This window comes from Platichthys flesus, chromosome 2, assembly GCF_949316205.1.
Source record: "Platichthys flesus chromosome 2, fPlaFle2.1, whole genome shotgun sequence".
NCBI lineage: Eukaryota > Metazoa > Chordata > Actinopteri > Pleuronectiformes > Pleuronectidae > Platichthys > Platichthys flesus.
The window spans coordinates 3,682,936-3,755,024 of NC_084946.1; the positions used below are offsets into that span (position 1 = coordinate 3,682,936).

The following is a 72,089-nucleotide window of genomic DNA, read 5'->3' on the forward strand; positions in this document are numbered from 1 at the left end:
TTAACATCACCCATGTCTTGTGTGAAAACTAGTATGATGTAACACATGGACTCATTAGTAGCCAACTGACTAGCCTTATTAACAAGCTCATTAGACTAGCTGGCTCTGTGTCATTTATCATGGTTATATAAGAGGGCATTGAGAGACTGAAGTGTCAAAACAACAGCGAAACAAATCGTAATCCACCGCTGACAGAAAGACAAGAGCTGCTCATCATGTTAGATGTAGAGCAGACCGTATTTAGTTTGTCTGCACAGCTGCCTGTTCTGATTTTCTTTTCAATTAAAAGCTGGAATCTGCTGCTGCACTGCTTTGTCCTTAAAGTAAAGTTTACTTTTCAGAAGTCAATGAAAACGACACAAACATCCAGAAAAGTTCACTCCTATTGTCCTCCCACACAGATTTCAATTGTGTATTAGTTATGCCTGATTACTGTCGACCTCCTCTGACTTTGTGTGGGGTTGACTGATATTTCACAGACTCTCTTATTAACTGTGTCCAGAGTTGTCCAGTATTCACTGTTTATATCGAGTGTAAAGTTCTCTATTGCTTGAGTGTCCAGTGACGGAAGCAGACTCAAATTAGACCACTGAAAGACAAAGTAGTGTTCAATCACCTATGCCTGAGTATACTGTCTTTAAAACACTTTTTTTATTATTTTCTGTTTACATTTTTAAGAGTTCGTGCTGAAGGATTTCTGAACAGCCCACACTTCTCCACTGGCCGACTTCAGCCAAAGCTGACTACTAGCAAAGAATGGACAGCTTTACTCCGCGTTTTCATTAAACTATTTGTTGCTCGGGAATGACTTTTCATTAGTTGGAAAATTTGGAAGTGCTTTGGTCAAGTCAAGATGGGAACCAACTTGTTTAAATAGAAGAGCTTTGCCTCCATATTGAGTCATGAATAATGGCAGCTTTAGTGATTCTCATTAGTGATTCAGAACAGTACGGTGATTCTAATTAGTACATAGAGAGTTTCAGGAGTTGACAGGAATTTGAGTATATTATGTAGCCTAACTTTAATTTGAGAGTCAGATCAGACCTGCATGTGAGTGAGCAGAAACCTCAGGGGGGAAGTTTTCCAGATTCCATGTTTACTTGGCTTCACTTTTCCTCTTCGCTGTGTTTTCGATCAGGGGAATAGTGTGACACCACTGTGACTGCATTTACATACCCACTAGTATCTCAGTATGAGGCTTTTCCCAGTTAAAACAATAATAATAGTTGTGATATATTGTTTACATGAACATTAATAAATTGGGCAATTTTTTCCCTACATACATGATAAATTCCAGCATGCATGATGGGAAACCGGCATCCCGAAGCCTAAACCAACTTGAATAAGTCAGCATTACAACACATCTTCCCATCAAAATTACTCAGTATATCTAATTCTTTAAATAAATATAAACAAAACTCCACCATCTCTTCATTACAGAAGTGAGCCGTCTGTGTCAAATGCATGCATGTCCTTGTGCAAGTGAATTAAATAAGCAAATGGCCTTGACTTAATCAGTAGGATACATCAGAAAAGCTACACGAGAAAGGGACTTTATTTAGATGATTTCTCACTGTGGTAAAACAGTGCGATTGTCATTTTCTCATTTGGGGCCAGGCTTTAGGAACACCCAATAGGGACAAGCAGTATTCTATGGAAAGTATTATTGTTAGCAGGACTATTAAGTATGGTTTCCCAAACATACTATTCTGTAAGCATGGACAGTTAAAGAAATTCAAAGAAAAAAAATGGAAAATTGACTTGTTTGATATCACAGGATTTATTCAATGTCAATATGAATGCATAGACATACTTTCAATGTCAGCACAAACAAAAAATGCACCAGTTCAGTACAGATCTGAAGACATCACTGTTCTTTTGGCATGCAACATCCAACCAGCACTATTTGCTGAAATGCTGGCTGACAAAGAGCGGAGCTGATGAGCTGGAGGATGGGCTCACGTCAGGTATTAAAGAGGCCTGCATACAGTAAGTGATATATTCTGAGACCTAATTAAAGGTAGACTGCACTTAACATTTTAGCCTCACTCAAAGGCAGCAACACCAGATCAAAGGCTCGGCCTAATTAGCACTGACAGAGTTAATATGGCCCGCCTCTCACAGTTTCATTATGAACGTGTCCAAACAGCTTCCTGAATACGGAGCCAACACTGACTCGTTCAAGCTGTTCAAAGATAGAAAGCATTTTAATCCTTTAAATAATCAGGAGTCTGTGCTCCGGGCGGAACTTTTGTAACCCAAACAAGAAAAAGCAGTAGTGTGGAGCCAGAGCAGCAGAAGATAATGAATGTGAAAATACATTAGAAAATCATTACAGCAGCACCTGCCAGCTGCCACTTCAGATCCAGTCAACTGCAAAACAGAAGAACAGGTCTGACGTAATGGTGAGCCGCAGAGCAGGCGGCTTCATCATAAAATATTTCCCTTGGCCACATTCACAGTCACGGGAACATTTCTTCTAATTTGGTCTTCAGCTTTTTCTTGTCTCATTCTTAACCCTGAACTGTCTTAACTGTCCTAACACAGGATATGTCAGCTCTGTCCATACCTGTATTCTGCTGTTTTCCCTCAGGCGGCAGCTGTAATTTGGGAAGTTGTATATGGCTAACTTTGTTTTATACAAAGATCTGGATATAAAATAGACAGAATTTATATATATATATATATATGCACAGTAGAGCAGAGAAAAAACAGTGCCTCAAAATTGGTTTGGCTTACACAACATTTCAAAGGATTTCAAATGTATTTATTTGAATATATATGTTGGTGTCTTGTGAAAACACAAGCAGCCAAACAATCAGACTGTGAGACCTGTCCAAAGTGAAACAACAGTTAATCACATTAACTAAACAATGCTATGGAGAGGCTCAACCTAAAGTGGGAGGTTCTGAAATGTCAGTTAACAGTTCAACAACGAGTGATGTCTTGAACAGTTCGTTATAAGAACTATACCAATATGTTTTTGTTCACTTTCAGGCTGGTTATTGGACTAATCATTTCAAAACCCTTCATTCCTAAAGGGTGACACAGTGTAGTTGTTGTTTAGGAGAGGTGCTTAATTGACCAAACCAGTGGTGAGCCAGCAGTATGTGTCCTGCTGACATAACCAGGAAGCTGCTGTAGAGGCTGCTGGCAGTAGTTGGTTGGTTTTCACAACCCAATCACAGTTTTGTTGATTGAACATTATCTTTGCTCTAAGCTATGTTTTGAAGTGGCTTCCCATTCTAAATCTTTCTCACAAATAGCACCTCCTCTAAATAACAATAACGTTGGCAGTACTTCACTGATCTGGAACAAGACTATGTGTGTTGAAAAATCAGTCTGATTATCTGGCCACTGGTGTTTCTTGCCTTGTAGGAGTTTGGTATTGGACAATACTGCAGCATTCTCACATCCAAACTATTAACTTGGCCAATACATTTAATTATTGGTAGATTATCATTAAATTGATATATGGCTAAATAAATGGATAAGGCCCATACAACATTTTAGCAATGTCGACAGTTGTACCACTAAATTCCATCTGTTTCCTGTCTCTCATCCCACGTTAATGTACACTGTACAATAAGGAAAGGGTGAACAAACGCATGCACACACACAAACGAGATACAGTCTACATTTGATAAAGATAATTTAGTGTCTTTTGGAAGCAGTGAAGTGGCTGCATCTACTGTATCAATCATATTGATAATGGAATTTTAAAAACATCTACGTACTGTATGTTTTAACATCATTAAGAGAGTTCTGAATTTCTCGCTACAGCATATCAATCAGAGATACACCGCAAAAAGACCTTTGATTTTCAGGAGCTTGGGAATATTGGTGAACCTTCTTTCCCCATATACAAAAGATAAAGTGCTCACAGTCGTGTGTTTAAAATCGAAATTGAAATCGAATCGTAAGAGATCTCCCTGTAAACATCAACTGCAGATATCAGAGTGGATATAAAGCACCAAGTGTATTAACAAGAAAATAAACCCATCAATGGTTTAACATGATTAATAAAACACCAATAACTCTTTAGTTAGTACAATATTATCTAGAAATCTCCAATTTCTAGTAGAAATTATGAAACACAAATGCTAATAAGGGCTAAAGAGGACATTAGTTTATTTAAGAAGGTTAGAGATCACCATTTAATCATGTTTGGTAGTCAGTGCACAAGCAATTATTGTTCATATTTTGTATCACCATTGCAGTACACTGATGGAGGATAATTAACATACTTCCCATGTTTCTGCATCAACATTAGACCTTTGTACCATTTCATGGACTCTTAATAAGTCATATTCTTCACAAATGACATAAGTACATTTCCTGAGATGAAAGAATGCCTCTCTAATACACAGCCCTGAACATACATCAAACATAACCCCTTTGTTCTCCATTAGATAAAAGTTTAAACCCTATTTTTGTGAAACTTCAGAGCTTAAGTTAATCTGCTTTGGCCAAGATAATGTTATTCTTTCACAGCAAATTCCCTCTTTGCATTACTATTACCTTTAATTAATCACCAAACAAATTTACAAGTGAGTTGTACATATTCAATCACTCATCCTTCCTTCCAATATAACTGCTGCTGTCACATATAAAATCCCTCTGCTGCTTTCAAACCTCACAGCTTCAGAAGTCACAGCTGTGAGTATTGGTGTGCGGTATATTCGCTGTTCACTACGCAAGAGAGCTGCTTAGTCCTTAGACATTAAAGCGCCACATATGGGTCAGTGACAGAAATGGCGGCGCTACATTGGGATGATTTTCAACATACCGCCTATTGAATGCACGGCCATATCTTTTGCTGTCTTGATCTTAACATTAGAAATCATAAGTCAGTGTTACCATCTTTGTTTATGCATATGTCTCATCACACAAATCTGGAAGTGGCTGAAAGAACAGTCTGAGACAAAGTTTTGCGGAGCCCTCTACAGTTTTGTGTCCGAGTCCAGTGGTGTGTCCTCTGCTGGAGTCCTCCAGTAACATTTAGTTCCCATGCAAATCTATGAGCCATTCCATACACGGTGCAGCCGCTTTCCTACGCACGGTTAAACAGCGAGTATACCGCAGGCCTTAGACAGCATTGAATGTTGACCCTGCATGTCGTGAGTGGGACAGCATACTGGTCACCTGCAATGACGAGCCCTCCCCCTCCAGAGCCTCTGCTCCAATCAAACCCTGCTGGTGCAAGTTAAGAATGGAGTCGGCGATGATGCGGGCTGTTTTTTTCTGGTATCCGCCAGATGTTAGCATGAGTATGGGGATGCCTCGTCGCCTTGCAGTTCGGAACACTATCTCATCTCTCTTTACAATGCCCTGGCAAAGAGGAGGAAAGAAAAGCTGTCAATCTCTCCATTGCTTTAGATAGTACTCATAATTTCTGTAAATTCGTAGAAACTGCTGGCTGACGTATCTATCTACGCTGCCGTCCTCCCCTGAGGAGGGAGGGGAGGCCTGGAAGAGGCCTGATAGTTCCCATATCTCACTGCTCTGCTGTGGAGCAGTAAGCTGCTCAAAGCACACATCAGGGAGGGTAAGAAACACACACCCCTGCTTCTCTAGGGACTGAATGCAGACACAGCTTGTGTCAAAAACATTGTGTATTATGGAGCAATTTGTAGCACAAGCGCTGATTTGAAAGAATTAGGTATGGCAGGAACTCATGTTCAACCAGAATCTTAAATAACTATTATTAAAGCTGCAGTGAGTGTTCTTTTTAGGCAATTTACCCGCCTGAATCAGAAATTTGCTCTGCAACACACAATAGTCCACCATCTCCAACACCTTCTGCAAACTCACATCATTTGCTCTAACAACTAAACTAACAAGCGTATTGTAAATCATGATTCACAGATTAGTGCCACTAGCACGGAGCTGGAGCATGTTTAGAAACCTTTCCTGCAGTCCAATCCAGTACCTGTGGTGATATGGAGAGTCCTCCAAGGGGGTCCCCATCCAAGATGTCTGTCCCTGCATTATATATGATGATGTCTGGTCGGACCTCATTCAAAGTTCCCTCAGAGTGGAGCTCTACTTTCCGAAGGTACTCCGAGTCGTCAGTGCCCCAGTCCAGCTCCACCTTCCTTTTTATAGCTCCTGCAATACAGGGACAATGATGATTCATTTGAGAAGCACACCATAAAGCCACAGAACATGGCTGCATTCAATAAAACAGCAGGTATTAAACAGTAGCAGTTAGAATGAGCTTCATCCACAGGCTTCATGTATAGAATCACTGCAGCTTTGCATGCAACACAATTTATTAGAGCACAAGCTGAGAAGAGGATTTCTGAAAACTGAATTCTGACATGAGTTTGAGGTAGGTAATTCTCTCCTATAGACTGGTGCACAAGTGGTTCAATTAATTAGTACTGTACATTTTCAATAATTAATGCAAATTATGAAAAAGGTTAATTAGGATACCTTTATGTTTCACAGTAAAAGCAGAACTAAGCTGCACAAGCAGGACAGAACAATGCGTACGCATGTGAAACAGAGTTTTTTCAAGTTTGGTCCAGCAAGTTTTTCTCAAAAGTGTCAGAAACTGCCAGTGTCAGTCTTTGAAGGTAGAAGGAAATACACGTGTCTCAGGGGGGAAATGTGAAGCAGAATAGGACTGTGTTTTTTATCTTTAACAAGCCAGAATGTACATTTATTTCACTTTAATAAGGACAGAGACGATAATGAGATGTCACAAATTCAATTAATTGTACAGAGGGAGACAGCTGGGGAGGAGGAGGAGTGCGTTAAAGACAGGACTGTGACATGTGGTCTAAGGAGCAATGGTGGGATTGGTGTTAAATGACAACATGTGGTCGCGCTCAAATCAGATGTAATGTATTGACAAGTTAATTTGTGTAAAAGCTGTGATTATAGTCTTGCAGGGACGTGGCATATTTTCTGTTGAATGCCAAAGCAGTGAGTGGTAGTGCTGAGGGAAATCACAGCATAATTAAAATGGCACTGAGTGACATCTAGGGGCGGGCTCCCCCTTCAGTTCCTCAACTGCCAACAAGGCATCACTGGGAACGGAGAACTCTGCAACCAGATGCATCACAGTAAATCCTTTACCACAAAATAATGCTTGCACTCACTTTTAGCAAATCCATCCCTGGGATATATGTTGCGATTATACACATCCATGATGAACACTCGACTGTCATCCATGAAGTCCCGTTCGTGCCCATTTCCCTGTAAAAGAACAGAACTGCGATTTTCTTTCAGCCTTTTGACACTATATCTGTTTCTCTACACATCATCCAACACACGCAAACTGTATCAAGTGATGGGTTTTTCACCGGTCATGACGCCTTGTCCGTGTGTATTACACAACACCCGGTAACTTGCAGTGTTTTACCAATCCACTAAATATCTTGAATCTGCCCCAGTGCACACAGGTGTCACACAGACCCATCTGTTTACCTGAGATATGCCACGCTGACTGACAGCATCAGATCAGAGATAAACTGTCTTGTTGTCTGTAGGCATTAAATATTGAAATACTTAATAAGTAAAGTCATGGCTTCTTCATCCCTTTTCATTTCCTTTCCTACGTTTGTCATCCAAAGTGTCTGGTTGCTGTCAGGAGGATCTTAAGAGACGCGCCACTGTCTAGTATTACTGAATGAATAAAGGAGATTGTATGGGACATGCGAGGCAGTTTGATGTCAGCTGAACATCGTGCCTAAGTAAGTTTATAATCCACCAGCAGGTACTGTATGCAAAATAAGGATGTTTCTAATGTGTTGTCTACACATCGAGATGGCTGTCGGCCCTTAGATCAAGTCAAATAATGCTGAGCCCTGTTGTATAAGGAATAGTTCCAAACTTTGGCATTTTGTTATCTGCTTTCTAACTGACAGTGAAATTAGATTATCATTACTAGTTTGGGGTTTTTGCTTTTAGAATGGAGGTAGAGCCAGGAGGTGATTAGCTTTAGCTTAGCATGGCATAATGACTTGATACTTAGCTCTGTCAAAGGTTCAAACCCCACCTACAAAAAGTGACTTGTGCTCTTCTAGATGTTTCTCTCATATTTTTGTCGTCATGCTTATCTAAACCTCCCACTTCTGACTCCATAGTTAAACACAGATATGCGATGGTGTTTATCATATCATCTAACTTTGTAATTTTAAGTGAGGGTTGCTAATTCAACCAATCATGTAATTTGATTAAATTTATCACAGTTGTTACCAAACCTACCTAATAGGATTAACATATTAAAGCTCTTCTTGTTGCCACATACCACACCATTTGCAGGCTCAGCTAAACTCCCATTGCTTGATGGTCCTCTCAGATACATAAACTCAACTATAACATACAATACAATATTTCCAAAACCCAGTCAGTTGGAAATTTGGGGGAAAACATTCTCTCCTTTTAATAGTTACAGTTATTTGGCATTTTAGAGCAGGCATACAGTATATTATCATATATGAACCATTTCCCTATATCTTTAACAAAAACACCTAAATCACTCCATATGTATCTGTTTGACTCACTTAGTGCTAGAATAAACACTAGTCAAGAGGGAGAGCATAAGCAGATAATAGTGATGGACAATAGCACACAAGCCAGTAGCCTGTTGCCCGTTGTATGCCTCCACCAACCGAATTGCAGGAAAAAACCCAGTCAGAAGGAACACTGACTAAGGAAAAAAACTATAAAATGTTTGATCTTGTCTTTCATAGTCACATACAACGTAGACCTTCCCCCACTGGATCTTACGAATTTTTGGCACACATAGAGTAGTCATGTTTCAGTAAGTCCACTGGCTACTGTTAGCATAGCAAGTCATAGTCAAATAAGCCTAGTCATCTGGTCCTGTTGTGACTAATTAAAAAAGTGTCAATGTGGTCAATCAAAAATAACATCAATGATTTTTCATAGTATTGCTACCATCAAGGTTCTTGAACAGTTGTATGTAAAACTTTTGGTTAGCACAGGACAAATTATACAATTTCTGGATTTTTCATGTGAGAAAGAGTAAACGCGACCGCTGCAGCAACACAATTAAGAAAAAGTTGTGTTTTTGTGGTTATTGTTTCTATCCTTCCATAAGGGATTTTCAATAATTCCTTCCACATCACTTCAGCTTCAGAGATAGTTTTGTCTAATATGCATGGCATGTCTATCAATTCACAGATTTCCAGTAAAATTCTAGTCAGTGCTGCTTTTCAGTTCCATTTTGTTGACTGCGTGCAGGACATTAACATCAAAAGATTTGTGGAATCCATTTTTTATTATATCCTGATGACTTTGTGGAATTTGTAACCAAAGTGTTGGAAGAAATAGTTAATTTATCCCTAAAGACAACTTAAATGCTTGTTGATGCAAAAAGGAATACAAATTTAAGCATTTTAATATGTATTTCCCCTGTGTTGAAAGAAAGAATATGACTTAAGGGTATGAATCAATGTGAGTTTTGCATTGGACTTCAGTTTGAGCTCTATGGATAAAGTAACAAGCCCATGTAACACTTGGGGGTTCTATAGGCTTGCTTTAGACAATGACTAAGTGAACATGTAAGTGAATGCTCTGCCCCACCTCTGAAAGACAGCCTTAGACTATAAATCAGCTTATATGTCGCCTAAGCTTCTGCTGCATGCAGTCTTATTAGTCTTATCCTCCCCCCGCATGTGTAGTGTATAATAAAAGATTGCTGTTTCACTGCCATTTGTTAGCGTCATCTGAAAGCCTATACTGCAGCCTTCTAACAGGCCTTTCCTTCAGTTCTGCAAAATAGATATTCTGCTTTACAGAGTTCAAACATCTGTATTAAATCATAGATCCATCTGTCATTACTTAACACAACTCGATCAAAGGAGCAGGATGACTACAAAAAATAGAACATTTTCATTTTCATCTAAGAGGAATGGAAGATATTTGTATGCTTTCTGAGGTTATGCCAGAAGACAGGATGATAGTGGAGGGGAGTGACTGATGATCAACTCCAACAATTTTTTGATATTACCAGTATATATGGTAATTTATTATTAATGTCAAGTTTAACTCAATGCCAATAGCACATTTCTAGACAGATATATAGGGAATATTGTATAAAGAGATAGTAATGGATAGAAATACTTTGTACCCCAGAAACCCCAGAGTGGTACATCATTTTGTACTGTGAAACACTGCACTACTTTTTGGGCTGTATCACCAAACACAATGCAGGATATAAGCATGGCGGGTTATAAATGTTCACAAATTGAGTGTTGTCTCAAAACATTACTTTTAAACAATCTTTAATGGGGAGATGAGGAGAAGATGGAGGGGGCTTGGTGCAATCAACATAGTGCTGTACAGTATTATAGGAACAAATATATATAATAATATAGTATTGTAAGGTTATATTAAGTTGTTATAGACTTATTGACAAATATAAGCAGGGACCCTAAGAAAATGGCAAGTTAAAATACAGACCTTTCTTCAAGATAGCCAACTTTGGAAATGTTTGAATAATAATATAACATACCGTTAATATAACTGACAAATTATTTGAAATACACCTCCATGATAACGTTTGAGATTGTAATTTGTGGTTTTGTTTGCCTAGAATAAAAATATATTGTTAAGTGGTTAAATTATGAAACATTATTCCCTATAGAGACATTTAATAATTATAATGATTTAACATTTACAAAAGATCATTTGGTGTTTGATTAATCTTAAAAATTTTCATGGGGTTCCAGTTGGGTTAGGATCCTGTGACTGACGGCCATCATCCTTGGTGGAGCTATCAGATGTAATATTCTGTCTAAAAGGGACTTTTTTAAATTGTTATTTCCTATTTATTGATATTCTAATTTTGGGTGTCTGGTTGATTTACTTCTTGTATATATCTAGGTCCCAATTCAGGGTTCAGGCTAGTTCGGTGACGCTAGCTCCGTCGTTTGTAACATTGGATCAGCCGAGATTTGCGATGTTCCCCCCAAAAGTGCAGACCATTGCCTGCAGAAGTTCACAGATAACTTTAGATGTTGTTTTTTTCACCACCATATCTTGTCCCATAATCTTCTCTGGTCGTTTTGTTACCCTGTGTGCTACAGAAGAATAAAGACGACAGAATGCAATGTTTGTGAGCTACCTTAGCAATGCAAATTACATTTAACCCTTAAGTTTACAAGGGTTAAATGTCATGAGTACAATCAAGTCAAAGTCTCACAGTTTTACTGTTTATTTTTGACATATTTTATATTAATTACACCTGTTTTATTTAAAATAACCGTTGGTGTTGTGTTTAATTGCAGTGTCGTCCGTTCACAGCTTCCTTGCGTCCTGACATACAGCCGCCGACGGTTACCTTTGATTGGTGGAGAGGTAAGTAACTACGTTTTAGTAAACACTGAAATTAAAGTCTGTGTGTTGTAGGCTGCCCCCTTCTATCAGTGTCGAATAGGGTACCACAATGTTGGCTCAACATCATGATGGCTGTCAGTCATTATATAACATTAAATACTCTTCACTGCACCTTCCTGCCGTGTTGTGTTTGAAAACATAACCCCCACAACAATCAGTATGTGTTACATTTGTCAATACATTTTATAAGCTTTGACCTTTATTTTTCACCATCCATTAAAAGGTGTATATACAGTATGTCAGAAGCACTTTCTGATATAGCCTACTTCAGCATGATATGTTTCACAGAAGTGAGTCAATAAACAAAGTGTGATGCATTTTCTACCCAGGGTAATGACAAGGCCTAGTGTCATTTCTCCAGTCCTGCTTGTTATAGACTACACCTAAAATTGACCATTACTGTTTTGCTTTTGACTTGGTGATTGAGCACAATAGCGGTCTAGGCTGTAACCCTAACTCAGTAACATGAAATACTCTTCACTGGACACAAAGTTGTAAGTCCAACGTTAAGTCATGTTTGAGTTTGCAATTAGGATTTTACTGTGTATCGCTATTATTTGGCCTAATTATCTGCTGAGAAAGCCACTTCAGGCCAACGTCCATGCCTTCATGCAGATTTACTCTTTTGTTCTTCTTCATGAATTATTTACTCCACATCTGTATTGATCTCCTGCTTGTCAATAGGTTAAGGCGCATCGTGATCAATGAGCAATAGCTTAAAATGAATAACACACTAAATCTGGAATGGACCTCTGGAACCTTGAGACGGCATCAATGTGCACACAGTTCTCAGGGCGGATTTGTGCTGGATACGACTCATTATAGTGGAGACACAAATTAAGACTAAACAGTGATAATCAGTCTTAAAAAATGTCACGTCATTGTTATCTACAGCTGGAGTGAGCTCTGTCCATCAATGCAGCAAAGAGGGAGAACATAGTGTACGATGTAGACACACTAGGGAAGAGAGGATGCTTTGGTGCCACAGTGATGCTATTTTCTAAACAATTGTATGATGTTGTGACTTCTTTAAGGCATCAATTATGGGAATCTGGTCACATCATGTGAAGCCATGACATACATGACTTTGTATCCTGCTTGAACTTGAATTATGTCAAGTCTGAGTGTGAAAGTGACTAAATTCTAGGCCCTTTATGAGTCGGGCAAGCACAATAACAAGTGTTAAAGGGGTGAGTCTTGGGCACACTCAAAGCACACATGCTATATTTTGGGTAAATGTAGGTACAGCAGTGCAAAGTGCCAAAGAGCTGGTTGATGTGGAATAGGATTCAGAGGACGTGATGGTTTTTTACTTCACTTTTAGTCGGTTATATCACAGTTCTCATTGCTTTGAACCAACTGTTCCAGAGACAGAGGCTTCTCCAGGAAATCATGCTGTTAGGAAATAGGCTTAGTGCTGCAGGACCACAGGCTTTCTCCAGCCCCTCATCTATCCTTTAAGCCCTACTTTGAGCTCAGCAAGAAAAGCCTTCTGAGCAAAGAACTATAACATCTGCCGAGTAACTTTAATTCATATAAGTGTGTCACTTCCTGTTTTATTTAGTTTTTGAATCATTGCGTTCATGGACTCCAGCTTCAATTCCTCCCATTGTTCAGTTTTCATCCACATACTTGCAACCTGCACCTCATCAGCACTCATTACCCAGTATATGACAACTGCATATACGCTACTGCCAGAATGTCTTTTATTTTCCCATGTACCGACCTCAGGATTTGGAACTGTTTTCCTGTGTATAACCTTCGCCTGTTTTAGTAGAGACCTTGATTTTGTCCTTATCCCTTGACTTCCTGAGGGTTCTCTGTGTTTTGGGTCTCCTGGTTTCAGTATTCAATATTTGCATACTGCTAGATTTTCTGAATCACGTTGAAGGTGGCTTATGGTAGTGAAATGAACATTCAGTTCACAGGTATCACTTCTGGTGTACATTCCTGCAGTAAGCAAGCCAATTACATCCACCGCTAATTTGAGTGACCTTTAATTGTGACCAGTTTAAGGCACTCTTTTTAAATAACCTTTGCACTCTTTTTAAAGTGGCCTTTAATTGTGACCAGTTTAAGGCACTCTTTTTAAATAACCATGCTCTTAGTCCAGCATCTTGAGATACCTTAACTGCAAGGTGGATGGATTATTTTAGCAAAGGTGAAGTGCTCACTTAAACAGATTTTAATATATTTGAGAACAAAATTCAGAGAATTATGCAATAATCATCCTTTAAATCAGCATCTTTGGATATGTAACACCTGTGAGGTGGCTCTAACACAGATGTGAACAAATTTGGGGGAAAGAAATAAGTCTGTTCTTTGCATAGAGGAAATATCATACAAAATATGTGCGTAAAAAAAGTTATTTAGTGTATTTATCATTAATGCATTGGTATTATATTTCTTTGAATACTTCAGGACAATCTTACGACAAGTAAATGGATACACAAACAATCAGGGTATATGTGAGGGCATGCTAAATATTAAGTACTCTTAATTGAGTGGGACAGTTGTGACAGTGGTGACAGTGTGGTCAGCTGACATCATTAAGTTCAATAAAGCTCATTTGTAAAAAATAAAAATCAAAAATATAGCTATTTTGTTGCTGCAGGCCATTAAATCTGATTTTTTTTCTATTGCAATTTTTTCTAAACTTTTAAAATCATTAAAAAGTTGAATGAATATTTCAAACACATCTACACAAGCAGCTGACATTTCTTCCAATATAACCAAAGCCTGTATGCACTCAGCTGTTTGCCAGTGGAGATTTTTTCAAATACATTCCACTGAATATGACAGTAAGGGCCGATTTGGCCCACAGGGAGCCACATTGATTGGTGGGTTGGTGAAAGGGTGGTTATCTTGTCATCAATGTCGGCTCCTGAGCATCAATGCACATCGACACAGAGAGAGGTAATGGTATCGGCTCACCTGATGAGCATCCAGATCGATGATGGTCGCCCTGGAGATGCCTTCCACTCTCTCAAACAGAAACTGAGAAATGAATGAGAACATGTTTTTCTTTCTCTCTAAAGAATCCACACTCACTGCTAAGATCCTCACTGAGGGATTCCAAAGTCAAACTTGTACTTTTGAGACAGAGGTTCTTCTAAATTCAAACTTCCACAATAACATGGTTATGCTACTACTCATCTTTTGCAGAAAGCAGTGGGATGGTGTCCTGATATCTATTTATTGTCACAGGTTACAGCTGCATGTTGGAAATTTTGCAAAATACTTTTTTAGCTATGGTCATTTTCCGATTTAGAATCAAATCTGTAAAATTATGAGATGAAGATTTTTAGGGAAGACCTTTAAATGACCCTATTATAATTTAAGCCATTGAGACTGCTGCTTCTCTAAATGTATCTTATTGTCAAAAGTCTCCAAGTCAACGATGTGTGATCTTGTTGCTTAGATTAGACTTTGCTGTTCTTTAAATACATCATAAACATATAACTTAAAGGATAAAGAAAGTTCAGTTATGCTCAGAGGTTCAGAGTATTTGGTGAGGACTGGTTTTGGTGAAGGAATAATGTGCATTTTTACTCCTTGAAAGTGTTTCCAGTACCAAACTAGGAAGACGACATCCATATCTGTTGTGACAGTTGGCAATTCTTGCCTTAAAGGGATAGTTTACGGGGGAAAAAAATCAAAAAAATCCACTTATTATTTGATTACCACTAAGCAGATGGATCGGTGGGTGAAATGATTGAGTCCAAGAAACACTTCTGGAGTCTCAGCGGAAAACAGGGTTGCAGCCAAATCCGATACAATGGAAGTCAATGGTGATTAACATAACTTAAACCTAAAAGGCCTCCATACTGCTCGTTTGGTATGATCCAAGTGTCCACAAGCCCTGACATTGGATGACACCACACTAGCAGTACGGAGGCCTGTTGTGTTTTTCTGTTGTTTTATGTCAGAAGTATTAGGTACCAGGTTACCTCAATTGTTTTAGATTTGGCTGCAACACTGCTTATCCCTGAGACTCTTGAAGAAGTGTTTGGTGGACTCACCAAACACTTCACCAACCCCTCCATCAGCATTGTGATGAATAGATAATAAGTGAATTTAAATTATTCGGTGAGCTATCCCTTTAACTTATCATTTTGAAGCAAATTCGTCGATACATAAAGAATAATGACACCATGAACATTTAGTTTGGTACTCTATTAGCCAAAAGGGGTCTCTAGTGGTTCCATACTGTCCTCACTGCCATTATGCAGTTCTGACTGCCAATAGATACTTATCTTTACCCGGGTAGCTCAAGGCAGCATTGGAGGGAGGGGTCATGGGGTCAATATACACAATTGTCATTCTGCTCAAAGTTCGATTCCAACGTCCTGAGGAAAACTATACCTGAGTTATTGCAGTATTTTATTGCTTATGGATGTGTTTGTGTTAATTAATTCAATAGCACATAATCTCACTTAATCATGGAAGACTTTTACCTGAATCTGAGAAAAATAGATTTTTCCTACGTGAAGGTTTTGAATGAGGTTAACCTGTCGACAAAATGAGTCTTACCTTGATGGCCAGAGTAATGTCAGCGTAGGCACAAAAGCCCCCTCCCTTGTCACTGGAGCAGTGGTGGAAGCCTCCTCCTGGGAAACAAATTCGGCAACTCAGTGTCAGGGCCATTAGACCAGTCGAGCAGGTCACTGGAAGTCTAAGGGGTCTTTTGTTCAAAATGACCATAATTGGTGATGTAAAACAGGCTGTTATTGAATATATATTAAACGGCTGCAGTTCCCTTGTGGAACATCAATTGGTATATTGACAACAGGATGGGAGTGTTCAATTGCTCCTTCAGCAGGAACGCACAGTGATGGAGAGATACACTATAATGGAGAGGGGCACTATTTTAATTGGGATGATGAGTATTCATTCGGGTGAAGAGTTATTGTCCCCTCTGCCCTGCTATGCTTATGTTCATTATACCATAGTGTAGGGTAGAATGTTAATACAGGCCAGTTAGCCAATGAATGAAATATGATAAGCATTTATTGCCTCTAAAATAGTTTTTTCATAAAGCCTCTACGACCTCATAGTGTTGAGACACACAATATGCAGATGTCTGGTGCATCTGCATATCCTTTATATCTTCATTAAAATCATGTTTATTGATGCAGAATAATCTTTCCCCCAATTCATCAACAGAGGGTGTGAAGGAGCTGAGTAAGCAAGAGGTAAAAAGTGAAAATCTGATGGGCTGTTTGTTTTTTTGCCTGCTTCGCACAAATCAGCAATGAGGAATAAGGCATGACCCTGGTTGTTCAGCCAAATACTTCATCCTCTTTCAGCCCGACCACTGATGGCAGCGAGTCAAGAAGGAAATACAACAACAACACCACCAAAGAAATGATGAGATGGTATCGACATGAATTTAAGGAACACTATATTATTATTATTATAAATGTTTTTTTCCCTAAACATAGCACAACCTTCTATGAAAAGGTCAAACAACGAAGAATCCGTTCTGCAAATAGATTATTCTCCCAAGGATAAATGTACAGGTGGAAACTGACCCTTTTATCGACTGTATATCAAACCTGGCAAATAGCAGCCATAATCAGCACTTCTGCTAGTGCACACAAAGATACTTGGGTGATGACAATGTTTTCAGCAAGGGCACGTTTTCAGATCTCAGACAACCTAGTGAGTTGCAGGGAGAAAATTTGGGGAACAAGTCTGAAGCAGAAGCTGTTCTATGGTGCTCAGGATGAGCAATGCAAGTGAATGCTATGAATTGCTACCCAATTCTATAGGCTGCCCTTTATTGGAAGTATTTAAAACACAAATGTCTTCACTTTGCACAAGGTCGCCATCACCTCTAACACACTGAAGTCCGTTAAACAGATAGAGGCAGGAAGTGACATATTAACTCTGCTGCGTAGCTCACATGATTATGTTTGCACCACCCTGAAACCATCGTCAGCTGTAATCACCACAATCTCTCTAGACATCTTCGTATCTTTTTCAACCCAAATATAAATCTGAACCTTGTTTCAAATGATAAATACGGCAACAACTGCCATCATGTGTTTTGTACACCAAACCATGTACCTCAATATCCCACTAGACATCCATGTGTAAGAGCAACATTCTTTTGAAAGGAAACCTTTCCAGGCAAATATAATCCAGGCAGCAAGGCAATTTCCTTGAAGGTGTATTGTGTATAACAATGTATTGTGTCACAGACATGGCTGGACCATAGACTAAAGGCTTTTACATACTTTCCCATAATCATTATTAGCTGAGTACAGATGGACTGATTTTCTTTTTACTCTAAAACTTACCAACATTTATGGCCCACCCTCGGTCAACAGCCAATTTCCCCGCCTGTGGGAAAAACAACATTTTAGCTCAACATTTAATAGCAACATAGAGAGATGAATAAATATGGCCCTGAGATGCAGCATTTTTTCTGTGACAATGAAGTGATTCATGTTTATCAAAAAATACTTATTTATGAAATTAAAAATATGTCTCACGGCAATTCAAAACATAAAACAATTAAAATACTGTATGTGGTTACCAAGGTTCTGTTTGTCCAATTTAGAAATCTGACATCTAGCTATGTGGGGCATATACAGAGCAGTAGCAAGAAAAACTATATTAACCTGAATTTAGCGTTAGGCTGATGGACGATGCGATCAACCATTGACAATAGCAGCAGCCTACAACAAGCTCTTACAGTACAGGATTTTAATCTATAAATGAAAAGGTGAATGATTTTAACTCTAAATTAGGCATAAAAGGACCCATCATATACCCATTTTACCACAGTTGGTATGGTTCCTTGGGGTCTTAATAAAATGTCTGTAACATATTTTTGTCAAAATACCACAAGGATAATTTACAACAGCACCTTTTTACCCTATCTAAAACAGCCCTCCTCAGATTGACCGGTTTTGAATTCTGTCACAATTTCACAAATCATTGCACAAATATGGCGACGCCTGCGAGCTAGTTCTGGCAGGCATCTCGAGCTGCGCTGCGCCAATCCTGTTACATACATCCTGTGACATACATCATGTGACATACCTCAATCTCCACAACCATCTATATTACACACCCACCTTATCAGGTGGTCTATTTAACCAGAGATTTCCCAGTAACCCCTCTTGATCGCACTGCTGCTGCAGTATTGCTACCTGTTGCTTCAGCCCCTCCACCACCCCAGCATCCACTGGTAGGCTCCAACGGGGGGTTACAAGTATTTGCTCATCACTCCCATCATTCCTATGTAATCTTATGGGGGAGTGATTAAGTTGGAGCCTAGACCCCGAAACACTAAATCTGTTGTAATAAATATATTACATGATCGAACGTGAGTTGTTTGACTGAACTGAGGTCTTCCAAATGCTCACTGGATGCATCCCGACTAGATTGTTCCTAAGTCTTTGCTTTATCGCTAACATATTCTTATTGATCTCTTATTTCATGTCTGCTTTTATTGAAAAGTGCTGTATAGTAAATACATTTATTATTATTATTATTATTATTATTAGTCAGTGCAATGTTCCCTTCACCCACACCATAATGTTGGCAAATAGTGCTTTTTTACACTACACACATATTATGCCAACCATAATATTCAACAGTAGAAAATGTATCTAAACATTTTCCCAATAGCATCATGAAGCACAGAGGTGCTCATTGGCCAGGATATTTTTTCTGAGAGCAACCACTTCTTCTGTGAAGACCTGTCAACAAGGTTCAGTGCTGGAGCCCACTTTGCAATATACTAGACTATCTTCTATCTTGGGTCTCGTAACCAACTTTCAAGGCTTCTGGTATTACTGCCATGTAGACAACATCAACCTACACACATCATACACCCCAGACGACCTCCTGGTCATGTGTCAGACAAATCCACATCCATGAAGGAACATAAAATTAAACAGAATATTTCTAAACATGAACACATAGTCCTCATGGTTAATCAATATCTCCATCACAATATTTACATCAAAATCGCCTCATTGACCTCCCCCCAATACCTTCTCTCCAAACATCCTGACATGCCTAGCTAGCACATTCTGTTCACTTTTTACCTGATCTCCTTATAATTGTTTTATTGAACATTAGTGTTTCAAGGTTTACTACTGTACTAAAGATTAAATGTGTTCCCTCAGTAAAATGCTTTGGATAAAAGTGTCTGCCAAACCAGAAAATATGCTTCCATTTCAATCCAATTTCTTTGGTTAAACTGTTTAAAAATACAGGTTCTATGCTTCGTGATTAATTATTTGTTATTATAGATCACTTGCTTAGTCTCTCTCTCTCTCTCTCTCTCTCTCTCTCTCTCTCTCTCTCTCTCTCTCTCTCTCTCATCATGTGTAAGTATAAACCTGAAGGTTTTATAAATGTATGTTGACTTTAGGTATGTAGCTTCATTGACATGTGAGAGGTTGTGGGTTTGAGTACAGCTATGGGCAGATCTCTTTTAGATCTCACACACACACACAAGCACAAGCACAAGCACACGCACACGCACACGCACACACACACACACACACACACACACACACATGTTGATCAATTTCATTTTCTGTGCATGGTTACGCATGAAGAGGCAGTTATTTATGGCAGCTCACTCCACTGGCTGATCCTCTTAACAAACCAACAATGAGATTGTTGAGAATGTGGTTAGAAAACCTTCAAACCACTACACTGTTCTCAAGTATTGATGGACAAGTGTGATCAGATAGATCATTAATACCTGCAACATGTCCGATACATCCACTGGAGGGATCCATACTGAATGTTTTAATCGAGGACTGGTGTTCCATGCACACTGGCAGATATTTTTTTCAAAGGCAGGTCAAGATTTGTCAGTGGCATGAAAAAGTGGGCTTGTCTACAATGTATTTGTTGAGGCTGCCTGAGAGGAGGAGATATGAGGCGGGTAGATTGTATATAAAAGGCAATAGGGCTCTGTGATAGATGAGTTATAAGACTTATTAGCATGTATGCACACACCCGAGCTATGGCTCAACTCTCTGCTTTGTCTGGGGTAAACAAGCACTTGGTGTAAGACAGTTCCATATTTTACCTCTAATTTCATTTGCACAGCTCCATCAACCATCAGTCCCAGAACGCACCTCTTTGAGTGAAAACACCTGATGTTAGGTGATATAACTTTGAATGATGTCAAGTATATGTTATGAAAACCATGCAATGTGCCTCATTTACACAACACTGACTTAGTAAACATGCATCAATACTAATATTGCATTAACGTCACGTTTGTTTGTTATTGCTTAGTCATCCTTTTTTAATAAAAAGGCATACAGAGATGGATCCCAGTGTCTCTACATGCTCCATAGCAAACAATGTGAGCTGCAAAATGAGGACTTCCTTCAATCTAAGCATAATCATTTTAATCATCATTGAGCGAGAGTAGGGATACACCCTGGACAGGTCACGAGTCCACCACAGGTCCAACAGACAGAGACAAACAACCATTCACTCTCACATTTGCGCCTCTGGTCCACTTAGGTTCTCCCATTTAACCACTGTGTTGCTTACAAAGAGAATTAAACAGAACGAAAGGACAACAGTGTTTGCCATAAACTGCCTAGACTGTGGTAGCTCACCAAAGTCAAAATTGGAAATTTTGTGTCTTCCTTAGTACTTTGTGCCATTACTTCATTGTAGAGCTGTGGGCTGGACCACCCTACGACTCTGTAAGCCTATCATCCACCTTTTCTAAGGACAGCTCAGATTTGTAAATGGTAATACAACTGTTAACTTGTAAAGTCTACAATTCTGTTTGAATACACAACTGTGTCTGTAAACAGTACTGGCCTTCTTAGATTCAGTTAAGTATATTCTTTATTAAGCTTCTCTATTAAATTGCTATTGTATCTGCTGTCTTAGGTTAACTAGATTGATAGTTTCAACTGTTTGGTCTCACCTGGAATTGTATGAGACGGGTGCTTCATTGTTTTTTAATTCTATTTTACTTTCTACCTGCTGAGGTAAATAGCCTTTGTCCAGAAACAGTTTCTGTCCAGATAGGACAGTTAGCTGAGTCCCTGATTAAAGGGACAAGTCTCTCTTGTTATTTTAACTGTGTTGATGATCTGCTGCTGGGCCATTAACACCACGTGGTGCCTGATTGGCTCATGAGCATGGGGAGTGGTCAGCACAGCTGAAGCCAGCCATCGTCAACCCTGGCTTAAAACCAGGAATTGTTTGGAGCGTCAGCTTCAGCGTCTGTGAAGACTCATCGTATGAAGACTCGGAGGATAAAGACAAAGGAGTCTTTCGTGGGAGGCTGAGTATAAAGCTGCATTTTTATTTTCATTATGTGTATAATTTCTGTGCGCATTTCTAATCGTAGTTACTATAGGCCTTGTACTCGCTCACACCAACACCGTAACCTTTCCTGTCTTATCTATCCAACCCGCTCCACACATACCCAACACCTTGTCACAGGGGGCCTATGGAACTGCCAGTCAGCTACCCGCAAGGCAGACAAACTCTGCCACTGACATTCTCCTTTCTACTCTGTCCTCCTCTCTTGACTCTCTCTGTCCTCTTACGTCACGACAGGTCCGCAAGTCCCTCCCAGCTCCGTGGTTGTCTGACTCGGTACGTGCCGTCAGAACCACTATGCGATCGTCAGAAAGGAAATGGCGGAAATCTAAACACCTGGACGACCTGCTATCTTATCAGTCTCTTCTCTCCTCTTTTTCTGCCTCCATTTCCACAGCCAAAAGCACTTTTTACCAAACTGCAATTCAAGCCTCATTTTCTAATCCCAAAAAACTCTTCTCCATCTTTTCCAACCTCCTCAACCCTCCCAGTCCCCCTCCTCCTTCCTCTCTTCTACCAAGCCACTTTGTCAACTACTTTACCAAAAAGATAGATGACATACGCTCTTCATTTTCTGATCCTCCTTCTATAACCACACTTCCAACAACTTCATCTTCGTCCCCTTCGCTCTCCTCTTTCACCCCCCTGTCTCCCAATCAAGTTCTGACCTTGGTAACCTCCGCCCGCCCGACCACCTGCCCCCTTGACCCCATCCCTTATCACATTCTGCAGTCTATTTCCCCTGACCTTCTTCCTTTTCTTACCCATCTAATCAACACTTCCATGTCAACTGGCTGTTTTCCTAATTCTCTGAAGGAGGCAAGAGTAAATCCTCTCCTGAAGAAACCCACCCTGGACCCGTCTGAAGTAAATAACTACAGACCTGTCTCTCTCCTTCCCTTTGTTTCCAAAATTCTTGAGCGTGCTATCTTTAATCAACTTTCCTCCTATCTTAACCACAATAATCTTCTTGACCCTCACCAGTCTGGTTTCAAGGCAGGTCACTCAACTGAGACTGCCCTCCTTGCTGTCTCTCAGCAGCTTCACACTGCTAGAGCAGCCTCTCTCTCCTCTGTCCTCATCCTTCTAGACCTCTCTGCTGCATTCGACACAGTGAACCACCAGATCCTTATTTCCTCCCTTCAGGACCTCGGTGTCTCAGGCTCTGCTCTCTCCCTGCTCTCTTCCTACCTCAATGAACGCACCTATAGGGTAACTTGGAGAGGGTCTGTGTCTGAACCTTGTCCCCTCACTACTGGGGTCCCTCAAGGTTCTGTCCTAGGTCCTCTCCTCTTCTCTTTGTACACCAACTCCCTCGGCTCTGTCATTCACTCGCACGGCTTTTCCTACCATAGCTATGCTGATGACACCCAACTAATCCTGTCTTTTCCCCGATCGGAAACACAGGTAGCAGCACGAATCACTGCCTGTCTGACCGACATCTCTCAGTGGATGTCTCAACACTACCTGAAGATTAACCTTGAAAAAACTGAACTTCTTTTCCTTCCAGGGAAAGACTCTCCCATCCACGACCTGACTATTAACTTTGACAACTCTGTGTTAACCCCCACTCAGACGGCTAGGAACCTGGGCGTAACACTCGACAGCCAACTCTCCCTTACTGTCAACATTTCTGCAACAACACGGTCCTGTAGATTCATGCTGTACAACATCAGGAGAATACGCCCCCTTCTCACTCAGAAGGTGGTGCAGGTTCTGGTCCAGGCTTTGATCATCTCACGTCTAGATTACTGTAACTCGCTCCTGGCAGGTCTACCTGCTACTGCCATCTGACCTTTGCAGCTCATCCAGAATGCAGCAGCTTGACTGATTTTTAACCAACCTAAATTCACTCACACTACTCCTCTCCTCCGCTCCCTTCACTGGTTACCAGTGGCTGCTCGCATCCGGTTCAAAACACTAGTACTTGCTTACCATGCTGTGAACGGATCCGGTCCAGTCTACATCCAGGACATGGTCAAACGTTACACCCCACCCCGTTCACTCCGCTCTGCTTCGGCCAATCAGCTCGTTGCTCCCTCACTGCGAGCTAAACAATCATCAAAAACATGACTGTTTTCCGTCCTGGCTCCTAAATGGTGGAATGAGCTCCCCATTGACATCCGGACATCAGAAAGTTTACACATCTTCCGCCGAAAACTAAAAACATACCTCTTCCGACTTTACCTTGAATAAATAAAAGAAAAAAAAACAAAACAAAACACTAACAACTTTTTGAAACTAACACTTTAGTAGCACTTAAATGGCACTTACTTATAGCACTTTGTAGTTTTGCTTTATTTGAAGAAATTGTATTTTCTTGATTCTTGTCGTCCTTGGTATGTACCCTCGGGTTTGAATGCACTTATTGTAAGTCGCTTTGGATAAAAGCGTCAGCTAAATGAAATGTAATGTAATGTAAACAAGGGCAAAAATGTGCATTCACACAGTTTTCCTTGAATTTAGAAAACTGCAAAAATGACTGATTCGGTTTTGTAAATATCAATCACTGTTGAATCGAGGAAGCACCAGCTTTTTTTTATTACAACAATTATCCATGAATGGATGCAGAAAAACTGCACAAACCATCTGTCTGTTTTCTATAATCCTACTGGTTTGGTTTATGATGACATATTTTCCAGACTCAACAGGACTCTGAGATGGTTTTGCTCCTGCTATTTCACTTAACACTTTATGTTCTGGAGAGGCTCCAACCAAAGTAGTAAGTTGCATTTTTTTTAAATAAAAACATTTCGTGGGACGTCATTTCAGCTCATCGGGTGTTGTCCCCCTCCTTCCATCACAGATGCATTCGCTGAAGGTAAAATAAACACAAATGTCTCTTGTGACATATTTATAACAAAATGTTATCGCTATATAAAAGCAACATGATGAGATACATCTCTCTGTCATTCATGAGATATAGGGCGCTACATGGTGGGCAACAGCCCAGCAAATCTATTCATCTCAACCCTTCACTGCCAACTTAGTGATCTATGCTCTGCACTGATGCAGATCTGCAGTAGTGCTGCTCCGCACAGTTCAAATCCAGGAGGTTGAAATTAGGCCTGATACCAAGAGGACAAAGTGAAATTGAATAAATTTGTTCACATTATAACTATGACTTTCAATTTGCTATAAAATTAATACAAATATTTCTGTACCATTAGAATATTTATACTGAAGCGTTCAACCTTACAGAGGACACGGAACTTCTTCGTTATTTAGTAACTTTTATTATCATTTACACGCACATGTCCACTTCACGCTCTTACTCCGTCACTCGCACACATCAACAACCATAGATATATATATATAAAGGCTAGATGTCTCATCCGCGTTTCCGGTCAACGGAGTCGAACGTCCGCACATGGCGGCCATCTTGCCACAGGCAACTTGCCCACCCATAACATCGTGTTGGTAGCTGTACATGTACTTTTTAAATAAAAAAAATAAAAATAAAATCTTGATGTATATTCGTAAAGGGAAATCTTGTACCTATATAGAACATTATTCTATTTTTTTAGAAAATAACATAATTATTCATAAGTATGCAGTGTCATAACTACATCTCTGACCTTTTTATAATGGTTATGGTTATTTATAAAGTTATGGTTATTTAAAAAGTATGTACCACTACAACACAATGGTATGGGTGGGCGAGCTGCCTGTGGCAAGATGGCCGCCATGTGCGGACGTTCGACTCCGTTGGCCGAGACATCTAGACTTTATATATATCTATGTCAACAACCCCTCACTTCCTCATTGGACCCCGATCCCCAACAAAACCAGCCAATGAGAGCCTGACCAGGGGCGTCCCTTTGGGCAAGTCGGGCAGTTGCCCAGGGCCTCGGCCAGCAGGGGGCCTCGTCGAATTTACGTTTTTTTTTTATTTATTTTTTTAATAATTCAAATAAATCACTCCTCGTGTCCTCCTTCATTCACTGTGAACCCAAGAGTAAGACAGGCTTCATCGTACTTTCTTTACAACTTAGTTTTTGCGGGTCTTCAGCCTCTCTGCAGTGGCTCCCTGTACAATGCCGTCATGAAATACCAGGAGCGGGCGATGTGTGTGTGTGTGTGTGTGTGTTCGCGCTCCCAGATAGCGTACTGGTCTGGGGCTCCGCCCCCCGCCCCGCTCACTCGCCCAGAGAGACACAGTTAGATTAGAGGACGTTAACGTCTTAACAGTGGAAACATTGAAAACACTGAGTTTCTCTGGTCTCAGCTGATCAGAGATCAGCGCCCCAGCTTCTTGATCAGAGCAGAAGCTGCAGGTGGTTTGTACCGAGCTTCAGTTCTGTGTCCACAACCCGGCCTGACCTGCTCTCACGTTTTGTTTGAATATTTCGTCAAATAAAATATGCGTCACATCCTATTACGTCCCGGCGCTCTTCCCTGCAGGTCGCTAATCTATAGGGCTTTCACTGCCAACGATGCAGGTTTACCTGTATGCTTGATATGTGGCGAGGAATTAGCAAACAATAAGAAATATAATGTTTAAAGATATTTCCAGACAGAGCAAGCACACAGCAACTGCTGAAAAGTATCAGGCTGGAGGGGAAAAAAAAAAGCAAATTTCTGTTTTTCATTTATTTCAAAGTAGGCCTACACATGTATTTTGTTCTCCAATTCATAAGAGTTTGGTGTTTTCCTTTTTTGTAACAGGTTAAAATAGCAGTTAAATGTCAACAGTTTTTTTATTGTCGTTCTATAATTTAAGAAATGCAACAAACTATAGTTTTTATATATATTGTATATCTATATATATAACTTTATAACCGGTGTTATCAAATTAGTTTTGTGGCTCCAGACTTACAGAATTTGGGGGAAGAGGGGGGAAAACCCCTGGGTTAGTGTAACGCAAACACTAACTCACTCACATGTCTCCCTTTCTCTCACTCACTCACACACTCACTGAAACACTCACTCATTCTCTCACACACACAAACACTTACTCTCTTTCTTTCTTTCTCTCTCTCTCTCACACACACACAGTCAAAATAGATGTTAAGAACCAGCCGTTTTGCTGTAAAGTTAATCATTATGAAATAAATTATTGTTGTTTCTATTCACAATAAATGTCAGTTTCACATAACATGGCTCATTAAGTGTGTATGTGGTTCGAGTGGATTGGTGCTTTGGTTGGTGGGATTGTTTTTGTTTTTTTTTGGGGGGGGGGCCTCAAAATTGTTCTTTGCCCAGGGCCTCCAATTAGCCAGAACCGCCCCTGAGCCTGACATCCCCAAACAACCCCAACCTATTGGTCCAAACAGTCACATGTCCCACCCCAACCCCTTCACTGACCCTCAGGATATCAGAACGCTCCTTCAACACAGTGTTCTACGGAAAATACGTCAAAACCAAACATAAACCTAAACCCAGTCCGTTACAATATAATAGGTTTGTTGGGTGCTGCGTGTGTGATCTGTGATGCACATAATCTTGGTTTCTTCCTCTGACAAATGAGGGTGTAAGACGGGAAAAAGAGAGGCACATGAAGGGGATGACGCCCTCAGACACTTACCATTATTGTCCCTCCTGTCTGTGTCCGTAAAGGCCTTAACACCCTCCGCTGCACCAGAAAATTTGGCAGACACATGAGAGGTGGGATTTCTGTGATCGTTGCCACCACCACCGACCACTGTAGTGAACAAGAACACAATCCGACGCTGCATAAATAAGTTTATCTGTACAATGACTCTATTACATATAAGGCCCACAAAACCACTTGACTGGAGGTAGAGAAACACACTTTTAACATTTGCAAACCCAAGTGGGGATTTGGTTATAAAAGGTGTAGAGACGTTGACTAAAGAAATACACAATATTGCCCATGGGGTTTATGAGAGAGGCTTCACGCTCACATGAAACGAGACAATACAGAATAATGCCAATGCACAGCAGATTCGGTTCTGATTGTAGAGGAGCAGGAGGGAAATAAATACTATCTTTGATGATTTCCAGGTATGACAGATTTACAACTACATCTTGGTATATCTATTTCACAAACAGCTGTACTGCAGCTTCCTAAATTCACATGGATCCAAATCAGCTCCTAGAGCTGATGAATTAAAAGCAGATGGTCGTGACTTAGGACTAATTCCTCTTTGGGATAATCCACTACATTCTGATGAGAAATCCTCATGACCTCCTGCGTTACTTACAGGTGGAATGAGTCAAAAGTGAAGCAGGGAAAATCACAGGAAACAAAGTATTTGGATGAATCGCATGAATATTATTATCAAATTTGAACACAGGGACTTCCTAGTTTAATAAGAGTCATATCACTTAAAACCAAATGGATCCCTTATCCCCTCTCTGCCACTGAGTGATGCAAGTGAGAGACAGAAGAGAGATGGAAGAAAAAGAAGAGAGGAGATGAAGAGCTGTGGTGAACATGCCATGCAGTCATAATGAGTGGTGCAGTCAAGGTTGGCAGAGTTTAGGAGAAACATAACTACCTTTAATCTGTTGAGGTAAGATTTGGTGTGAACCACCAGCAGATCCTCCTCAGTAGCTTCAAGGGCTTCCACGATGTTCCCATCAGTGAGGAACTGCTCCTCTGTGTGAAACAATAATAATAATATTAATAATAATAATAATAATATTAATGGTCAACATTGGTCCTCAGCAGAGACTGGGGGATAAGGCCTAAACCGAGGAGCTCAGGGTCTAAACAAGAACACGTTGTTAGAGTATGTACCTGAGTATGTACCAAGCCACTTTTTTTCAGTAAGAAGTCTGCCAGCTGCATTTCAAACAAGCTGTAGTTTATGTAGACTCAGCTGGACCTGACATACTGTATACAAAAGAGATCTATAATCACTCACATGAGGGGACGCAAAAGCTTGTACGAAAGGCTCTAGATTTCTACTGAATAATGTTCAACTAATCCAAGTCAGCTGAAATGAAAAAATCAAGGCTGTAGGGTTAGTAATCCTGGAAAAGCTATCAAGAGCAAGCTGCACTTGCTCTTGAAAAAAATAAAACTTAAAACATCCCACCCCCTCCCATCAGCCTTCTCGTCACAGCTCCGGCCACATCAATGTGAGCAGCCTGACAAATGCTAGAAGACGACTCACTTTTCTGTGACTTGCTTACTAATTTCTGACTATCTCTGCTTAAGCTGTGTATGTCTCCTGCTGAAGTATCAGTCAAGTGAAGTGAGAGCACGGCCAAGGTGCACACAGGCAGAGAGGTCTTTTAGTGACAGACAAGTATGACACTCATTTCATATAGGTGGAATGAAATGTCTGTTCGACTGTTATTTGTTTGATTTTATGGAACGTTAAGATAATTTCAACAAATAACATAACAAAAAGTTTCAGACCAATCTTTCCTCTAACATGCATTGTCAAACTGAGCTGAGGTGGTTTACAAAGGTGATGGGAAGTTTTTTACAGTCCAGGTATTTGAAGACCAGTTTAAGGACTTGTGTTTTAAAAACGTATGCCTCTGACTTTGAATGTAACCCTGATAAAAGAGTCAAATCTATTACAAAATAAATGCCATGGTATTACTTTCTAAGAAATGCAACATCATCTACTTTTTCTATACATTATTACCAAGGTGTATTTATGAAATCCAAGGTTCTCCTCTGTAAGCAGAAGCTTTGTATTTTCACTCTTAAGGTTATTTGAATTCATTAAGCTGTATATAGCACTTTCTATAGCTAAGATGAACCATGATGCAGATTGACAACAACTTCATATGAAGTCGTGCCAGTTTGGCAGCTGCTATTCATGGCCTTGAAACCTGCACTGGGCTTCTGCTGAACTTGCTCAGACTCCCACAGGGAGTGTTCTTTAATCGCCTGTGTTCTGGTGTGCTTTGTCCACACTTCTACAACTACACCTCACCTCCCCAACTCTCCTTTCTTTGCCTTTCTGATCCACTATGAGTGATTTCCCATTTATAGTACCAGCTTGGGGACATGTCCCCATCTGCCTCTCTCTTACCTTTCAAGAAGCGGATGACTTTTCCCCACTTCCCTGAATCAAATGGATGGAGCTTTTCAAGGCCCATGAAAGTGATGTTGTAGTCTGGGTGGTACACAATGGGCAGACATGTTCGGGGGATGTTGGCGTACAATCCAGTGGGGTGAGAGCTGAAAGGAGAGTGTCAGAAAAGGCTTTCAGTACATTAGTGCTGCATTACATTTACATGAAGTGATTTCCCCGCTGGCTTAATAAGCACCACTGGCACTTTCATACTGTTTGTTGTGCTGCTCAACACCTTTTGCCTTCACTATCTTCTTTGTGAGACATGTTTCTCGGGCATTGCTGCATTCATCTAGTGAAAGAAGAGAGAACAAAATAAGATTTCAGTTAAATATACACATATTTACAGCTTTAAATGTTGACAACACAATGAATATTACAGATTCTAATGGACTATGATGGATCATTTCAAAATGCTGTTATTTGGCAGTTTGGTATGTAGATATTACAGTGTTCATTTTACTGCACATGCAAGAATGACAATAAAAAACTATATATACCTACTAAATCTACACGTCATTCCATCTGTCTGAATGTGGAATGAAAATCTTGCAAACAGTTCATCTTATCCATTTCACATATGTGTATTGTAAATGGCCTAGTGCCATTCGGACATGTGATACGATCAATATAATACAAGTTTAATTAAAAGGGCAAACACCGCTCTGCTGGAGTCATTGGGCGCAGGGGAGAGTACCTTCAGGCAGTGGACCTAGTAGCACACATATTCCTCTACAGCCTCCGATCCACTACAGCAGTGGTCAGCAATTGGCGGTTCACAAGCGAAATTTGTCCTGGGAGTGCATTTTGGTAATCATATTATTTCGATTTTTCACCATATCTTACTGACACAGAACACTGGCATGGCAACAACATTCACAGAATCACTCTCTCAGGAGCAACTACAGAGTTTATATTTAAAATGTAGTGAACTTGGGTCTGAATATTGTGTTTATAGCTTAACAGAACTCTGAAATAGCCGACATGCAATTAATGAAAAAATAACACAAGCTCAGGAAATAAGTCAAATCAAAAAATACATTTGAACAGTAATAAAGCAAAATTCGGTTAGTTTTCATGAAAAATATCGACTTATATTATCTTCAGATAAACCAGGTGAGATGAACCCAACGTTTTCTAACTTCCCTCTGCATCACAGACTGTTATATCTATACAGAACATCCAGCACACAGACAATACAAAGTGTCGGTAGCTAGTAGAACTGTTTGAGGAGGACTCACTAATGACCAGGAATCACTCTGAAGTAGCTCTGGAGCTTTAAGAGGGAGAGAGAGAGAGCGGGGATCGTTCCCAACAGGCACATTTAGAGCAGCAACACTGAGGAGTCAAAAGCCTCTTGTCTGGCGCATGCGCAGTACGTTATGTACATTTCAAACGACGCAACAGAGCACAGACGGTAAACGTATGCGAGGTGTGTGTAGGATTTAACCCGAGAGCAATTTACCGTCCAATGAAACAATAGCATAACCAGAGCTGCTGTATGAGACGTCCTGACTCAGTTAGAGCGAACAGAGGCTGGGACTCACCTGCTCCTGTGTGTGTGTGTGCGTGTGTGTACGTGTGTGTGTGTGACAGTCACCGAGCAGCTGCTGGAGTAAAGAGGCAGCGGAGACAGTCAGTGTGTGTCCGTCCTCTCAGGCTCAGCTAGGGTTGGACAGCGGCAGGGAGAGCGTCTTTTCTGGACACTGTCTCTGTGTCTGTGTCTTTATATCTTCCTGCTCCGCCGCTACGTAGAGTGCGTACGACGGTCCGGTCGTTCTCGCGAGCTCCTGCCAGTTACGCTGCTGACGTAAAACATCTGCCTTCACTTTCACTATGCTTAACTGACAAACACTAGACAAAATGAATGGTAGATGCTCCAGGTTTGAATATCCTCACAACCCCTCTTTGAATGCAATGATATGATTATATACACTGAAACGTTACACAAACTGTCTCTGATTCACTTCTTCACATATAGAAAAACTCTCTGCTTACTTTACAAAAAAACCCACAATGTAAAGGGACAATTATATGTCCAGCATCCATGCACAATTCCTCATTCAGTAACGTTCGTTTAAGTCTTTTCTTAAATGAAAAAAAAAATTTTAAATATTGAATATGTGCTGAAAAAAAGTAAGAAAATAAAATGCAATTTAACATATTGTCACATTTATTGTAAGTATTGCTATGGACTGACTAGTTTTATTAAAAAGAAACACTATTGACAGCACAGGGGCATTTCAAGGCCATTCAGATTTCAGCTGCAGCCAGTGTCCTACTGGGATTCGCTTGATGCTCTCAAAAAAATATTTTGCCCAAAATGCTGACTTCAATTACATTTCCATGTACATTTATCACATAAATTCAATGTGGATGGTCATTTAATTGAAGGAATGTGGATTTTATGTGAATAAATCAATCACTTTAAGGAGATTTAAATAAAATTAAACTTGTACGTAACAAAATGAATGTATAATGTATTAGTGTGACTTTATTTAATCATATTTTACACCAACATGTTTTGATAATGTCCCAAGCAGCTTTGTGTGATTTCTCAGAATGCTTTGCTCAGTGGGGTTTAAATCAGGTGACAGCGGAGGAAAGTTCACAGCAGTTAGGACTCGTAGGTCTTGATTTATTGGTTGGAAAGCTTGATGATGTGTTTTGGGTCAGTATCCTGCTGCAGTACTACTCCACAAATGAGCAAACTAAGGGGTGTAGCATGTTTCTGATGCATGACATGTTTTTAAGGGTGTTTTGTTAGGGTGCAGTAAATTGCAGTATTGCCCAGCCCAAGTGTTTGGACTGTTTTCCCCTGGTGAGAGGTGTTGAGTTACTGCTGCTTGATTGACTGCCATTCCAGGTTGAAGTAATATGTTATTTATTCCACAAATTCTGCATCTTGGATAAAGTTGCTTTCCATTCTATATCCAGTGATTTATTTTATTCTTTAATTTTAGTTTGCTCTGGTGGAGGTAATTTTAAAAGTTACCACAAATATATACTTGAGACAGTCTTTGGATAAATCTATGTAGTTCCCACCACTCATGAAAGATAGTTCTGTGAAATATGTATCAAATGGCTATAATTTCATTATTTTCTTTAGTCCCAAATCATGCACTTTAGGCTCTTTTTGCTGTTCTTTCACACAACACAGATGCAGGCATGACGGGAACATATGAGAGCAAGCATGGCAAAGCTTACTTAAGTAACAATGTATTTAATTATCATACAGTGTATACTATTCACTGTGGCATGAGTGCTTTATGACCATTGTTCTATTTGTAATACAGAACACATTCACATATGGACTCGCATCTGCAATAAAAAGTAATCATTGAGCTCCCTTCACTTTGTTTCCCAATTGTTTATTTTTTCCCAGATATTTCCAATCAATGCACATTTGGTCTCTTTTGTGTCTCTCTTTATAGGGCTGCTGAAACAAGCACATCACCCCAAGTTGGATCTATAAAGTTGTACCTTGTGTCAAAATATGCAGCAAGGATCTTGCAAGGGGGAATAAAACAGAATTCTTGTGCAACTTCCAGCAGCTATGTCTTTACAAGAGTCCTTCACCACAGCTTTCACCACTGCAATGCAGGCACTGACACAGGCAAAATGTTACCTGTAATTCCTCTGAATATGATGACTCTGTAATCCTGCCTTTTGACAAAGGATGAGGCAGACGTCTATAAATAGCACGATATGTTAATGTGTGTGTACAGTAATGGAGAGGCTCCGTCTGTGAAGTGAATAAGAGCAATGTGTCCGCCGGCTCTCGCAATCTCGACAACTCGGGGAAAAACTTGTATACTCCTGTCAGTTGTACTTCACCATGGAAAATCAATGACTTGTTGTTGCTTATGGTTTATTTTTAGCAAATGTTCATTTCCTATGCTTTGTCTGAAGGATGCTGCATGTGGATCATTGTTTTCAAGCACATGTGTCCTCGATCACACCTTATTATTAGTTTTGATCAAAAATACTCAGACAAAACTTTGAGTGTTTTTAGTGCAAACAGAAAATGTTTTCTGATGTGTTTAAGTGTCTGTTCTAATGATATATAGGGGTTAGGGTTAGTAACCTGATATCAGAGATCAGTAGAAAAATACGATGAGACTCCATCCATCTATTATCTATAGTGCTTATCCCTCTAAGGGTCATGGAGGGGCTGCAGCCAACCTCAGTGGAGATTGGAACTAATGACCACGACACTGCAGGGCCTTCATAGAGATACAAACAGCCATTTACACTCCACTCTCTCTACTTAACCAAACCAAAAACTTTTATTGATGTAACTTCAGAATATGCAGTTTAGCTTGACAAGTGTCCCAGACATTTCAAGTACAATCCAGGAAAGTAAAATGATTCGGTGACAACATCAAACACAAGAACAGATCAACATTCTGTCTTCAAATTCCTGGCATCAAGGAATCTACAGCAAAAGGTCTACACAGGTATGCTGTTGCTGGACTTAACCAAGCACCAGGTGGTAAACACTGGATCTGGTCCAGTGGAAACCCTCTGAATGTCGTCTTTAGTCTAGAGCTCTAGTGTTAGACAACATGTCCCTCAATGAGTTCCAGCTCAAGTCCAAAAAGGGCAACTTTACCATCCCAGAAGTTGCAATTTGTTTTTACCGACATGCTGTTGTGTTCAAACCAAGCCCAACTCTGACTGATGAGAGCTTAGATCAGCTGTTAAGAGATCAGGCCGATAGGAGGAAGTCACTTTCCTCCAAGAAATATTATTTATTATTTAATGTCTGCAATGTAGTGCAGGGATGCTAAAATCAGCTGCTAACTTTGAATTAGACCCAGCAGTGCTAAAATAAAGTAGCAAAACCGTGATGTAGGCGCCATTTCCCACTTTAAGTTTTCTGAAAATCTTCCCATTTGTAAAATATATCTGTTTTAGTGACTAGAAAAAATGCAGTTTGCATGTGGACGATCGGCAAAAACACAAATTACAGCCAATAGGTATTGATTAACATCTGTTATTATCCAATGTGATTGGTCGACCATTGCTGCGTCTCAGATCGTCCGACATCACTGAGTTAGATCCCCTGTGAGCTTACTGGCTTCAGGGGAACTGGGGTAAACCCAGTGATGTCTTTACAAAATAAAAAGAAAAGGAGAGGATACAGGAGCTTGGTACGAACCAACAAGATTTACAGATTCAGCAGCAAGTGTTGGGGACAAATTTACATCTGGGGCTTCACCTGCTCTTGGAACATGAAACAGAGGTGACAAAATGGATCTTCTGTAAATAATGTCTTTTACTGCTTCTATTACAGTACATCGTCTATTCTGCATCCAACTTTGCTGCAACAAGCTATATAGACTCCATACAGGATTGGTTTCCTGTTTCCAGCTACATAAATATTTCTTTTGGGCTGCCAGTTGGAAGTCTTATTTCTCTGCTTCATCAGACGTGACGGACATTGTTAGGTGCAGATCTGACATGAATTAGATGCTCTGCTTAGGGCAATAAACACCCCACCGACAGTATTGAGCATCTGTTGCCATAGCGACTGTCAAAATATTTATGAGAGCCACTCATTCAGCCAGTCATTCTAACTCACTAATGTGAGCGAGGACAAAAACAATACAAATTCTGCAGCCAAAGTCTCATGCTGACGATATAAATTGACCATGAGTGAAACAGCTGAAGTGACACATACTCCATGTCCATCACCTGATTTCATAAATCCTGTATTTTCTGTGCTGAGGTTGTGATGAGGCCACATGGACAAAAACGCGACTCTCCTGGCTGTTTTGAAGACAGAAAAGAAATCAACCTCTCAGACGTCCTCAGGGAAGTATTTGTTGTTTTCCATCTGCACCGCTAAAGCCTGAAGGAACAATTATCTCATGCAGGGACTGACTCTTCCCTTAACACTGATTCTTGGATAATTTCTCAGACTAAGGTGCTCGTCTCAAGCAATCGAGTGCACTGGAACATAGTTAAGGCTTTCTGCAACACATTCTACATTGTTAGAGGAGATGTGATACTTTAAATGACCTCAGAGTCTACTTGGAATAAATTCAGTTTTCCAATATTAAAGTCTAGACATTAGATATTGCTGCCTGGTGTGGTAATGTTAATTTCTTTCAGTGCCAGTGAGCAGCTAAAAACCAATGAGGTGTGGTGGGGCTAATTACCCGAGTTCACAACATTGTCAATATGTAGTAATATTAGACCACTGTCCTTCATCCTAATTTATCATCGTAATTGTTTTAGAATTAATACACATGGTAAAAGTGGACTTTAAAATATTCTTATAATAGAGTATTTATTCAGCAAAACACCCCCATGGGCTAAATATCATTCATGGATCATGTTATTTGTTTGTTTATGGCACTGACTTACATAATTAACATTGCAGAGAGGAAGCAGTTGGTCATTTGAGTCTGGAAAATATTTATTGTTTGGTGTTGAGCTGGTTTGCATCCATGTTATAGAGAGGCCTTAAAGCATACTTCATGTGACCACAATGCTTTCATGCAGTGACATCATATTTTATTCATTAACTCAAACTTGACCCACTCTTTTCCAAGTGGACTTCAACATGTATATCTGTCTCCAAAGTCCTAATCAAATATTTTAAAGGAAAATAATTTTAGTAATATGATTTATATAATTGTATCCGTCTATAAGTCCCCTGGTCACTCTAACATATATGCAGGATTCATACATCCCATCGTATTAGACTATTAAAGGCTTAGTTAGTTTCTCCTGACTACCCCGCAAACTGACAAGTTGTTTGTTTTACATTCACATTGATTTTGCTTAGTTTCAGTGAAGAGATTTAAGGGCTAGAAACTTAAATGCACTAAGTTAACACTATTCAGTGGAGTTTATCTGAAGCAGATTTCACAAGACACATTCTGACAGAGAATGATGTAAGGTTTAGTGCTGAGTGAGCTTAAAATAAAGAAGCTGAAACCTCATTCAGAAGGAGAATTAGTGAAGGAGCCTTGTTACTGCTGTGGAGTATCTTGAACCGGACAAAGACCCTGAACAGACCTGGTGCTGACAACTGTTCTGAGGGATTCCATCCCAAGTGGTCATTGCTGAGTATATGTGGAACACACCCAAATGTGTCCTGAATGATTCCTGAGATCGCACCGACACACACACACACACATTTATATATATATATATATATAGCTACAATTTCGTTATGGCATCCACTACTCAGTCTCATCATTTTTTTTGGGGAATTCAAGCAAGTTAAGCAATTCTTAACTTGCTCATATCAAATATACAAAAAAATGTCACCTTAACCTCACCCTTGTTTATGGTGACCCCCGCTGCCTGCATGCCAAGGTTTTCACTGTAAAGAGTTTGACAAACCTAAAGGGAAAGTTGAAAACTTTGTCATTATGCTATTCCAAACCGGCTCCTATTTAATATTTCTGAAAATAATTCTCAAGAGGTGACAAAGAAATGTCCACTCAATCTCGTACAGGATGACCCCCACTGTCTGTATGTTCACTTTCCCTAGGAACTTTGCGAAAATTAGAGTGAAATTCAACTACTTTTTCATTTTGGTGCTCATTACTTCTGCTCATTCACATAAGATGTGACAGAACATTTTCAACCCACTCTTGGTCATGGTGACCCCCTCTGTCTGCATGTCAAGAAGATTATACTGTAGACATTGTGAGAAAACTTAAGGTAAAATAGGTTTAATTATATAATAGTTTTATAAAGTTCTAAAGCGGTGACTAAGAATTGTTCCACTCACTCTCATGGTGAGCAAAGAGCAAATCCTGAATCTTAAGTGTTTTTTTTTATATAGTTTTAGAATATGACATGATATTTTATCACCATACCCACCTGTCTGAATGTACTGTAGTAATGCTCTGTTACGCTGCCAACTTATTAGTACTACATCTATATGTGGGAGTAGTTCAAATAAAGCTCAGGAGGTGATTTGTGAATGTTTGCACCGTGTTACTGATACGAGAGGAAGCAGCTAGGTTAATTCATATAAATGTTATTTGTATGGATCCATAGTGAGGTTAAAGGAGACATGTTAACTATGTGACTGATCTGCTCTCTGGTTTTATTTCAAAAACAATCTTTCTTTTGACAGCAGTGAGCTTCTCCATCTTCTGTCCACATTGTCATCATCGCCATCATTGTTGTAACTTCACCTGGACACTGACAAAATCTCCAATTTCCATTAAAAAGGGTTAACGATTGAAAATAAAAGATGATATTGTAAAGAAATATAAGGGTAATTAATACGTTTTAAGGGTCATCCAGCCTGAATAAACTGAATAATAATATAATAATAATAATATGTGTGTCATATGACCTTATGACACATGATCTTAAAGAACAGACAGAGACTGGTAGCTGAAAGAATTTGTTTGTTTTAAATTATTTTACAAGGTAGTTTATCTGGATTTTGTTCACATTTATGTTTGTTTGCATTAGAAGTGATTCATTATAACAAACAAAATGCAAACAGAAGCAAAATGCAGACAGAGCCAATAATTAATATATTTTATTTTTCTCTTTCCATTTCCACAAGTCAGTATCTGTATGTGTTTTGTGAAAGCAGTCGGTGTCACTGCTGTAGAGTCACTGCCACAACTAATTACGGACCATTTATTGCCCACATGTTGACAACTACCAAACCCAGCATCTTCGGCATAGAACACAGAATTTCAAATTAATCAAAACATGAAAAATATGTGGGTCCAATGTCGTCTACAGAGAGATGTCTTGTGCTGTTATGAGAAGTAAAAAACATTTGGGGTTCATTGGGGCAGGATATATCATGATAATAATCAAGATCAGTAAAAGACAAACAAGCAGTCAACTGGTACAATTAGTTCTATAGTCGATAACAAGCCAATTTGAAAAGAGAGTAAGTTCCAGGTTTAACGCTCCAGCAAATCTTTTTCTTCATATCTTTGATTTGACTGTGCAGTCCAATAAAGTTCCAGGTGTGAAATAAGAAACACAACATTCAATTAGATGTTAAAACTAATAGATACAATTGCCCTCAAACCATCTTGTGACTTAAAAACAGGTAACATATTAAGTGGCACTTCACAGATTTAAATGGTCTCACTTGCCTCATGGCACATCAGTGATTTGGGAACCACTGTGTTATTTAGGAATTTTTGGAGGACACCATAATCTATTCAATATTTAAGTGTTTGAAATCCTTTATGAAATCAGAATCTGTAAGTTTGTATTATGCTACAATTTCTTGCACATTCTCTCTATTTGGTCCAGGTCAAAGCTGCACCAATCCACTTTGCTTTTCCTTTAATATTTGCAACCTTTTTACAGAATGCTGCTACTGCTTTGTACCTCCCCTCTCAATTAAGTCTTCAAGCTTGGGTCCAACTGTGCCTTTTTGGCATTTGTTAGCTGGTTGCAAATCTATCGCTCACCGACACTATAACCTGTTTCTTGATAGGTTGTTTTCCTTCTTTTATCTTATTTGTAACTTCTTCTTTCCTGAGTTGAAGCTCATGTTCATCTCATGTGCATTAACTGAGTCACCTACACTCATAAATATTTCTAAAGACAGGTCGAGACCATCTGGGTGTCATTGTCTCATCATGAGCTTCCCTCAGAACCTCATCATTCAGTGTGGGCTGTCTCACACTAATGCATGTGATTCTTAACTGGATTTTGATGTATTCGCTGTGTCTGTTTCTAAGAGATGCTAAGTCACTGTGTTATGAGAATCAGACCAATAAATCAGGCAGCTGAATGGACTACGACACTCTTCTGTTTTTTCTATTATAGTTGAAGACTTCAGATCGATTTGCATGTCAGAGCAGAGCCGTATATATTTATATATTGTATATATTTCATATTATGAAGCAGATGTTGTTGCTGTGTATATTTGACAATGGAGGCGCATTGTGTGTGAATCAGTGCTTCAGATCTTTGGACCGCTGGCTGAAAGGCCCACAGACAAAGGATAGAGGTTTTTTCTCATCACTCGAACAGTGCTCCTCAGTTTCCCATCTGCTCAGACTGATGTAAACATCATCTGATTTCCACAGCCTGGCAGTGATCTCACAAAATGCGTTTTTTATGGTTGTTTGCTTTGCCATTCTGCCAGCCCCCTGTTGTGGTCCCTTTTGGTGCCAAACCCAACCTCATATTAAACACGTCATTAGTGTGTACGGCCCTGACTGCTGATGAGTTTCTACTTCTTGCACATTGTCAATCGCAACAGAGGTTTACATTAGTAGACTTGAGTTGAATTTAGGCTCGGAGTGGCACCGATTCACATTGGCCATATGGGTCACCATGTAATCGCTCAGTGTTGCCAGTAATCTACATCAATCTAACTTTAGAAAGAACAGAGACATGAGTCTAAAACAGTTCTTCCAGTGTCCTCTGTGCTTCTGCTCATGCTACCAGAGTCATGGTACAGCAGGTAGACAGCAGAGGCTGGTTTGAGGGGCGTGGTTCTACTGTCGGGGCCCTCAGCCACCAACTGTCTGCAGACAAAGCAAATGGAAACATCTTTTTACTACTACATTTGACTGGAGTTGTGACCTTGATTTCACCAGGCATACTGTCTCTATCGTGGTATTGATGCTCTGCCGTCACTCTGAGCTCAGACCTTAAACTAACAATCTGATCACAAGGGGTCAGTGCTAAGAATAGGTCTGAACACACCAAAGTGCTTTGTGATTGCGTCCTGAGATCTGATCACTCAAACCACATTGAGAGGAGATCCGGGAAGCAAGAGGCCACCTTCTTTTCGTTGTGTGAACACAAATGCATCCTGGGCATCAATAAGGGTCTGCCTACTCAGCCCACGACCTCTGACCACTCACCTGATTCTGTTTCACAATGAATGAAAAGTATTTCTCACTTTCTCAGTTAACATTCATTGATTTGTTTCTGGCCACATGTCATTAATCATCAGCACATAATGATTGATACTCTTAAAATGGTAAAATCCTTCTTCATAGCTGAGTTGGATGCTTCATATTGATTCACACAGGCCCTCCCCACTTTAATTCTCCATACCTGTTTCCCTTGCTCAATTGTGCCAAAACACAGAAACACGCTCAAGATTCAAGATTCAAGATTTTTATTTTCAAATGCACAACAATAACATTAAGCAGTTGCTGGCAGTGAAATGCTTGAGTCTCAGGCTCTCTTCTAACAATGCTGAAGTATTTACAACCTATACAATAGAAATAAGATAGAAAGAGTATAAAATAGAATAAAATAGAATAAAATAGAATAAAATAGAATATCAAAATAGGAAATAATGTATATATATATATATATATATATATATATATAAATATATATATAAACAAGATAGATAGATAGATGGATACTTTATTAATCCCGAGGGAAATTCAGAAAAAGGGAAAAACAGAGTGAAAGACAACATAACTTGGTCTTGAACATGATATACGTGTGTATTTAGAGCAGGGTAGTGAGATCTGATCACAAGTGGTCAGAGGAGACACATTCAGGACACAATTCAATACCAGATAAAAATGTAATGGGTCACTTTTAAGGAATAATAACCTTATAGTGACTTGATTAAACTTGTACGTTACTTTATACATTAAACACACAAATTATCAAAAGTACCGGCTGGTCAAACATGTCACAGGTGATCAGAATGAGTAAAGTAGCTATTGGCTGTCCTAAAAGTCGCTAGATGTTCGCTAAATGACGTCATTGCCTAATTTGCATAATGTAATGGACGTACAGAATGTGAAACATTTTTTTTTTAAATATGTTAAGAACTTAAAATAAGCCTTCTTCTTCAGAAGCGTATTACATTCACTTCTCCAAAAAATTATGAAGTTTTTCTGGGATAATTATCTCGGAATTCCTGAGACAAATGCCCAAAAAATAAAAAATAAAAGTGAATGCAATGCGCCTCCGTATTCTAACTCTTTTTTTTATTTTATTTTGCCATTAAAATAGGCCATCACTTCTCAAAATAAAACATTGACTTTAATGCTGTATCTAGACCCACATACATAAATCGATTTAGTCCTGTATTGTTAAATGTTAGAATATCAAATTTAATCAAAAGGCTGTTATGTGGGGTGCAACTTCTAGCTCTAGGTCCAGCCCTCCTTCTTTGATTTGCGCCGCAGGATGATGTGCGCTGCACAATGAAGTGCGCCAGAATGATGTGCGCCGATATGCGCCACAGGATGAGGTGCGCCAGGATGATGTGTGCCACATGACAATGTGCGCCCTAGGATGATGTGCGCCACAGGACGATGTGCGCCAATGTTTGCCCCAGGATGATGTGCGCAGCAGGATGATGTGCACCGCAGGATGATGTGCGCCTAGGACGATGTGCGCCCCAGGATGATGTGCGCCGCCAGTGCGCTGCAGGATGATGTGCTCCGCAGGATGATGTGCTCCGCAGGATGATGTGTGATGTGCGCTGCAGGGCTGCAGGACGATGTGCGCTGATGTGCACTGCAGGATGATGTGCCCAGCACGATGATGTGTGCAGCAGGATGATGTGCGCTGCAGGAGGATGTGCGCTGATGTGCGCCCCATGATGATGTGCTCTGATGTTTCCCCCAGGATGATGTGCGCCGTAGGATGATGTGCGCCACAGGACGATGTGCTGGGCACATCATCCTGCGGTGCACATCAGCGCACAGCGTCCTGCAGCGCACATCACACATCATACTGTGGCGCATATCATGATCACCCCACATCATCCTGAAGCGCACATCATCCTGCAGTGCACATCATCCTGCAGTGCACATCATCCTGGGTTGAACATCAGCGCGGCTCACATCGGCGCACATTGGCTCACTTCATCCTGCGGTGCACATCATCCTGCAGCGCACATCATCCTATGGCGCACATCGGCGCACATTGGCTCACTTCATCCTGCGGTGCACATCATCCTGCGGCGCACATCATCCTGGGGCAAATGATTTAAAACAGACTGCTCCAACAGCAAAGTGACATGTACAAAGGTTGAAAGGCTGGCCTGGACTTGATATAAATGATAGCTTAAAAATAGAGAAATTAGAGGCTCCAGACCCAATTCTACAATGCTCAAATATCATGCATTAAAAACAAAACACAACACATTCAGACAAAATCACTGCAAGCGATATATAACAACAAAATGACAAAATAGGGCCTCTACTTTATGGAGCCAATAATTCACCACCCTTCAAGTCACTACCACCGAATTGCACAGTCCCAGTCAACCATATATATTGCACCTTGCCATACAACAAAACAAAATTAAATTAAACAAAGAAACAAATAATCAAACCAAATAGTCTAAATTGATTTGAATTTCAATATGATTTTGAATAAGAGCAGTTTTGGACTCACAACATGCTGTTCAGTATGACACATTGTCAAAATTCTAGGGTTTAGATTGTGTGCCCAGTGTGCTCCTGTGCCTCCTATGGGACCTTAACCACTGCCACTTGGAGCACAATGGTCCTGACAGGGAACAGAAAATGTGCTATAGAGCCATGGGGGGAGTGGTAGGCCCGCAGCATGCATATCAATGGTCTGTCGCAGCAGGCTCCCAGCTCCTCTTATCCAGCCACACATCTGACAGCTGCTCCCCTGCTCTCAACACACCACTCACACACACTTGACAGGAGTGTGTGGGTGTGGAGTACAATAAAAGAAGATACCACACCGTAGCCTTTCCATTGAAGAGTCGGTCAGGAAGTGTTATATCATGGTCCCTTGGCAGACCCGGAATCAATTATACTTTGACCCATGGTGGAAATGGTGAATATGTTGCCCTTATCATACGTCAAAGACCATTTAAAATCAATTGTGTTTTAACATACTAGACTTTGAATAGATTAGAGGAAGATGAGCAGAGTTAGACAGTGTTTGTGTATGATCTACACACAGATACACACACACACACAGTAAAACTTGGTAGCAGACAGAGAATATGGGCATGGTCTGTCCTGTCATTTATACATGTTTCCAAAGAAAGAAAGCGGGACCATAAAGGATTTTATTTTGATATGGTCCTTTTTACATTCATTCTGTACTGTACCGCCCACTTGTGACAACAGCAGGCCATAGTCTCTGAAGGCTGACTTGATTACCAGCTGATGCTTCTCATTGTTTGACGTTTGTGTGGGTGTGATGTGTGTCGTATCTGTGGTTTGTCAAGCAGGGGGGAAAGCAACTTGTTTTTTATTGTTCCACCAGGATCAAATCTTGCCTCTCTGACAGGTGACTGACTCTACACTGTAAAACCTAACAGTACATCTTACTTAATGAAGTAAGTTACAATAACTTAATTCTCAAAAAAAGTTGAGACCACTAATATCAATAATTTAACAGAACTCAAAAGTAAATTATTGAAGTAATAACTTAGTTATTTTGAGTTCGATTAAATTCGAGAGAATTTTGAGTACTGCTGACATGAAAAAAAAATTTTCAATGACTCATTTTCTTTAAGTTGATTTTATACTATTACAAAAAATGCAATTCCCATGGGCTGCTTCCTATGTCTTAGGATTTTAAATTGTATTTTTGTTTTTTTTTTATAAATCATCATATTTTGTATAAGTATGCATCCAGATCATCTTTAATAATCCTCCAAAGTGGAACCTAAGTGAGGATGTTAATTACATAACGTACAAGCAGGTATTTTTAACAACTTGATTGACAGAAAATGAATTGCCAACTAATATTATACGTGATTCATTGTGTATCATATGTACATTTGACATTTTATATAAACATTTGAAATATATATATATAATATTGTTTTAATTTCCTTGTCTTATAAATCTTTTAATATTTTGAAGTGTCGAAGGATGGGGCGAGGTGGGGTCAACTTCTGTTTGTGATTTCTAAACGATTTTCCAGCCCGAATCATTATCGTATTTTATAGTCCGGAAATAAAGGCACGGCTCCTATATATACAGTCTATGCTCTCCGCGCAAGTAAACGTCAAGACTCTAAGTTATTAGTCCGTTCATGTTCCGCTCCTGCAACAATAAAACCTTGTTAAAATAAATGACTAGACTCAGTCAACAGAAACGCGAGAGTGCTTTTACTCTGAAACGGGCACAGGAAGAAGTGAGTGGTTTAAGCTGATGACCTGGCGCTGACTATGACCTGGCGCTGACTATGACCTGGCGCTGACTATGACCTGGCGCTGACTATGACCTGGCGCTGACTATGACCTGGCGCTGACTACCGTAACCCTAACCTGCCGTTCACCTGCTGTCACACGGTACCGACGGAGACGGAGGGCTTCGAACCGATCAGCGCGAAGTTTGCACTTGGCACCGGCGTGTTTTAAAAGATCGGCACGAAGAGTTTTTTGCTGGACAGACTTGAGACTTACTTACAAGTTTCAGCGTCAGACTTACTGACGGAGAACCCCGTGACGATAGTCCCCCACCCACGGTAACTTTGTTCTGTTATTGCTTTTATTACTCTTCATGTCTTGGATTTAGAAATATACAAGAAAAATGTCTGACGCTGAAACTTGCTAATGAGTTCAGTTAACGGCGCTAGCTTGAAGCCTCTCAATACCCGCTTTTGAAAACCATGTGGAAATGTAAATTGTGTGATTTTTCTACTGCCCTACGAATACGGTTATTGAGACATTACAGACTGAATCATGGCCAGTATTCCACAATTTCACCGTTACCATGCCTGTATAAGAACTGTTTGTGTACATTTAGTACTTTTAATTCACTAAAGGTACATTTGTCAAGATTACATTCAGAGAAAAAAGTGGTAGGTGAAGACGGTCACGATTTGAGTATTCAGAGGGCATTTCATTGCCCTGTGTGTGACTTTAAGCAACCATTTGTTGACAGGGACATGTTTATACACCTAAGGGGGCATTTAAGACGGAAAGAAATAGTGCCATGTCCTTTCAGGGCCTGCACGTTTAAAACAAATGTTTACTCCACATTTAATGCCCACAAATCCAGAGAACACCAACATGTGTCAGACTACGATGGATATCCATATATGCATAACCTGTGTATGTTTGTTCAACAGGACAAGAACAACATCACTGCAGCTCGAATGACAGCCCTAGCCGTCCTACCCCTCTACTTAAAGGAGGATTCATCAGAGGTCTTCAAAACTTGCAAGGTATGTTTGCCCTCACTATATGAACAACTCAAAGGTAATGGTCCACACAGCAATCATATTATATGGTTTGTAAAAGTACACTCAACCACTCTGGACATGTATTCCCTTTTCAGGATGAGATGGAGGCAACCCAGCAGGGAGCAGTGGCTCTTGTTGCAGTGGTGGATGAAGCAGAGGTGCCTGCAGGAGTTCCCTTTGACACTCACCATGTGTCGATCATCCTCGAAGATCAAGTTGTTATGTCTAGCAGATCTTGGACTGATTCACTTGTAATTTTGTTTGGACTGATATATGCTCTACATTTGAGGTACCCTGAGAAGCTCAGTGGCTTCTTTGAGTTCATCCAGGTGGTCATGTTAAATCTTGATGATGGGAGAAAGCAGCTCAAAGCTAAGTTGCAGTCCTTAAGAAATGAGCTGGAGTAGGTTGTAAGTAGCTAATAATGTTGAATGTCAGCATCGTTTTGCCAAAATAAAAATAATATATATAATATAAATAATATATGTATATAAAGTAAACTACGGCACATCTGATTTTTGTGTTTAAAAAAGATCCTATTCTTGGATTGTTTCTGTGATGTTCTCAGTTCTCTTCGTTACCACATGGAAATATTTTTTATTTATATTGATATTATTTTTATATGAGCCTCATTTCATTCATTTCATCAACAGCTTCATTGTAAAACAATATTGCCACGGAGTCCAAGGGAATCCAAATGTTGACGTTAAAATGTTTTCTTTTGTCAGGTATTGACACTTTGGGTGAACTATACCTTTAAAACCCTCGTGTTGTCTTTGGGTCGGATGACCCAGAGTGTGTGTTTGTGTGTGTGTGTGTGTGTGTGCATGCATGCGTGTGATTGTGTCTATTGCCTACGTGTGCGTCTTAATATACTGGGGAAAGCAAGGACAACATGAGGGTTAAACTGTTTACTTCAAATGTGCCCTGCTTTATGTTGTACAGTTCATCGTTATGGGCACAAGAATGTGCTTGGTCTGCTGTAGCCTTTAAGTTGCATTGAAATGTGAACAACAAAATAAATTGCTCAAAGTGAGTCATGTGGGTGTTTTTATTTTGAGTTAATAGAGTTTAAAATGTTGAAGGCAATCAGTTTCATCAAATGAACTGAGTAGCCATAATAAAGTTTTAAGTTATCACAACTTAAATGTAATCATTTTCTTAAATGGAAGACAACTAAGTAAATTGAACTTAAGTGGAAACCTTTGTATAAAGAAGGTTCATTTAAGTTAGTCTTACTTAATTCACTTACATTCTGTCAACACATTATAAATAAGTTTGTGTAAATACTGCATATGAGTATAGAATACTAAATAGATTTAAGGTCAGGTAACTTATAGGGATCGGCAATATTAACTTTAGTTACTCAAGTTGGCTCATCAATAAATATTTGAGTTACCTTTGCTTAAATCAAATAATTTGTAAACCTTAAATTGTTTGAGTTAATAAACTTAAATGGTTCAAGGCAATCAGTTTCAGCAAACGGTTTGAGTTGACCTAACTTGTCAGGTTTTACAGTGTAGCTAGCTGCAGACAAATGCTGCCCTTGCCTCAGCTTCTACTGGGCTCAGATCAGATATACGCTATGGCTCTGATTATTACACTGATGTGCAGATGTGTGTGGATACTGCACTGGCACATTCAACAATTACCACAACAGTATGTTCTGGTGGTCTAGTGGCAGAAACTTGGACTATGGGCAGAGAAGGTCTCTGGTTCGTCTCTGGTTCGACTCCATGAAGAGACAACAAAAGACGAACCTGGATTGATCTGTCCAAAAATCCAAGAGTCTCCTTACCCTGTTTAGTGCCCCTGAGGAAGGCACCTGACTCCCCCAACATCTGCTCCCCGGGCGCCGTACATGGTCGCTCAATGCTCTGTGTGTCCTGCACCAGATGGGTCAAAAGCAGAGATTAAATTTCCCTATCTGCATGAGTTTGCCTTTGCATGTCTGTGCATGTGTTTGGGACTAATAAATGCATCTTAAAAATCTTAAAATCTTACGGATGTTTAAAGGCAGCAGTGGCATCTAATTACACTGATTTATCATCTCTGTGAAACAGTAATGCAGCTCCTTAAAGGGACAGTTCAGTGCAATGATTGTGTAGAAAGTAATGGGCAACTCGACTTGTGTATCTGTAAAAGTCACAGTACTCCACTGTTATAACGCCGCAAGAAAAAGCAATATTCGGCAGAGAACACTTGACGTGTACTAAACCTAAGTGATGATCTTTCCCTGGGAATTTTTTTTAATTTTTTTAACAATAATTTTTAAGTTTATCTGGGTATCTGCTGCTGCTCCAGCAGAGCTTACTCAGGAAATGTTACAACGTGTCGTAGCAGTATTGAAAACGCCCTATGGTCATTTTGGTTAGCTTTTTGGCTACAAGTTGAGCAAATCTTCACCTTGGGGGAGGACCACCATGGATAGAGTCGCAGTATGAAGACACAGAAGAAGAAGAAGCTTTTGCCGCTAAAGAGGGATGTACTTTTTATATATATGCAGAGTACAGAATGAATTTTATATTAATGCCAGTGTCCTTCTTTCAGGGACAGACCTGGCATGAGGTGGAGTAACATTACAGATAGGTTGCGATGCAGTGTTCTGGTTTTCTGCTTGTCGCCATTCTCAGGACAGACTATATCCTGGATTATCATCTAGTGGACGCTTGACTACATAATTAGGAGGTTCCTGACCAGAACCCTATTTCCTGGTTGTAATAAAACTCCCTTTGCCTTCTTGTTGTATGTCATCTTCGCCCTTGCACTGGATTTCCTGCTATTTTCACTGGCAATCCGGTAGGCCTCTGATACCATTTCAGCTCAATTCTCTGAATACCCTTTTCAGTGAGTATGGTTCCTTTCCTCCATCTAACCCAGACAGCAGGTCTCAAGTAGCTGTGGGTGACAACCATAGAGGAGAATAAAAGGTGAGTAGTATTCATATCAGGTACAATTGTATGTGTGTATTACATGGGGGAGGTAATCCTTCCACCGCAGCTTCTTCCTTTCTCTTTAACAGTTGTTGCAATGTTTGTATTGCATTATTTTTGTGTTCTATGAACATGGAACACGTGTCTGAAGAAACCAAAGGGTTGCAGTAGTCACAACTGCTGGCGTAATAACCAAGGGACAATGCATACAGTTAACAGTGAGCAAAATGTTAATAATAATAAAGCTGTGAGGAACTCAGCAAAGGCAAACCACATCTCCATGTCTCATTATTATTTCCTGTATTTCAGAATACAAACTGTATAGCTTTTTATGGGTGCCATGGCCCAGTACCTGTAACAACAGCAAACACAAATATGGAGTGAACAGTTTGGGTAATGCTAAATCTAGGTTCTTCCAAATGATTCAGAGCAAGAGCTGTAATTACAGGCTCATATTCAAAAGTTGTTTATTCGGTTCAGTTCTTTATTATTTTCAGTGTTACTTTGGATTAATTGAATCAAGTGATTATATGATCATATCAAATTTTTTCATGAGGATGGATCTTCTCAAATTGTTTCAAAGCTCCTCCGAGATGAAAACTCTTGGTCTGTGAGCTCATGCTGAAAGGCCTGGTGTTTGTGCAGTGGGAAGTGGTAATGAAACCTACTGCACATTTTGTGTTTGAATCTTGTGTGAGCGTATGTTTGATCAGAGACGGATCAGAGGAGATTTGTGTTGAGATCCATCTGTGGAGAAATCACTGGGCCTGTGAGCCTCGGTATGACATAAACCGGAGGGACACTCCGCAAAGAAAATCGATCACACAAACAATAATCAACACTGCTGAAGCTTTCCACTGCTGGGAGGTGTTGGTGTTGTTCAAAATAATCCATAATGTGGCACAGCTCCCCGCCAACAGCCCCCCTCCTTCATTCATCACTCACTGACCAGTTTGCGCAGGACCGTGCTGTGATTGATTGTGTTTATGTTGCGCCAGCTGTGTGACTGATGAAATGAAATGCCAGTGTTCTGTTGGGTGGACGTACGTCTGTGCATGCTGCTCCGTTCAGCCTAAATCCCACAAAGAACAACAAAGCACTTCTTCCACTTTAATTTTAAAAACTTTCAATTCAGCTGAATAATGCAACCAAGCTTCTTTTTACTGGTCACGACCTCAGCCACACAGAGTAATAGCTCACAATTTAGGAACTAAGGCAGGATATGCAGCTGTAATATATATTTATTATGCGTTAATAAAATGCAAAGCTGTTAAGAACAGAGCTGTGTGCTGTTTTCTTAGCCCCTAAAGTTTGGGAACCATGTAAAGAGCGGCATATGGGCGACAGTGGAATGGATGCATGAGCGGCATGTGTGTATAACTTTTTTTTTCATTTCATTGGTCATCTGCAGGTTGGACCTGCCACACCACCCCTCTGCTCTTCTAGAGAAACAGGGTCTCGCTTTTCTCTGTGTGCAGTTCCCAGCAGGAAAATTATCTTTCAATACAGATCTAATGTTAAATATATTTGTCGAATTTGTCGCAAACATAAATATTTGCAAAACTGAAGACACAGAGACCGAGCCAAGACACATCTAAATAGATAATTTGGCGCTCATGTCGATTATATGTGGGTAAACACTTCTTATGTCAAACAAAATGTAGATTCAATGTAAAATGGCATAATATTAAACATCCTATTACTCATGACCATCCATGACCATTTTCAAAGGCTTATCCAATGTGAAAAAAATAGAGCAGCTCTGCAGGACGCACAAGACAGACCCACTCCCTGTGAACAACATACGGAGCAGATCACGAAAGCTGCCGCCACGAGCTGCACACACACCGACTATTCCCTTTGGAAAAGGTAATAAGTATTGGTGTGTATGTGTCTTTGTGTTTGTGTAATATATGCATTTAAATGCAATTTAATTAATTTGCCCCATTCATTGATGAATATATATCTTTCAAATCGGTGACAAACATCTAAATGCTGCAGTGCTGTGCTCACGAAGGCATCGCATACACACAGAAAAACTCTTACTCAAATTGTCTGATGGTTATAGTGAGTGTGATTGCAGAGAGTGCTGAGGTTCGGCTCAAGACAAAAAACATTGTGTGTGAACATTTGTTTGTAGTTGTCTCAGCAGGGAAGTATAAAGCCACTGTAAAGAGAAAAGAGACTTGATAATCTTAACTTAACAAGATAAAGATGAAAGGCTGTGGATTCTAACGGTGCTTGTTAGTAATAGTATAACAACTTCACTTAAATTTAACATATATGAAAGTATTGCATAGAGTTTTAAAGCTTGTGGGGGGTGTCGATGTTTTAGTCGCTCTTCAAAAGGGACACCTTGAAGTAGAATCTGAGTTGTTCCTTTAAGCCTTAGATGGAGCACATAAATATATGTGCATCACTATGGATAGTACATCCTAGAGGAAACACCGATTTCCAAATGCTCCTTTTGGTAAAGCTTTGAGGAAGAAAAGAAATAGAGACAGAAAGAAAAGTGTGTTTCCACATTCAGACAGTTTAGTGTGCAGTGGCACCAGGTTTCCTCTCTCATCCCTTTGCTGTCAAGCATAGATAGATCAGAGTGGGCCTGTTTTATGTAGCTGACATGTTAAATGTTATTAATCTTTGTAACTTGAATATGGTCTACTATGGATAAACAATCTAGGGAGTAATGAGTCAGAAAGCTTGCAGTGGTGTCTGAGGGGATTTTTAGGATTGAGATAGAATGATAAGGGTTTATAGTACAAGGCAAAATCATTTTATTTATAAAACCAGTCTGTTTAAAGAGAAAATTCATTTTTCGGTTCCGACCCCTGTGCGGAACCAAAATTGTATGTGTATTGGAAGTTTTAGTGTCTCCTGTGTCCATCCCTTTTAGCTGTCCTCTGGAAACACTTCCGTTGTGTTGTCGCCTCTATTTGCTGCGCGTTCGTCTATTTGCAGCGCGTGTCTACTTGCTGCGCGTTTCTGTAATGTGTTGTGTTGTGTTGTGTTGTGAAATTGATGGAGATGTTTTCTTACTTTGCTTGTGTTTTGTCAACTTGCATGTGTTTTCTTATGTTGCTGTTCGTTGATCTCTCAGGGCCACCGTAGATAATAGTAATTTTCACAAACTACTCTTGTCATTGATAAACATCACTTTGATTTCCTTCTGCTGGAATGTATCTGCAAATACTTTCTTCCATGGTGAAGAGGGATTTATCCCTTGTGGCCGTTGACATTGAAACAAATTACCTCCACCAAGGAGGTCATGTTATAAGGCTATGTACCTGTGACGGTCTCTGATTTGCACTGCTGCTTTCTTCTGCACTTAGTCAGGCTTAGTGGAAACAGTTGAACTTTATTCTCTGTAACATATAATGGACAAACAGCCACAGTCATCCACAGCGCGAGCACCTGCTTCTGAGTATCACGTGATCGTATAGTGTTAGACAATTAGTTCTACTAAACAACATACCTGTAACATATAATGGACAAACAGCCACAGTTATCTACAAAAGAAAAGTTGCATATTACTACACATATTTCATACACTAAATCAATCATTAGCAACTAACTAAAACACTGACAGGACAGAGGGACAACCTACCCACAGCGCGAGCACTTGAGTCTGAGGTAAAAACAAAGTGAGCCAGACTTAATCCCCCAGAAGCTCCCGCTATGGGCTTTCAAAATAAAAGACATGGCAAAATAAAACATTAACACCGTTACATACCCATTTTGTTGAAACATGGTGGAACTCTGGAATAGGGGCCGAAGAAGATAGCATTTCATTATGTGGATCCAGCAATATTTGATCACTTTGTCAAGCGTTTCGGTTGGTTTCTCAGAGGGTAATTCATGGATCTTGATGAAAAAACAAGGCATGTTTAGTGGACTAATATAAACAAGTGTGTCATTTGCTGCAGATCAAAAAGAAATCCAGATCTAGTGAATTAAAATGTTGTTTCATCAGGGGGCCGCTGGGCCTTGGTGCTCTCTACGTGAAATTCTATTGGTGTGTTGAATGTATTAAAAATCTGCTTGCTCTGCTGTCACCTCCTGCCCAGGAGGGTTCTCCTATTGTTCCAGTCCCATTATTGGAAGGAATTAACCCTGAATTACTCCTGCCTCAGTGGTGAAGACTAAAGTTCAAACTCCCTGTGGTCTGATTAAGATACAACGCTACAGTCACTTGATAAAATCCAGTACTAGATGATCAGCTGCTGAGAGGCCAGACTGTAGCAGTGCGGCTTTAAACCGCTTTGTCAAATAACTTTATCATGACCGTTGTTGGGGCAAACACAACTGACTAAAGCAGTTGGGAATGAAATAAGTCAACTAACATAAAATAGTCATAAAAATAACAGAAAAGTGTAGGATATGAACAAATAAGTAATTAAACAATTTAAGAAATGAACTTTCTATCAAAAGAATCGTTTTGGTATATGATTGTTCACTGAATCTGTTGAATTCTATAAATCTTTTGATCAGAATGAACAACATCTTTTTAAGATAAAAGTGGCACAGACTAAGGGGAATGAATGAGTGACTTAATTTTACATGAGGCACATTTTAATAAGCCACGAAAACGTTTTATATTAAGTTTTTCTTTGTTAAGTGTTAAGAATTTGCCCGCATGTGCTTTAAAGACTGTTTAATTAAAATTAATCTCTCTCTCTCTCTCTCTCTCGCCCGTTTCTACAACAAAGTGACTCTGGGTAGTATTATTTCTGATAATAAATAATGAAAGCCATGGAAACATCAACACTCCAGATACAATCGTTTCAAGGGACTTTGAGGGAACCAAAGAATAAGGGACCCCCCCGCCCCCACCTCAGGAACACATGATACATGGTAAATATTCTAGTCTTCAACCAAACAATGTGTCTGTTACAGTCTGCTGTACATGCTGCAGCGTAGAATTTCAGGGATGTTCTCGTGAAACTGTTGCTGCTGTGGATCAGCTGTTCTTGGGCTCTCCAGGTAGTGGTCTGCTGGGCCTCCCCTGTTGCAACGCCCCATTTAATTTGCACTTCACATTATACAGCACTGCACAGCTTGGCTTAAATGGATGCATGCTGGTTAGTAATGTAGTTGCGGCATCAATGTCAAAATGTCACAGAAGTTCTGTCGTCACAGTGACCATAGAACTTTGCCCTAATTGGCTGAAGGGTTCTCTGTCAGGCAGAACCTGGTTCATTTTTATAAGCAGTCTGGTTCTGTAATCGTCCCTGGTGCTCTCTCCTGAAGGAGGAGGTAATTTATAAGATCCTCCTGGCAGATAGTTTTTAACTTTTGTCTAACTAATACTATTATTTAATTTATTATAATAATGCAATAATAATAAATAATGCCTGTCATATGTTTGTTTTTTTTAAATGTATGTCTTTCACCCTCGTAGTAATATGGTGGTGCAGCCTTTCAATCTCATCTCAAGTCTTTCTCAAACAGAAATGAATTAATAATTTTAGCTCACTTACAGTTTTGCTTTATAGGTATTCTATATACTTTTTGGGGGGGTAAGTTAACTGTGTGTAATTATTTAGCAAGCCACTCTGTCAATTTGAGAGTAGCACTTATATTTGAAGAACAGCTGTGCACACAGTGAGGCCGTTCCCTGACGTTAGCTGGCTGCCACCACACGATGAGCGTGCAGTCAAGTCAGACACGCTCATCTTTTATACTCCACCCCCGCAGTCACTGGCAGTTCACATTGACCAGTCAGGCGAAGTCGAAAACAAGCGCACCTGAACCCATCCATCGGGTGGATTAGGGTACAGATGGGACATCCCACAGAGGGACAACCATTAACGCTGTAGATCTTGTAAAATGAGGGAGGTTTTAACTTTGAACCTTCATATCTGTTCCTGTTTTTCTCGAGTCCAGGAAATAAAACATAATTGGGTACAAAACTGCCAACGAGTTTTCCATGCCCTCTTTTAAACTTTAGGGGAGGAAGCACTGTCGTCTTTTTCAGAGTCCTGCTTATGTTAAGATAGTGTTCAACCATCTGGAAAAATCATCTCTGCAGTAGAAGATGGCTTGTGTCAGATACAGTGAAACCATTTAATTTGTGCTATGAATCCTATTATTCCCTTAATTACACCCAGTTTTTAACATTATAGATTTGTATTAGGAACTATTCGTAAGAGTGGTGGGGTTTAAATACCACCTGAGAAGTTTAAGAAACAATCCACCATGTCCTCTAAAACTTACTCTGTAAATAACCTAGCTGGGCAGAGCATATAATGCAGAGTATTCCATAACCCTCCATGAAAAAAGTGCAGCTCAAGGTCTCGGTGAGGTCTGTGGCCTTGTTAATACATTCACAATGAAAGAGCAGTACAATGGAATGCTAATGAGCAGCCAGGAACGGAAGCTTAATGAATTCATTCTGCTCTCTGCCCAGTGAAAATTTTGAAGGTTTCCTGTCTTTTGTCTGCTTCTAATTGCTGCATGTCGGGATAAACTAAGGGATGTGGCATACATGTTATGTTCCTAAGTCCAATCAGTAACCCTAACCCTAACCCTTTTACTGCAAAATTAAAGGATATAACAAATCTGGTGTTCGCAACTCTCTGTTGCACTGGATGACTCGCTCATCTATACTCTTTACTTTGAACTGCTGGTGAGGTGTGAACATACTCTTGTGCGTTTGCGTGTTTAGTGAGGTTTGTGCTGTTATGAAATCTGGTTGGAATCAGTTGAACCCTGAGATCTCCTTGGGAAAATAAATATTAAAATACATTTTTATATCAGAATAAATTCTAAATATCAGCTCACTGTGAAATAATTACTCAAAGAAATGTGTGTATTATTTAATTGAAAGTGTATTTCAGTGGAGAGGAAGTCCTGATTCGTCGTCTATTTTAACTCCCTGTCTAAGACTTGACATTAGTTGACATGTGAGATTAAGAGGTGGAAACTTGTTATTTCATTACTGCTTTTTACATAGAACCACTAATTAGATCAGATCTCACAGCTGCAGAATAGTCCTGGTCAGAGAGACTGGTCAGAATGTATGTAGTGTAGGATTTAATACCAAATACTGCCACAAATACACTTATATAACACTTAGTCCAGTTTGTCTATAACATGGTCTTTTTATCATTAAATACACTGATTATTCCTGACCATATAAATGTTTTTTATATGGAAACAAACAAAAAGTCCCAAACTTTTTACAGTCCAGGACCCGTACCCCTTCAGACATTCAATCTCCAGCTATGTACCCCGCTGTTTGTAACTGCCGCTGCCAAAATGTTTGTATATATGAGGTTCATACACTCTAACCTGAACTTCCATTAAAGAACTATAATATCCACAGAAGATGACTGAGCTAGCTTTTGAGCATTTATGTAACAGGCGTGTCAATACCAGTAAAAATCATGTATTCTCATGTAGATGGGTGTCGCTGCTACTGGCTTCCACTTTGGTGATAACATGTTGACCTCTCACTCTGTTTAGCATTCAAATACACGCCTCATATATTTTTATCTTTCGTCTTATTTGTTTATTTCAAAGTAAAGGTTATATCGGTGCCATTTACTGGGAATAAAAGCCTCTTGTTCCAGTTTAATGACGTCTGAATGACCCTTCTTAATGCCATTAAATGCCGGAGGCATTGTATGTGACTCATAGGGCCCATGTATTATCCTCAAGAGGCTTCTGTCTGCTGATTATTCTAATACTCTGTGTATCTACACAACACTCTGGAGCTCGATGTAGCCATGTGCAGGGGTAATTTATCAATGGATGTTCAAATAATGTTGCATGTCTCAAACAAGCGCTGCAGAAGCTGCTTTTCATTGTGTTGTCAACCACAGTATAGTTCAGCATTGGATCTTTGGATTTGTTAAGTTTGCAAGTCAGTTTCTCTGAATGGCGCAGGAACTGCTTTCAGCCTTGAACAGAGAAAAGGAGGTACCCATGAGAAAGACGGATTTGAATGTGCGAGGTGACACACGACAGATTAATATCAACAGCATCCAAGGAAGCTGGATACATACATTTTCCACCTCAACCAACTTTTTTTAAACCATCCATCTCTACCAAGACGGTATAGAGCATACCGTCAGTCATATCTGAATGAAGCCACCTTAATTGAGGTGTATGGTCGTGGCAAGCACTGGTTACTTGCAAATAAAATGTACTACTAATGTTCTTTCATCACATCTTTTTTTTTTTTTTTTTGCTCGACCTTGTTTATCTTTTTCCACAATCTATAAATTGGAAACTATATTTGTTAAACCCCAACAGCATGTTTGTTCAGAAATGTTATCTAACCAATTTCAATTCTTATGTCTAAAGTCCATACTAAATTATTGAACACAGATAACATTAAATTGTCCTTTGCAATTGTTGTGATGATGGTGCGTAATCAGCAATCTGCTCTGTGACAATTCTTTGACTCAAACTGAGACTATGGGAATCATTATTCGTTTGTCCTGTAACTGGTCGCATGAGGCAGTCCTTCACAAAACATCCTCATCAGCTTACTCACGATAACACTTGACAGTCAAATAATTCCGTACATTTTTTCTTGGAAAGTCTGTTGGTGCTATTTTTGTGATTTTATCACCCAAAAAAATTACCTGAATGTTGCGTGTATCTCACAATTGCATTCCCCACGTGCTGGATCAAAGTGTCTTGCGGGTAGGATAAGGTTCGTAGACTGGACGTTCCCCACCCTAGAACCACATACACGCACCATTGAGCATTGGAGTGAGAGTGGGTCAGATGTAGGGTGTAGAGGCCAGATTGAACCTGGGTGTCTGTGTGAGTGATTGGGAGGAGATGGCTGTGCACAGCTGTCAACACATCTACCAATACCCAGCTCTACCACTACCACCCTAGCCTGACGTTGTCAGACTCACAATTCTAGTCAGAATGTGAGTTTGAAACCGCTCCATTGGGCTGTGATTATGGGGCGTGTTTCAACTGACCAGGAAATAAAATTCCTCTTCGCTCAATTCGATAGACCTACAACTAATCAGAGCAAAGTAGTATGTGACATATGTTAAGCAACGCATTGTGAGTTATTTACTAACGCCGGGTTCACACCGGACGCTTCAGCGCAGCGCCAAGCCTTAAATAACAGCTGGCTCCCATCCACTCCCATGTTAAAACCTTGTGCCGGTCACACCGGAGGCTGAAGCACCGCGCTGCGCCAAGGCTGCCTCGTGCCGTGCAGCGATCGTTTCGGCGTCGAGTCTATTTTTTGCGCTTGACACGAGTGCAAAAAATAGACAGGAAACACACTGAAAAACGATCTTAAACTATATTGATGACATATTTTATATGATATAAATGATCAAATATGCATCCCATACTTTGAAGTCCCCTTCTGTTGTCCTGGAGTTTTAATGTGACCAATGACATTATTAAATGTTCCCTCGGCCCGTCCACTACAGCCACACAAGCAGTGATACAGATAAAAAGAGAGAAAGGGGGGGGGGGGGGGGGCTACGTATTCTCCACATAGGCTTGAGTGGAGAATACGTAATTTACCCTCGACACCTGACATTTAACGGAGCAAACAGCGGAGAAGTTCTTCAACATGGATGACATTAAATTAATAATTGAAGTGGAGAAGTACAGTGAGTTGTATGATCCTTGGAGCATGTAAAGACAACACCAAGGAGGACACATGTTGGGACGCTGTTGCTTATTGTTGGAGCAACAGGTAAGTATATGCTTTTAATCTACTGGATCAACGGGTGATATTATTAGCGCTGCCCGGCGGTTCAGCGTCGCTTCAGTGTCCGGTGTGAACAGCCAAGCGCCAGCGCGATAGGGATTTGGCGTCGCCTCCACGTTCTCTGTTCCTCTTTCAAAATGAATGCGCTGTCGATGTCTTCTAAAACAGACTCAATGGCAGCATCTACCCATCTCAGCTCTCCAGCGGCATGTTTGTTGAAAACAAATTCAACCCAAGGGCACTTTGATGACGTGGTTGATTACGTTACCGTTGATCATCTGTCCATCATCGTATAAAGCCCGCCCTGGCAATCTGATTGGCCCGGTCGGGCATAATTTCTCCTCAACGGAGCGACTCCAGACCGAACTTCCCGACCTAAAATGTTGTGGGCGGGGCTAAGTTCGTCTGGCATCCAGGCTACTACCACCCTGCCAGATCATTGAGAATGCACAGTCTGTGTTCAAGCCACTCTGAGCTATTTGTTTATTTCCTGTTACCCTTTGCTAATCCTCTTCTGCTCTTCCTGCATCTCATCTGCTCAGCTCTGGCCCCTGTCTTCACCCCCCTGCCCGGGAACCCATCCTCTGCTACTCTCACACTGGACAATTAAACTACGCTCAGCCTTGGCCCCTGCCACCTAGACTCCCAGAGTCCCTGCCCAGAGACTCTCAGGGCTTTACACACAAGCTGGTTTTAATTTAGATATGATGAGGGGAAAGCAGTACATCATCATGTAAAGTGGAAAGCTGTGATGGAAAAAACTGCAATTTATTTTTCCTGAGATAAATCAGCCAATGATGTTGACTCAAGACGCAAAGGCTAAAGGTCTGCTATAAAATGCAATTAACTGGGATAAAATGTGTTAAAACCGAGGGAGCCAAAGAAATTGGCCAGGCAATAAAATTCAGAGAAACATTAGAACTAGAACGGCACTCAGAGAAAGCATACATCTCCAATTTCTAATAGTCCCCTGATGAAACCTAATTTTAATTCACTGGATCTGTTTTTTTGGGGGATCTGCACCACATTGCACGCACTCATAGATAACTGTTCCCTAAACTTGCCTGATTTGCTTCATTTAGGTCCATGAGTTATTCCCTTAGAAATCAACCAAACTGTTGAAACATTTTCTTACTTACAATATTAATGAAAGGGAAATAATAATTCTGGATCTGCCACTTGATCCGGATATGCACCAAAGTTACCAAACCTTCCACTCAGAGCTCTTATTGTGAACATTGACTATCTTTACATGGACATCAATAACCAATGACTATTAATAACCTTTGATTTTTCAATAACTGAATATATGCCACTAATAAAAAATTCATTTTCTAGATGTCTACCTGATAGTGCTGTAGCTAAATTTAAGGAAATAATCCCAATTACATTTAAACCCGTATTAGCAGTAGATATAAACAACAAATTCTTTAAAACCCTGAGCTCCATTGAGATCGACCACCTCGCCGATAGCTCTGCAGACTCATTACGATTAACATTAGACTCAATAGCGCCTCTAAAAAAGAAAAATGTCAAACATGTTGACATTTTGAAAAATTAGCTCCGTGGTATAATTCCCAGACAAATGAGTTAAAACAATTATCAAGAAAACTAGAAAGGAAGTGGTGCTCCAGCAACAATGTTGAAAACCTAATAGACTGGAAGAATAGTGTTAAAGAATATAAAAAGGCTCTCCACAAAGCAAGAGCTGCCTACTATTCAAAACTAATAGAAGAAAACAAAAACAACCCCAGGTTTCTCTTCAGCACTGTAGCCAGTCTGACAGAGAGTCACACCTCCATTGAACCCAGTATTCCTTGATCCCTAAATAGCAATATCTTTATGACCTTTTTTAATGATAAAATTCAAACTTAAAATCAACCATCTCCTGCCCTCAATTGGCACTAATACCCTCCCAACAACAGATCTCAGAAACGGCTGAGAATCCTACCCATTACTTAGACAGTTTCTCTCTGATCACCCGTGATCAGTTTACCAAATTAATCTCAGGTTCTAAACCAACAACCTGTATCTTAGATCCCATTCCTACCAAATTACTTAAAGAAATTCTGCCCCTAATTGATAGTTCGTTACTTAACATTATCAATCTGTCATTATCATCAGGTTATGTACCACAGTCTTTTAAAATAGCTGTCATCAAACCCCTACTCAAAAAACCCACCCTAGACCCAGAGGTTTTAGCCAATTACAGGCCAATATGTAATCTCCCCTTCATTTCTAAAATCTTAGAAAAAGTTGTTGCCAATCAGCTGTGTGAGTTTCTCCAGGAAAATAATATATATGAAGACTTTCAATCGGGGTTTAGAGCCAATCACAGTACAGAGACAGCCTTGACAAAAGTCACTAATGACCTTTTAATAGCCTCAGATCAGGGACTTGTGTCTGTCCTCGTTCTGTTAGATCTCAGTGCAGCATTCGACACAATTGACCATCAAATTTTATTACAAAGACTCAAACAGTTAATTAACATTAATGGAACCGCCCTTAACTGGTTTAAATCGTATTTTTCTGATCGCTCCCAATTTGTGCAAATTAATGATGAGTCATCTGTGCGCACCAAAGTTAACCATGGTGTTCCACAGGGCTCTGTGCTCGGCCCAATTTTATTCTCATTATATATGCTTCCACTAGAAAACATTATTAGGACACACTCGGTAAATTTCCACTGCTATGCGGATGACACCCAGTTATATTTGTCAATAAAACCTGAACAAAGTAATCAATTAACTAAACTTCGAGCAAGTCTCAAGGACATAAAAACCTGGATGACCCGCAATTTTCTCTTATTAAACTCAGACAAAACAGAGGTTATAATACTTGGCCCCAAACACCTTAGAGACGCATTATCTAATGATATAGCTGCGCTAGACGACATTGCCCTTGCTTCCAATGAAACAGTCAGGAACTTGGGAATGATCTTCGATCCTGATTTATCCTTTAATAGTCACTTAAAACAAATTTCTAGGACCGCTTTTTTCCACTTGCGTAATATTTCAAAAATTAGACATGTCCTTTCACAAAAAGATGCAGAAAAACTAGTCCACGCCTTTGTTATATCGAGACTGGACTATTGTAATTCATTATTATCAGGCTCCAGCAGTAAGTCGTTAAAGACTCTACAGCTTGTCCAAAATGCCGCAGCACGTGTCCTGACGAGAACAAAGAGAAGAGAGCACATTTCTCCAATATTAGCATCGCTACACTGGCTTCCAGTTAAATCTAGAATATAATTTAAAATTCTCCTCCTCACCTTCAAGGCCCTTAATAATATAGTGCCTTTTTACCTTAAAGAGCTGTTAGTACCTTATAAACCCGCTAGAGCACTCCGCTCCCAGAATTCAAGCCTACTTGTCGTCCCTAAAGTCTCTAAAAGTAGAGAATCTACCACTTTCAGTTCGGGAGGCAGTCACCATCTTTTCGTTTAAAAGTAGGCTCAAAACCTTCCTTTTTGATAAAGCTTATAGTTAGAGCTAATTAGTGCGCCAGAACGTTACTTGTTCTATTTTATGACACATGACACACAGAGCTTTTTTTTCCAGCTTCTCCTTCCTCTTCTCCATCCCTATCCCCCTTCCCCGGAATCCCTTTGCTTTATCACCCGCAGATCCAGGGCCTCTGTGGCCGCACAATGGATTGCAGTTTGTGGATCGTGCACCAGGGTTGCGGTGTTGGATCCAGTGTGGCGGATTCTGAATCATGTGGGCTGATCATGTTGCTGGTGGCGGACCCTGTGTCGCGTTGGCATTGGGCATGGGCGGTGGACCAGGACCGCGGTGGTGGCTTGTGATGGGTCCTCCTGGTGGGCGGCGGTGGACGGTGACTGAGGACTGGAGTGGCGTCTGGTCTGGATGGTGGATCGTGGTCTAGATGGTTGCTGAGCATGGACTGTGCTTGCAGCGGGACTGCTTGGCATGTCATGCTGGCGTTGTCCTTCGGGATGTCTACCCTCATCAATGCTGCTAGAGACTTTGATTATTGATGATGTTCTCCTGCACGTGGCATCTATTGCACTTCTGTCCGTCCTGGGAGAGGGATCCCTCACATGTGGCTCTCTCTGAGGTTTCTACATATTTTTACCCTGTTAAAAAGGGTTTTTAGTAGTTTTTCCTTACTCTTGCTGAGGGTTAAGGACAGAGGATGTCACACCCTGTTAAAGCCCTATGAGATGAATTGTAATTTGTGAATATGGGCTATACAAATAAAATTTGATTGATTGATTGATTGACTATTTACCTTATTCTGAATAAGACGTTACTCCTGTTATGATATTTACACAAGTTGCTAATGTAGAATTCCATTCCTTTACACTTAACATTTTAGAGACCATAGTCTGATAATACAACTTCCAATATGTTCTACATCGAACATTACACTAGAACAAGGTGTGCGTTTTTAGGCAGTTGGTATATGTCATGAACCAAAACGCAGGTTGGACGATATAATGTGATTAAGATGTATACAAGTCTACATAATGCAACTGCAGTCCACTCAACAAGAGATTATTCCATTTGACCCTTTTTGGGTTAAGGTAATCAGAAAAGTTGACCAGTTTAAATGGCAGTGTCTTATTCAGACTATTGTCTTAATTGGGTTATTATCAGGATCTTGCTGTCAATGTAAATGTATCCGATGAGAGATCAGAGGTTGTGGACGGACGTTGCTGGTCAAATGTGGAGTGAAGATGAATGTACTGATCTGGCACCAGGTCACAGAGTTGTCTGAGGACATGCAGACGGGGTCTTCCCCTTGTCTGTGATTAATGGAGACTCATTACTGGCTGCACGTAGATGCCACAGCAGATGGTGACTCACAGAGGAGAAAGGTCAAGTCAGAAGGCAGGATCAGTTTATGCAAGGATGTGGATTACTTTCCCACCTCTCTCAGCTTTAGGGCTCTTAGAGCTAATATAACTGATTTATTTTGGCCAATTTGGGGAGGCAGGAACAAATTGTGAAATCATTATTGATATTATGTGATCGCTCTGAAGGTTTGAATTGCAATTAGTTTGTAAAAAGTTATTATAAAATCCAGCAGTTAAGGAGCAAACACATTCTTTCATTTAGGTCCTAACTTTTGAGGAAAACATTTCAATTTTAGCTGTAAGCTTGGTATACAGGCAAATCAACAGAAGTTAGAGCAGTTTTAGGGTGAAGTGTGAAACCAGAAGATTCCAATGCCATGTTTGAAATGATGGCCACAGTAAAGCATTCGATGTAAAGCTACAATACATGTCTATGTATATATATATACATGACTCTTCATTATGAAGCTGTTGATAAAGTTGGAATTAGTTTTATAGGAAAATATCTCCCTGCTGTTATTGAGTTAACAATGAAAAAAACAACTGATAACCACTATCCCAGTTCTAGACATTACTTAGTGTAATCGAGAAGTACTTTTATGTACATTGATAATCTGATCATCATTCTTTGGCCATTGTTTGTTGCTCATGCCTTCTGCTAAGCAGGAGAGGAATGTCTACTGTGCATAATCAATAAGCCAGAGAGTAAAATGGGAGCTCAAATCTGAACCTGCTCGCAAGAGCAGCCTGCCATGCACCCCCACTCTTAATTGATTTTATTGCTTTGCTTTGCAGTGGCTCACAGCTCATCTTATGTGCTGCATGCACATGCATAGGGTGATGCAGACCATGGGGGGTTAGGCTGGAGAGAGCTGCCTCTGCAGCTGAGAGATGACTCTATTTTCACACCACACTGTCATGACTGGGAGGGGGAGGGGGGGGGGTCTCTGTATGTGGCCAACTGTATTGTTAACCACAGTTCATGTGCTCTAATATACTTCTGAAGCCCTCCAAAATAATATCAAACACATGATCAACATGGGTATTAATGGAAATGAGCATCCTGCCAACAGAATACAAAAGAGGTAGAAATTCAGTAATAGAGACTTTTATGTGATCAACCCTGAGACGACTACACGCTGCTTTAGCCATTAGCTGTTTGCAAATTGTGCCATAGTTCAGTTCAACACCATTAAACAACACAACACAATTTGCAAATTCCGAGTGAGCTACGTTCAATGTTGACGCTCTGGTAATGAATCAAACAAGCATGTGTGTGTGTGTGTGTGTGTGTGTGTGTGTGTGTGTGTGTGTGTGTGTGTGTGTGTGTGTGTGTGTGTGTATGTGTGTGTGTGTGTATGTTAGTGTCTCTTGCTGTCAGGTGGGGACATGATGGCGAATAACAGCAACTCTCATTTCAAGCCCACTGTTGACGTGCTACCTTTTTATTGGATTACACCAGCTCTAATCGTGTCCACTAATCTGCCTCTTAATACTGATCGCTCCTCACCAACATAGAGCAACGTCTATGCAATAATTCTGTGTGGACACAAATAATGGGACCCAAAGCATTGGAAGGAAGCTAATCTGCAGTTGCTTGCAGCTGTTCAGTGGTCCACAGTGGGAGAGCTTTGATGATACTGGACAGCCCCCAGCGATGACTGTGTTTCCCTTGTCTGAGTCCCTGTGTGCACAATTGGGAATAATGATCCCTTCTCAGGTAAAAAACTTTCATAAGGGCCACACAAGAGTAAACAGTGTAATGCTGTTTCACTTGGAGAGGGAAAAGACATGAGTTAAATTGTTAAAAGTAAGTGATGATTTCTCACAAACAGGAAGTATTATGGGCTGGTAGCTAACTTATTCATTCGTAACTCTGCTCTGAATCATCAGCGCTACATGGGCCCATGAAGGGAATTCAAAATCATGACAGGAAGTCATGCTGCACTTCACTGTTAGCCTTAAGTTTTCTTCTCTCATTGTCACAGAAGAAACAAACATGGATAAATCATAGGGATACCTATCAAATCCTCACCTCAACCAAGGCTCATAGGCCACTTATCACTAAATTTCATATGCATGTATTTAGATCAGGTACATATATCATAAACACAAACAATGGTCTGCTTATGTTAACTACAGACAAAATATCCATTCGATGTAATCCTGCAAATCAACAAACTTTGCTAGTAGCCAAACAAAGCAGAGCTGATAAGGGATTACTGTTAAAGAATAGAAATTCACCTACAAGTAATGACAAACATGAAACACAATGGAAAGAAGAAAGATAGAGGAAAGAACAGAATCTCAGCTTTAATTTGATATGTCCAACCATAAATGTTTACTAGTAATAAAGAAGCGCATTAGTGCATTAATACAGACTTGCTGCTGGCTTGTGTAAAAAGCTAAATGAAACAATAATTATAATGTCGCTGGCATATAATTCAGTAGACATGCTTCAAAGCAGTCACTCTGACCAGAACATGTAGGTTAACACATGTCTAACTAATCACATTAATAAAGGCTTTGTACCACAATAAAACAGAACCTTCATTAATGGGATCAGTAACAACTGCGTTTAACTTCCTTTTCATGTGAAAATGCTGCTTGCATGACATCTTATTAATAAATAATACATGGCGACATCTGCTTGTGTCATGTTACATATCAAAATCTAGAAAATTTTAAAGGACTGCTAGCAGTGTAGACACTTCAAACTCGTCTTCACTTTAATTATATGCATGGTTCCTTTTCTGAGTCATGTTTTTGGTACCTCATTAACGAAAAGACGTATGTTAGCAGATTGTTTGTTTTTTTCCCCTCTTCCTTTTCTTCTTGTACCTCTCAAATGAGAATTATGAAGAAGATGGTGAAGATTGGACAGCAAAGGAGCAGGAAGAGGATGTCCTTGGTTTCCTTTTTCCTTTTTATTCTTTTCATTTACTTCAAGAAACTGATGCTGTAAACATTTATATCACTGAGTGGAACGAGCTTGATTGCACGCTTCAGCTTTAATTGTGATGTAAGAAATCTGGTTGTGGCTCTCATGTTGTGAAATTTTACTTTTTAAAAACACAAGAGGCAGCTCAAAACACATTCACAGTGGTGAAAGTGCAACAATGAGGATGGGCAGCAATTACAGCTGTAGCTGTATTATCATTCCCTGTGCACCAACAACTTTAATTGTTTGCGGCTCATGGAGGCTGTTGGATCAAGGCCTGATGCTGGAGTTCCTGATGGACTAGTCGTGAGCAAGGTATTTATCATCATTCATAACGTTGACAGGAAATTATGGCAGGGGAGGGACTACACAGTAAAGGTCCACTGCTGGAGAGGAGATGGAAATATTTTAATGATCCCTGCAGGGAAATTCATTAGTTAAATTAAAATAGTAGTTACAATATTGCATAAGTGTAATGTGGGTCAAGAGTCACAAGACACAACTTTGATCAACGGCATCGCCACAGTAACGAGGAAGCTCTTTCGATCATTTGAGCACTTCTGACTGAGCACTGGGTGGAAACTTCTGGAAATGATATCCTCCTCTCTGCCATTGGGCTACCAGTGCGCAGCAGCATAGCTCAATTAAGAACATCGTCTTTGGTTTCAGGATTGAAAAAGTCAAAGGTAAGCACTGGGTTTTCCATATGTTTAACTGTGTGTTAAATTAACGTATGAAGTTGAAGTCAAATAGGTAGAGCATAAAAATAAAGTAAGTGAAAAAGTAAAGTAAGGGAGTAGTAGTCGAGTTTACCATCAGCATCAAACTCATTTACCTCTGAACTGCTGTCCTCTCTGGTGTAGGACAGGAATCAGCAACTAAGTTTGGTTGATGGCTATTTTTTTCCTTAGCCATTAGATGGCAGGCCAGACCAAAGTAGACCAGTAGTAGTGACTCATGTCTGCCTCTATTCACCAATTTGGCAAACTAACTGCTTTGAGACACAGACGTGTAGGTATCTAGCGGGTAATGCTGTGCTGTGAGCCAGTTGTGGTCACAACTGTAAAAACACTTGGTGACAGCTTCCCAAGAAGGATTGTGAACATGTGTGTGATTGGTATAGCTCCTCATTCTCACACTCAACCTTAATTCCTTGCCAAGCTAGGCTCTGTGTAAGCAATGGCAAAGGACGCCAGTCTATTAAGAGATGGACAAATGCCTGTCTATTGACCTGGCCAATATTGCCCTTTGTATAAAGTGAATAATAAATGCTCCAGAGCATATTTCTAACAATAATTTTCACAAAGCCTACTTCAGAATTATTTCTTGGCATGAGTCACCCCTCCTCGCACAAAACATTTATTAATTGTTTGCATGGTGTGTGCAGAGTGAGGCTTGGTTAACATTCCTATAGAGCTAGCAAGAGAAAATGTCTTTTGAAAAAAACAAAAAACGAAAAGTTGACAACAAAAACGAGGAATCACAAGAAGAATTGCGTTTGTTCTTCTTGTTTCACAAATGCAAAAGCACTGTCTCTTATCTGTAATACATTTGTATAAAAATACCTTTCTGCTCCAGACAAAGGCTAGAACACTTAAAATTGAAGCACTGGCAGCAGCTTACAGTACGTACACTGAAGCAGGATCTGAGTGTGAGGACTCACAGCCTAACAGAAAGGGAATAGTGTGCCCCCAAAAGCATCTTGCGTGCTTGCACTGCACAACAGACCATTCACTGATGCAGACTGTTTCAAATAGGTAAAGGTTACAGTTTTGGAGGAGCTTGCTGCTGACAAATCAATGGAAGGTATCGTTGCCTCAGTGGAGCTTGTGCCCCCTTGTGCGAGGTCTGCTATCTGCTGCATTGAAGCGCTGTCAGGAAGTTGTTGTCAGTGGTCACAGTCAAACTGACTCCTTTTTCCAAGCCATTGACAAGAGCGCAGACAGCACAGATGTCGCCCAGATGTGTGTTTATGTTAAAGCATTTTATGGAAATTAGTTAAAGGGACAACTACTTTTTCATATTCCCTTTGAGGGCATACCACTGGGGACATATACCCAACATATGAAGAGTTTTTAAGGCTGCATTCATTGTCATTCGAAAAGGATAACCTGATCAAGACAGAGGGGGCTCCTGCTATGGTGGGAAAATATAGAGGTCTGGTGAGCTGAAGGAATTACTATTAATATACATTAATATTGTCAGGGGTACGTTAAGCACCCAGCATCGCCATTTTCGACAACTTGTGGCTGACCCAGGATGACCTGCTGCTACACAATGATGTGCAGTTGTTAATCCAATGAAAAGCTTTGGACCACTAAAGCCCACTAAAAACGCAGGCACTAGAACAAGTGACTTAGCTGATGGACTTCAACAAACAGCTATTGATCACTCCTAGGTTGGAAGACTATTCGGTCCCAAAGGAAATCATTGCTTTTATATCTGAACGCCTCAGAGTACAACCAATTGGGTACTTCTCCCTGGTGAAAAGACTTATCCCCCTGCTGGATGAGTCTTCATCGGAGATGAGGGTAATTGATTTCCAAACAGTTTCATTGATCAGCGATGACCTAATTAGTGCCAAGTCTGAGTGGCTTTTTGGTGGCATGCCAAGATGAGTACAGCATGATCAAGAAGCTATGTGCTGACAATGTCCCCCCCCCACACCTTACATGTGACTCGACCATTTCTTTTGTACATGAGATAATCACACACAAGAGCAATCGATTGACAAGTAAAACCTTTGGGAGCCTGCAGAAAAGAAAGTTATCTGTATCTCCAAAAACTTGTTTTCACATTAAGTTTTCAAATTAAGTGGGTCCTTAAGCCTGTCCTAATGTTGCATTAAAAAGTAAAATTACTGAATATTCTACAATTTCTATTTTTTTGTTCTGCTCTCATATGTCCCAGTAGCATGCACCATCTCTCCCATATTAAAAGTCTAACAGCAACCGTTTGGATTGTTCGCGACTTTTCAGGTTTCTTAGGTGAAGAAAAATATTAAGTCAGTTAATCAATGTGGATTTCAAACAAAATGGACCCTTACCCTCCTAGCCCCTCCATTGAAGGGGGAGGCTGTGGAAAGTATTGTTGAACTTTACTTAATAGCAGGGATGACTTTATCTGGAGCAACAACCAAAACCTCTGCAATATAAGCTTTTAGCTGCAAGGTACCTGTGTGCTCGAGAAGTGTGTTGGATAAAGCACAGAGGTAGTAAATATTTCTACAGAGGCTGTAAGTGTCCATGGTGACAAATACCAGAGCTTAACAGGTAGAGGAGTAAGAACCTTGTAAAACTGAAGGAGAAGAGGAGGCAGCCTCAGATGTGAAATGAATAATGACATTAATTATTGTTGTTAGCTATTTTATTATTGCAGGATACAGTAAGACCACAACATAAATCACTACACGATTGCTACACGTTGGTAATGCTTCATTAAGACACCTATCTCATAACACTGCAAATATACAGTGTAAATTCTTTCAGCATTGGGCCATGGGCTTAATCACCATTGTGTTACATTATTTGCAGATAGTCACTTAGTAACTTTTCAAAATTGCCATATCAATAAACTCTTAATACTAAATCTAAATAGCCATCTCAAATCGCTACAATAAATGATGAGACTTTTCGTAAACGTGATTATAACGGGTTGATTTAAGAACTGAATAAATATCTATACTGCAGAGTATACTGAGTCAGAAACCTTTTTTAGAATTGTCATGTCCTATCATTTGTCTCCTCTCATGGCTTAAACTAAGTTATATCAGAAGCTGTTATATAGTGACAGTATATATACAAACACGCATATTAGTGCAGCACTACAGAACGTATTCAACGAGCTGTGTCTGCTGACAGCTCCATATGCTAATGTTTCCATGCTGTGTCCGCCCTGAGGCTGTGATTCCAACATATTAAGGTAGTCTGTTATTTTAGATCTTAAATCTGAAGCCTTATGAATTTTTTATCACAAAGCGCTGCATAGTATCAGTTGACTTGGCATAGTGGAGCCTCTCAATGAACAAAACCTTTGAGATAATTTCCTGCATTACTCAAGTTCAGCAGAGAAACTTGCGACAAACAGACAACAGCAGCTGTGAAGATGAATATATTAAGTAAACCGTCTAAATCTGCTCCTCACTCCTCAGATATTATTTCTTTGCCTGGATGATACAGTGTGTGGATCTGTGATGAACTATTATGAATTCTGAACAATACAGAGTAATTTCCTCCTGTCAGCAGCTTATCCAACCCCGTGCCCCTCCAGTACAGCCTGACAAAGTGTAACAATAAAGTCTTGAATATGGGGTTAATTAGCCATAATTTAACACTTAATAATATTAAATGAAGCCAATATAAGCATGTCAACCTTTTTGAATGGGAAGCATTTAGTCCATTCCCTTTTTTTTTCTTGTGGAATGACCATTTATACTGAGGTCTTGTCACCTCATCTTGCCAGAGGACAGGGAGAAGGTTAAGACAGCTACTGGTTTCTTCGGATGCATATGGAGTCATCATCTGCCGCTTTTCATCCATCAGCAGGAAAATTTGGCAGATGGGGGTCACACATGCTGAGTTTATCATGATCATCCCCATCATCGTCCATGTGTACACACAAAGCAGCTTCTCTTGAACTTAATAATGAGAGCCTTTCTTATGCAGAAACATTCAGCTACAGCTGCCTGATTCCTCTGCACATTGGCAGAATGAGTACAAACATACAAGTGGTGGAGTCTAGTCATATTGCACTCTACATGACTGAACACCAGATAGGCACAGGATACAGTAGTGATCCAGATGAGGAAGCCCCAAAGTGGTGTGAGTAGACATCCAAGTGTAGTAATTGAATATAGCCGAGCGTTGGCTAGAGACAAGACCCACTAGACCTGTTCTCCCATCTTTCGTATTGGCTAATGTATGCTCACCGGAATGAACAAACAGTTAAATCTAGCTGGTAAGAAATCATCACTTTCTGCTTGCTGTATGTTGACTGGGTTTATATTCACAACCAGAGGGTGCATGGATTCTGGTTGCCTCCAAACACTATTCTCCACTGTTGGAGTTGATGATCCTGAAGTGGCAGCTTTATCTGCAAAGGGAGTTCACACTTGTCGCTGTAGCAGTTTACTTCATGCATAGAGAATTAAGAGCCACTTGACTGACTACAAGTCATGCAGTGTACATCTGTGCTGTATAACAAGCATACATCCTCACAGGGCCTGAAGTCCTGAAGTAGCAACACCTTTTCAGGCTGTGTAGTCCAAATATACACATACATATGTTGTTTATACATATAGTGGGGTCAAAATTTCTGAGACCACTTTCCCAAACAGAATACTCCACTATAACATATTATCAGCTGTACACATTCTTATTTTTGCAATTTACTAATTAGCCAATCATGTGTTCGAGGTGCGATGCATACAGCCATGAAGATACAGGTTGAGGGCTACGATTTTCCTATCATAATCTAGAAAAAACTCAGTGACTTTACTGTGGCATGATTGATGGTATCAGACAGGCTGGTTTGAGTGTTTCTGAAACTGCTGATCTCTGCAGATTTTCACAATAAACATTCTGTTTTTACTCAAAATGAATTCAAAAACAAACAAACATCCAGTGATCAGCACTTCTGTCAACAGCAATCCCATGTTGATGAAAATCAGATGATAACAGATAGGTCAGAGGCAGAAACTTGAGCTGAATACCTGATCTGATGAATCTTGTTTTCTGCTGAGGCTGCAGAGGTGCATAGGTTGGGGGATGGAAAATATTTCACAAATATTGTCATTGTCAATTTCAAAAAAGGAAAAAAAGTTAAATTGAAAAGTCTGACAATGAAT

The 72,089-nt window shown here is 40.0% G+C and overlaps 1 protein-coding gene across 1 annotated transcript; it reads right to left on the reverse strand.

The window, feature by feature from the left end:
* Nucleotides 1–1,761: 1,761 nt before the first annotated feature.
* On the reverse strand, nucleotides 1,762–31,516 carry hdac11 (histone deacetylase 11). Its single transcript, XM_062394636.1, has 11 exons — nucleotides 31,315–31,516; nucleotides 29,950–30,006; nucleotides 29,673–29,821; nucleotides 28,176–28,276; nucleotides 27,239–27,355; nucleotides 17,682–17,724; nucleotides 15,910–15,986; nucleotides 14,311–14,373; nucleotides 7,110–7,206; nucleotides 5,933–6,111; nucleotides 1,762–5,331 (listed from the first exon to the last, which is right to left on the reverse strand). Exons 2-11 carry the CDS (start codon nucleotides 30,000–30,002, stop codon nucleotides 5,089–5,091), a joined length of 1,122 nt encoding a protein of 373 aa, XP_062250620.1. The 5' UTR covers nucleotides 30,003–30,006; nucleotides 31,315–31,516; the 3' UTR covers nucleotides 1,762–5,088.
* Between the last annotated feature and the right edge of the window lie 40,573 nt (nucleotides 31,517–72,089).

Coding starts and splice junctions, on each gene's coding strand:
- hdac11 (XM_062394636.1), bottom strand. CDS start 30,002: ATGCAGCAATGCCCGAGAAACATGTCTCACAAAGAAGATAGTGAAGGC. Junction 27,356..28,175: donor CTTACCTCAACAGATTAAAG/GTAGTTATGTTT, acceptor TGTTCACTACAG/TGGTCGGTGGTGGTGGCAAC. Junction 14,374..15,909: donor ACATTACTCTGGCCATCAAG/GTAAGACTCATT, acceptor TTCATTTCTCAG/TTTCTGTTTGAGAGAGTGGA.